The 72,089-nt window shown below is 31.3% G+C and overlaps 1 protein-coding gene and 1 long non-coding RNA gene across 2 annotated transcripts; one reads left to right on the forward strand and one right to left on the reverse strand.

Moving 5' to 3' along the window:
- Positions 1-12,720: 12,720 nt before the first annotated feature.
- LOC139858523 (protein GOS9-like) lies at positions 12,721-13,752 on the forward strand. The gene is made up of 3 exons (XM_071847362.1): positions 12,721-12,832; positions 12,925-13,140; positions 13,252-13,752. Exons 1-3 carry the CDS (start codon positions 12,830-12,832, stop codon positions 13,492-13,494), a joined length of 462 nt encoding a protein of 153 aa, XP_071703463.1. The 5' UTR covers positions 12,721-12,829; the 3' UTR covers positions 13,495-13,752.
- An 18,229-nt stretch (positions 13,753-31,981) lies between these two features.
- On the reverse strand, positions 31,982-33,621 carry LOC139858511 (uncharacterized). Its single transcript, XR_011762983.1, has 3 exons — positions 33,544-33,621; positions 32,487-32,533; positions 31,982-32,006 (listed from the first exon to the last, which is right to left on the reverse strand). It is a non-coding gene; the product is annotated as an uncharacterized lncRNA (long non-coding RNA).
- Positions 33,622-72,089: the final 38,468 nt, after the last annotated feature.

Here is a 72,089-nt window from a genome sequence, read left to right on the forward strand (position 1 = left end):
TACCCGTTAAAGAAATTTCGTCCCGAAATTTAAGCGAGGTCATCATGGCTAACAATAAATATGTTTTCCTGACGAATATGAGCTGATAAATAGAGTTTTATCATTAGATAAAATAATTCGATTATTCAAAGCATACGAATGAAGTTATCACAAAAGAGTGAAATGAAGTGAGTATAGGTTTGTCTTGACTTTTGACGTAGTCATGGTTGAATTTAGAAAATGAGGCGCGCCTTAACTTTTGACATTGCCTTGGTTGAATTCTGGAATTCAAGGGATTTAAAGAAAATCTTGAAGATCTATAAGATCTGATTCTTCAGCGAATAAGGAAATTAAGATCTCTATAATTAAATACGGTGATCTCCCTCGATTACTCTGCCTGATATTTCCATTATAAATTAAACTCTTCCGTTCCATTATTCTCACCATTTCTATACTTTCTTTCTTAGTTCATACATCTAAAAGATTGTGAAAATGCTTAATCCAGTTCTGATCCTTGTCCTTCTGCTTTCTATTGCTACGATCATTCTCCTTTTCCAACTTCCACCAGAGGAATCTGTTTTCTTCTACTTCGCCCTTGGGGTTATAGTGTTTTTAATTCTCCCGTATCTTTATGTTGCGATAAACATTGACATACACGGTTTGTAATTTATTTGTTGTTATAGGGCTTTATATTTTTCTTTAAATTTCAAAGTCCCTGCTTCTGTCTTTAATAATCATTGTCATTCACAGTTAATGTTCTCTCCTATTTGCTGTGATTTATACCCCCCATTTCTATTTCGGAGATTCATTCTTTTGTTTTCTCTTCCCGACTTTAAATCAAGCGAATAATGGTCCAGAATTCGTAGATATAGAGTTTTGAATGATTATAATGTTCTAAGCAGGAAAGAACGTGATAGTACGATTTGATTTTCAAATTTATCAACATCACGGAAGATAGATCCATCAAGAATACATTTTCTTGATATGTTCAGAAGTTTAGTAGAATGAAAGAGTTATGTAACATGACACATGATGACGTTATGATCTGTGAATCATCACATTCCATTTAGAAACTCAGCATGACTTACTCTAATATAATCACGTTGATCAAATGTCATTATATTATACTAACTCATGCATCAGTCCCCAACATTACTTCGATAACATTCATATTTTAATCTCGAAAGTTTACAGAATATAGAAACTAACAGTTTCTATATGATGTAACACTGATAGCACGAAGAGATTAATGATTTCAGATAAGAATAGTTATAAAAATATCTTCAGAAATATGGAGGATATTTATAATGAAAGATACGATAATATCTTTGAATATTTAAGATCAGAGGATGATGGAGATTATTGTCCGCAAGGGTTTAGGGTAAGGAGCAAGATATTTGCTAAATACTTTAGCAGGCATTGAATCATTTGGATTCTTTGAAGTCAAACTTATTCTTTGTGATTTGTCCACGGCTTTCTTCATAGTTTCGCATAATCTGTTTTTCGTTACTAAATTTTCTATTGAATGTTTCCGATATAATGATACACAGGAAGCACGAAAAGGTATATAATTTCGGACGAAAATATTTATGAAATTATCCTCAGAAATATCGAAGATATTGATGATGATATTTTGAAATTTCTAAGTTCGATGGTTGATGAAGAAGGATTCTTCCGCAAGATTTTAACATGAGTACGGAGCAAGATATTCGTTGAAGGTTTCATCGGACCCAGAATTACCTGAATTCTTTGAATATATGATATGGTCCTTGTATTTGGCCTTGGTCTCCTTTATGGTTTGCTCAATCTGTTTTTCAGTACCAAATTTTCTATCGAGCGTTCCTAACACTCCCTTCTTTATCATTAAACTTTTGGCCGTTTAGACCATCTACGATTTTTCTGTTTCCTCTGCATTTAATGCTACCATACCTGAATCATCGGTTATCAATCCGAGGTGATTTCAAAAGAATTGTGTTTTTAGATGTTTTAACACTGATGGTAATATGGTGGAATATCAAAGGATTCCCCGGTAACAATAAAAGAGCACACATATATATCAAAGTGATTATAAGGTTGTTTCGAATGAAAAGTCGAAGTTGACTTGCTGGAGCTGTGATAAAATTTGCTACTTTGAAAGGAATTACCAAGTTATTTTGGATAATAATTACACTAAAGGAGTTAGCACAGATACGTGTTAAACGTTTACTCAGGTTCTGAGTGTTTTCAGGTGCATGGCTATATGCATCAATCTTTCCTTCCGTAGATGAAGTACGGTCGGTTCATCCTCTCGATTGATGTGTTTTCAAGAATTATGAAAGGTTTGAACGCAGATTGTAATCGTCAAGATACAAATGAGGTTTAAGGTGAAATCAAGTGGCAAACTTGAAGAATTATTTAGTTTCATATGTTTTAATCAATATTTTAATTCATTTTAATTGTCCAATGTTGGTAGTTCCCAGTTGATAGTCTACAGTTATCAGTTCAATAATTCATATATAATTTAATATATAATATTCGAATTTATTAATACGTATTGTGACCCGTGTACATGTCTCAGACTCGATCACAACTCAAACTATATATATTATTGTAGAATCAACCTCAACCCTGTATAGCTAACTCCTGCATTACTGCATATAGAGTGTCTATGGTGATTCCAAATAATATATATAGATGTGTCAATATGATATGTCAAAACCTTGTATACATGTCCCGATATTTAAAGTGCGTAAAATAAATATCGGAAATTAAATGACGATAAATAAAGTGCGTAAAGTAAATAACAGAAACTAAATGACAATAAATAAAATTGCGAGAATTTAAATTGCGATAAATAAATTGCGATAATTAAATTACGATAAATAAAATGTAACCAGTTAGCTAGGAACAGTTAGCTAGGAACAGTTAGCGTGGATTCTTAATAATATTTCAATTAGTTAAATCGTTTGTTTCTAACAATTTTTATTTTGTCCCATGTTTTCTTCATTATGCCACTTGTTGGATTCTGATAGGTCAAAATCCAAATATGTAATTGAATGAAATTGGTTATTCTGTGGTGAACGGATTCGTATCTCTGTAGATGTAAGTAGGATAATAAATGAATGTTGAATCAAATTTGTAGAATGTACAGTGTAACTTATTAATGTGAAATCTAAATATTTCTCGGGTATTACCTACCCGTTAAAATATTTTTACCATTAACAGTTTGTACAAAAGAATTTTTAATTACAATCTTTATGAAAACATACTTGTATATATATTTTTTTCAGATGTAATCATGGATTTAATGAGTTAATATGATATTAAACTCATATGATTTTCGGTTTGAGCAAGAATAAGTAATCTCTAAAACTATTATGAACCACATATTCTTCGCAGAATATTAATGAAGTTATGGATCAATACTTCATCGTTCATTGTTGTTGGTACTACTTGGTATCTATGATGCATATGATATTGAGGTTCGAGATAAAGATTGTAATGTTGAGGTGTGGGATGCGGATGTTGATGGTGGTGGTGATGGTACTGTTGGTGTGGCTGATGATGGTACCGTTTATGCTGCTGGTGCGGCTGCTGGTGTTTGTAACCTTCACACCATATTCTCTAAAGCCGTTACCGGAGCGCGAAGTTCGTTGACTTCTTTTATTACACCGGGGTGATTGTCGGTTCAGACGAGCAGATAAATATAATCTAGAATTTGGTATAGTATATAATCGTGGCGAGATACTCTGGAAATGCGAGAGAAAATTGTGTTTCGGATAGGTTCGCTGGTAAGTGCTTCAGGTTCTTCGCCAAGAGGGCAATGTGGTGGATGGAAAGGATCGCCTTCTTCTTGTCTCCAGTGATTGAGGAGGCTACGAACCCATCCCCAATTCATCCAGAATAGAAGATGACTGATTGGTTGATCCATTCCGGTCACACTACTTTCGGAGCTTGAGTGGGATTCCATTTTAGAATCAGAGTGACTTGAATTGGTGACGAATTCCATTTCGTACGATTGAATATAGGATTTTTGATATGAAAAGATTTTCGGCTATCAGATGGTATTCTAATTACATAGAATATCCATATATATCAAATAAAAGTTTCGTAGATTACGGAGGAATTTACGGGATACGTCAGGTAAAGTTTACAGTAACAGATACGTGAAGTTATGAATTTTGTCTATACACTTATTCATGCAGTCAATGCAGCAAGACGTGTCTAGACTAAGAATGATGAGCAGGTAATTTTCCTAAGGATGATAAGCAGATGATTTATGACTAGAAATGATAAGCAAAACTTTTGACATGCAGACACGGTCGAAGTCCAGACTCTCTAACGCATCTAAACAACTACTAGTTAGACACACTAATGCAAGACCTGGTTCGCTAAGACCACCGCTCTGATACCAACTGAAAGGACCCGTCCTAATCCATCCGGACAAAGTCCATATCGATTATAAACGATTCACAACAGTTGATTACATCGCGAGGTACTTGACCTCTATATGATACATTTTACAAACATTGCATTCGTTTTTAAAAGACAAACTTTTATTTACATCGAAAGTTGACGGCATGCATACTATTTCATAATATATCAAACTATAATTGACTAAACAATATTCTTGATGAACTCAACGACCCGAATGCAACGTCTTTTGAAATATGTCATGAATGACTCCAAGTAATAACTCTAAAATGAGCAAATGCACAGCGGAAGATTTCTTTCATACCTGAGAATAAACATGCTTTCAAGTGTCAACCAAAAGGTTGGTGAGTTCATTAGTTTAACATAAATAATCATTTCATAATTTTAATAGACCACAAGATTTCATATTTCCATTTCTCATAAACATACGTCCCATGCATAGAGACAAAAATATCATTCATATGGATTGAACACCTGGTAACCGACATTCACAATATACATATAAGAATATCCCCATCATTCCGGGATCCTCCTTCGGACATGATATAAATTTCGAAGTACTAAAGCATCCGGTACTTTGGATGGGGCTTGTTGGGCCCGATAGATATATCTTTAGGATTCGCGTCAATTAGGGGGTCTGTTCCCTAATTCTTAGGCTACCAAGCTTTTTAGAGAGTGATATCTGGTATAATGATTCAACCATAGAATATAGTTTCAAGTACTTGTGTCTATTTCGTAAAACAGTTATAAAAACATCGCATGTATTCTCAGTCCCAAAAATATATATTGCGAAAGCATTTAAAAAAGGAGTAATGAAACTCACCTAATGTATTTTGTAGTAAAAATACATATGACGATATTGAACAATGCAGGGTTGGCCTTGGATTCACGAACCTATATCATTTGTATATTCATTAATACATCTACTTGTAATCAAATTTATATTTCTTTAGTTTTGTATTAAGATTAATATATATATATATATATATATATATATATATATATATATATATATATATATATATATATATATATATATACAATTTTTATTAATACTTATCATATATTATAATGTTTATTTGATTTGTAATTTAATTAACGTTTATCAATATAGATGGCACTATAATAGTTAAAACGTAATATTATGTAATATTAGTATACTTAGGTAATAAACATATTCTTATAAAATTTTATTTTGTTTGAAAATATTCATGGTAATAGTACTAGAATAAGGATGTTAATAGTTATAGTACTAATAATAATGAAAATGATAATAATAGTAATAACTTTAATAAAGATGACAATTTTGATAATAATAATAGAATAAAATGATAGTTTTCATAAAGATAATATTTTTAACAATAATGGTACTTTTAATAAACATGATGCTTTTTAATAGAAATTTTGCTAATCATAATACTAATATTAATGTTAATTGATAATTCTAATACTAACTATTAATAATAATGGAACTTAGTACTAAAACTAATTTTAATGATAACCAGTGGATAGTTTTTAGTAAAGTGACAATAGTAGTAATAATAATCCTAATCCTAATAATAATACTAATAATCATACTTAAATGATAATTTAACAATAATAAGTGTGTTATTAATACTTATAAAAATAATAATGATTATAATACATAGAATCATGATGATAATAATACTTATCTTTAATAATAATAATAATAATAATTAATAATAATACTAATTATAATAACTACTAATAATACTAATAGTAACAATAAAGATAATAATCTTAATTATATCCATGGTATTAATAATAGTTAACATAATATTAATAATGGTAATAATAACAAGAAATAGTAATAATAAGAATAGTTTATACCTCAAAAGAATAGGTTTTATAACAAAAATTTCGCCACTGCCAGAGATTGAACCCTCGCCCACTTGATCACCTTAACACTCTAAGCCATTCATCCAGTTTTATTTTTCTGATTATAATCCCGTTTTAATTATATTAAAGCCTTTCTTTCTGTATCTCATGTTCTTCACCCTCTTCTTCACTAATCAGACGACCACAGATCAACCTCAACACAAATCAGTTATTCAACCTTTTCAGATTCCTCATTATAAAAAGAAATAATCATTGATATGTGTTTGTGCTAAAATAAAACGAAAAGAAAAGAAAAAAAATAAATAAAAATAAAAAGAAAATAAAACCTGCTGCTGCTTCGTCGACTTGAAGAAAAAAAATAATGATTTCGAGTTTGATAGCGTTTTGGTAAAAGATTACAACACAAACTATATTTCAAATCACTTATATAAACTTCCCAAATTGTCAATTGACCTTGAATTACAACAGATAATGCGAATTCGACGAAGAACAAAAGTTTGACTTTTTAACACCCAAACTTTGACTCCAAAATTCATCTTCGATTTAAAGAATTGAGACCTGGGAATTTGCAGGTAGTTTGGTTATATGATTCTAGACAACACCACATTCAAAGATTTTGCAATATCATTCGAAATTGATTTTTGAGCAAAAAGTTATTAAACAGAGAACCGAGATATTTATTCTTGGGTTTCTTTCTGTTTAATTCATCATATACAGATATTTAGAGTAGGTAAGTTATATGGAATGATTAAGTACTAAATTTAATAGCTGTAATCGACCCTAATTCAATTGTGATGTCGACCCTAGTTCACGAGAACAACAGAAAACAAAAAACAAATATAAAGAACAGAACCCAAAACCATCTGTTATATATATCTGTTTTATATCCGTATTAATTATCTATTATATATAATTAACTAAATTTTATTTTATAACAGTTTAGATTTTTAATTATATAGCTGTATTTTATATAATTGTATTTTATATAATTGTATATATATATATATATATATATATATATATATATATATATATATATATATATATATATATATTATTAAATTTCCGTAATATTAGTTATTAATATATTTCTATTAGAAATTTTAATAAAAATTCTAATAATATTAGAAATATAATGATGATAATATTAATGATAATAGATAATAGTAAAGATAATAATAATTATAAGAAGTGATATTATTGATGAAAATAATAACTTCTAAGATAAATGATTTTTTTTTAGTAATAATATTAATAATTTATAATAAACATAATAACCCAAACCAAAATTCTTACTACTAATTATAATTATGATAATAATGATATAACGAATTAAATACATTAATTTTTACATCAATATATTATATTAAAATAAAAACATACCGATACTAATATTAATAATACTAATATTAGTAATTATATTGAGAGTATTAGTAATAATATTAACATGACAAATATATTTCAAACTTGCAATTAACTATAATACTATTTATCACTTGTGTAATATTATTATACGGCGTCATTTATTGAAGGGTTAATATTCATATATTTTATATATATTTGATGGAAATTTGATGTAGATTCATAATAATATTTATATATGTATACATATTAATTTTACCAACATAAATTTTAATTAATTAAAGTATACTTTATTAAATAAAAATTTTATATATGTTCTTATAATTATACTCATATAATATATATATAAATATTTATTTACAAATCAATGTTCTTGAATCGTCGGGAATAGTCAAGGGTTAAATGTATACATGAAATAGTTCAAACTTTTTGAGACTCAACTTTACAGACTTTGCTTATCGTGTCGAAATCATATAAGATTCAAGTTTAAATTTGGTCGGAATTTCTCGGGTCATCACACATTCCCTCCCTTACCACTGAACCGCTATATATTTCCTGTAATATCTCGCATATATATTTATATAACACCAATGAACCGTATGTCATCATCATTAAAATTCGTCCCACAAAATTCATAGTGTGGATTTCTGTCCAAAGCAGAAAAATGGGACACTGCCTAAGTTACAATATCATAAACCCAACAGAAACAACCTTCGACCCACAATGCATAATAGGTACACGGCCCAATAGATTAAATCAGTTTAAGTTTAAATGGTCCAAATTGCATCATACCAAATAACAGTATCGGTTTTTAGAAACATCCAGGAAGTAGCAACAGTCGAAAAAAAAAAGCAAGTGAGTTTTTGATGAACAAAAGGTGGGTTTGGTTGGTTGAAGATCGAAACAAAAAAAAAATGAAGCAGCTGCATAAGCATCATCATCGTTCTTCACTATTCTCATCATCATCATCTTCGTTATATCGTAACAAACAATAATATAGCAGTAGTAGAAATCAACAGCGATTATCAATATCATACTCGTATCATCTTATTCATCTTCAACATCATCGTGTACCACTGTAACGTCCCTGTTCATCATCTTCTTTCGATTAATTATAACAGAAAATAGCAGCGAGGTAGCTATGTGTTTTGATGGTGGTTGTTGTGGTGGTTTGCGGTGGTGAAACGAAAAAAAAATACAGCAACTACAACAGTTTAAATGAGGACGATTTGAACAGCAATAAATCGTAGCTGCAACAGTGTACAAGGAGGCTTTAATCGGAAAACTTCGAGAGGTATCACGATGGTATAGCAGCAACAGGAAAACAGTGGGATAGCAGCAGCTTTTACGTGGTTTTAGTTGTATGGAGTTTCGAATAACAAAAAACAGAGAACCCTTAACAACATAGCAACCGGTGATCGTAGTAGCAGTGGTGGTTTAAGGGAGATGCTCATGGTGGTGGTAGTTAGGGTGGTCGACTATTGTGAATGGTTGTTGAATAGGAGGTCTCTAAGAGAAAGAAGAATCAAGTGGGTGTGAAAGTGGGTTGATAATGGGGTGGCGGTTCAAGGTGGTTATGGGTTGTAGTCGGTGATTGTGGTGAAGTGGTGCACGATCACTAGACGATGGTGGCCGGTGGCCCATGGTTGTGGGTTTGATGCTGTAGGATGATGATCTAAGATGGTTGATGAAAATGAATATGTGATGTACGTATGTTTATATAGATATATGATAACATATATGTTTGTGTTAGTGCATTCATACTTCATCAATTAGCCACCAGTCAAATATTGAAGTAATATAATAATAATTAATAATAACCATATAATATTATTAATAATCTAATTCAATGTGCTGGAAAGGAAAGAAACAGCAACTTTTTAATAATTATCACAGCACGCAGCCCTTAGTTGTATTCATCTGACGACAGTTTTCGCTGACTACTATTTCGTATCCCGTTGATAATTAGTGGCGGATAAAAGTCTTCAGAAAAATCCCATATTTTTAAATTAACTATATTTATTTATTTTGGTCATTATAGTATAAAATTCGATCCTTAATTTGTTAAATAAAAATTACATCAACTGTCCCTCTCAATTATGGGTAAAATATAAAAAGTGTTAAAACTTAACAAATAGTTCCTAAATACATTCTTAATAAGCCTAAAATTTATAGAACTCATTTTCGTATCATCGTTTATTTTAAAATTACATAAGTTTGAATTTAACTTGCTTAATATCGATCGGATCATTAAACGAGTATTACAATCATTTAATATTTATTTTTAATATACTTTATTTATATATAGAGATATATTATAAATAATAATTATTATAATATTCTATTTTTATTTTATTAATTTTTAATAACAACAACATATAATACTTCAAATTATATTTCGAATTATTATTTATATATACATACACACATATCTATTTACAATTAATTGTTCGTGAATCGTCGAGAATTGTCACAGGTTAAATGATTCCATATAAACAGTTCAAGATTCTGAGACTCAACATTACAGAATTTGCTTATCGTGTCGAAATCATTTAAATATAAAGTTTAAATTTGGTTAAAAATTTCCGGGTTGTCACATGGTGCCAAACATGTTGTCATTCCTATGAGCACATCAACTCCCTTAGTAGTTGATGAAAAGTCACCTGCTATAGTGCTATTGATGTCTCCTTATTTCGAAAAACAATTGGTCTTCAATTTCTAGCGATGACTCACCCAGATATATCATTTGTTACAAATAAACTTGCGCAATATATGCATCATCTAACAGCTACATTGGCAGGCATTTAAACGCTTGTTGCGATACTTGAAAGGAACCATTCACTTTGGGCTATTTCTCAAATCTGGGCAGTCCATAGTTCTCACAGTTTTTAGTGACTCAGTTTGGGCCGGTATGCAGGAAAATGGAAGGTCTACTACCGGTTATCTGGTCTATCTTGGAGGCAATATCATATCGTGGAAATCTTCCCGCCAAAAATCAGTTTCGCGATCATCTACGGAGGCAGAATACAAGGCGGTTGCAAATGAAACTTCTGAGCTAATCTGGATTAGAAACCTGTTGTCTGAACTTGGGATCACATCAACCTGCTTGCCCACCTTATATTGGGACAACATCGGAGCTACATATTTGTTGGCAAATCCAGTGTTTCGCAGCAAGATGAAGCATATTGCCCTGGATTATCACTTCGTTCATGAAAAAAATTCAGGATGGCTCACTTCAAGTTCAACATATAACTACTAAAGACCAGCCTGCAGATAACTTACAAAGGCACTCACTCAGTTTTCCTATCTCAAGTTTCGATCCAAGATTGGGTTACAAATGGTGCCGCCATCTTGCAGGGGCATAATAATGACTCTAGTCCAAATGGAAGTTTATCATAATCTGTAAATTAATTCGTGTGTATAGTGTATGACTTCGTCTACATACTAGCCAACTATCCTAGATAAGTGGGGTTATTCAAACTATTGCATCGTGTATATATATGTCATATGTATCTCTTGTGAATAATAACAATTCATTATTATTTTATTAACTTGTTATATTGATGTAGATGCAAGTATATAATGTCTACTAATTAAGTTAATAGTAGGTTAATCACCATTGCAATGATCAAAACAAAAAGTGTGTGTTTCCACAAAATATTTTATGATTAAATTATCAAATATGCACTAACAATTTTTGGTTTGGAATTATAAAATTGATAAAAAAAAAAAATTTAATTGAAATGATTTTTTATGATTCTTAATTTTATAACATTGTTTAGCAAAAAAAAAATGTAGGAGTTTCTAATTTATTTATAATCGCTTGTGGTGATTCGAGAACATTGGTTATAAACCCGTATATATTACCTCAAATGTCACTATTGAAATTAATTGTATTTTAGTACATAAGTTATCGTCATGAGAATATGAAAAGTCTAAGGTTAGTTGTACACTTGCACATAATTTGAATAAATACATTACCGATAATATATCAAATGGAAAACTGATTGTGTAAGGAAATGCAATATGAAACTTTAAAAATTGACCTTTTAAGTCAATGATGAATAATCATAAAAACACATCTTTATGTGTTGATCGGCATTATGATATGTTCGATCATCCACATTGTAAAAGGATACTAGCCCAACAATTGAGAGGTTGTGGATCGAAAAAGTCTTAATTTTTCAGTGATACGAAGCATTAGGAGGATCGAATTAAACACGTACACTTACAAATGTTATTTTAAAGAGTTAAGGCTACTCAAGGGCCATATACTTTTCATTTTGTCCCGATGTAGTCCATATACCCAAAAAAATACTATTATAGTCCATAAACTTTTAAAAAGTGTATTGATGTAGTCCATAAGTTAACCCGTTACCGGTTAAACAGGTCACCTTTTGTTTACATCGATACACTTTTGAAAGTTTATGGCCTACATCGATACACTTTTTGAAAGTATGTGAACTACATTAGTACTTTTTTTTGGGTATATGGACTACATAGACACAAAAAAAATATATACTTTTTTGAAGATCAACGGTTTAAAATCGATCAACCTGATTTATCAGGTCAATGGACTATATCGATACATTCTTTTAAAGTTTATGGACTATAATAGTATTTTTTTTGGGTATATGGACTACATCAGGACAAAATGAAAAGTATATGAGCCTTGAGTAGCCTTAACCCTATTTTAAACTATACACTTGAACTTATACTAGTCACACATAAAGATATTTAGTGTTAATTACATTAATTTTAATTATATTGCCTCAACATAGATGAATATGTGCAGAGTTTTTGCAGTCCCAATAAAACACAATTTGGTATATGGATTGATATTTTTAGAAGGCAGTGAGTTAATGACATTCTATTTGCGAGTATATGACCCAATTTAGTTGTTAGTGAAAATTACCAGTCCCTTTCCTTGGTCAATTTTAATAATGGTTGGCTCACATGCCATGAATTTTTTTTATGTTATCTAGTATTGTGTGAATGTTTAATTTTGTGAGTTACTAATTAATTTGGTACTCCCCACGTACGTATATATGGTGACGAAATATGCTATATTTTTGTTGAGGTCAGCTTTACGTACACGAGTGTATTTACTATAAAAACCCCTTATCCATGCCTATATATAGGCGTCGATGGGTTGGAGTTAGATGTACCACATCAATATTTCATTTAAATTCTACATAAGAAGCTCAAAAGCAAAATGGTATCTATAAGTTGGAGTAATTAGCTTATTAATCCACCAAAGTTTTAAATTAAATTAATAATGATAACGATGTAATTTTTATGTATATGCAGGCATCTGGTAACGTAGTTAAGGTTGGAACATGGGGAGGTAACGGCGGAACTAATCCATGGAGCTTTGCACCTCCCGGTAGTAGGATCACTAAGATCACTGTCACTAGTACCCGTGACTGCGTATATGCCCTCACTTTCACATATGTGGATTCTGACCAAATCCGACACGTTTCTCAAAAATTTGGAGGTCAAGCTGGTGGTGGTACAGATGAAACGGTGATCAATATATCCCTTATTTGAATATATAGTACTCCGTATGTGCGAATGTGATCATCTCGGTCATCATGTTTTCTTATATGGTTTCTTTGTATTTTTATATGTCCACAGCTTACCTTTGCCGATGGTGAATATATTGTTGGGATTAGCGGAAGCGTTGGAGTCCATTATGGCTATACGGTTATTACGTCATTGACTTTTCATGGCAGCAAAAACAACTACGGCCCATACGGCGCCAAATCTAGAGGAACTCCTTTCTCACTTCCTGTGAGTTTGGGTGACTTTGTCGGATTTTATGGAAAGTATGGGGATTTCCTTGACAGTTTAGGAGTGATCCTTTCTCCTAAAATTTAATAAGGCTCTCGCTCGATGGGATTTTACTTGGAGTACGTACGTAGCATGGAACAATCGTATCTTTCATATATCATATTGTCTTTCTTTCTTAATAACTTTCCTACCTTGTTTTTAAGTGTGTACGTTGTGTTAAATCGGTTATGTGGTCGGTTGTGTCACTGTCTGAATAAGTTCCCTAATTACGTACCTACGTTACTTCATGTATGTACTACCGATCAAATGCTTCTGAATTATATAATATATTCGGTTTTCTTGTTACATCGTGTTTATCCATATTCATCTACTCCCTAATTTTTATTGATTACTTTATTATAACTACTTTTTCCCCTAATACGCTTATGTTTAAAATTGGATTCGTTGCATGAGCTAGGGCCTTTGCATATGAGGGTACACAGGGACAAATATTTTTATATGAATATGAAAGTTACTATAGAATCAATTGTTCCAATGCAAGACTTCCAACACCACGCCATAAACTACAAATTTGATCATAAACTTGAATTCAGTTGAATTAATTTATATTTTTAATTAATTTAATTGTTAGATGATAGGTTAGACCCAAGCTCACATACAGACATACTTGACTTGATCGGCAGCCTCCACCTTAGTGTTGCACGTGTATGCTCAATGTTTTGCAACACCACTTCAATTCCTACTTCGTAGTCTTGTTTAATCATTTACATATGTTTTTCAACTTCTTTAATTCGAAATCCAATATCACGTCATGTTTTATTGTTCTTTTCTATTTTTTTTACTAGCTAATCTTTAATAAATAATCGGCGCGGGGCTGAGCCGCCTAGCGTGACTAGGTTCCAAACCCCGAAAAAAAATATATATATAGTCAAAAATCTTATTTGCAGCGTTGATGAAAATTCTGATCGTCGACAAAGTTCCTTGCCCAAGTCCTGCTCAATCCTTAGACAAAGCAAACGCCACGACGTAAACAAAAAAAAAACGTTACGGAAAAGGAAACGCAGTCAAGCAAGACGCAACGATATCAGCGAAATCAATCAATTCGGTGCAACAAATGAGAAAAAAAAGTTTCTTTTTACGTCTTTATTTATTGTTTATTGTTTTGTTCCAGTCCGAACTTTCGCGATTTCGCCGTTCGGACTGCGGGGGAGTGTTAGAGTATAGATTAGGCCCGACCCATTTGTGGGTTTAGGGTTTCTAGGTTACCTTGTACTCTCTATAAATAGTGTGCCAATAAAGCATAATAACCTACGGGGTTCTATTCATTAACATTAATCACAATTAAAAATGTGAGTAAAATTTGTTACACCTCATTTCTTCACACAAGGGGGAGCGTGAACAAATCTAGTGCGACAAAATTAACTTAACACTCTTAAGTGTGGTTATATTTATAATTATACACACAAATTAGTGTGAACTTTTTCCCAACATTTTTATGTGTGAAACTATAATGATTATCTACATTTATAAATGTAATACATTTATACACATTTATAAGTGTGAAGAATTTAATAAAAAAGTACACACTTTATAAAAGTGTGTAAATTTATGCGTGGTTAATTAGCAAATTTGTTGTAGTGATGTCTATATGAATGAATTCATTTTATTACCTTTTGGTGGCTCATGTACAAATTATATGTTATATATTCATATTCTAAAATGGTTATCAACTAAAGCAATGGATACCCAGTGCGCGCGATTACTGTTTTAATATACCTAAGTAAATTCACTTTATCCCCAATTCTTTCAAACCCCCAATTTTATTTCCAGATGCAGATTAAGGTTTAACAATACCTAAATAAATTCACATGCATCTATTTGTGTCATCATTTATTGTCTAAAGTAAAACCTTTAATTAAAAAGTCACATTCATCGATCATCAAGCGACCGAGCTACTAGCGATTCAGTCAAACCTCTAAACGTAATTGTAAACATGAACTATAATACGATATTAATATTTGAAGCATTCCTGAGAGTAAGGAACCAAATAGATAAGTCAGAAACCTTCAATATGCACTAATTTATTTGATTTTGTTATTTTCTTGAATTTGTAGTAATTGAATTGTAGTAATTCGTGAATTGATTGTTTGAAGGTAGAATATTATATGAGAACTTGAACTCATTATTGTTGCATCTAATGTATGCATCTAATTTCAGACTTGGTCTGCATATGGATGCATCTAGTAGATGCATCTCAAATTGCATATAGATGCATCTAAAACTTCATAAGTTGGTATCTCAAACTGCATAATGTTGCATCTCAATATGCAAAATCGTTATCGTCAACATCTCAAACTGCATCTTAAACTGCACCTAAATAGCCCAGTGGTACCCGATACCTTTGAAGTTGGGACCGTCATGTGGAAGCTTTGACATAAATAGGCATATGTTCAATCCTCACTCGCCGCAAGAATTTACGACTCTTGTGGTAGTGGGATGATGGTTGCTCGTATCACATGTGTGGGGACTCAGTGGAGGTACTTTTCTAGCATTCGACTATTTCGGGGTGGGACTGGTGGGTTTCCAAATGAAACACAGGGTTGAGGTGTCCCTGCCGAACGTACACATAAATCTACCTTTTAGTTTTTATCTCAATCTGCTTCTATATATGCATCAATTTAACATAAAAACTTTGTTTAGTCTGTACTTTCACAATTCAGTTTGCATAAATTTAATGTACAAGCTCAATTTCATTCTACGTATTTTTCTCGGTCTTCATCTCGATATAAGTCTTCATCTAAATATGAGCTTGCATCAAGTATGAGTCTGCATCTAAGTATGAGTCTGCATCTATAATCAGTCTACACCTAAATTCATTCAACATCTAAAATCAGTATGCATCTAAAATTAGTCTAGATCTTCGGCCTGAAAAGTGGGTCAACTATACCCAAATTCTTCATCCTCGACTTGAGTTTGGTTCATTAACAACCTTAATATGATCCATTGTCATCCCTATCATGGACTCTAGAGAACTTGATTTCAAGTAAGGGTCTATTTGTTTTTATTTCTATTATTAAGTGTAGTTATTTGTTCTCACTAACTGAATCTTTTTATTAAAACATTATTATTTAATCAGTCGAAAACAAGCACGAGCCGACTTATTAAGTTGCATAATATCATAAAAAGAACTAGTTCAATATATACATATGATATATATATAAAGAGAAAATGAAACTCGGCAATCTAATGATCACCCTGTGAAGCCAAGCTAATCGTTAAGTAGATCATAGCACAGAAGCAAAATGATCAAAGGCATAATTATTCAATATAATTGCAAGTAATATATAAAGTAACAAACGTGCAATGAACATAAACACTCAAAATGCTTGACTACGAGGGGCGAAGTTGAGACATAATGGACTCGGGAAGGCTGACCTATGGAAGACTCTTATTGAGCAAGCTGGCCATCTATTGCATGCCGGGGTAACTGAAAGGACCCGTTCATATACATTATAAACGATTCACAATAGTTGATTACATCGCGAGGTATTTGACCTCTATATGATACATTTTACAAACATTGTATTTGTTTTTAAAAGACAAACTTTCTTTACATCGAAAATTGACAGACATGCATACTATTTCATAATATCCACTGTCCAACTATAAATTGACTTAATAATAATCTTTGATGAACTCAATGACTCGAATGCAACGTTCTCGAAATATGCTATGAAAGACTCCAAGTAATATCTTGAAAATGAGCAAACGCACAGCGAAAGATTTCTTTCAATCCTGAGAATAAACATGCTTTAAAGTGCCAACCAAAAGGTTGGTGAGTTCATTAGTTTATCATAATCATTCATTTTCATCATTTTAATAGACCACAAGAATTTCATTTCCAGTTCTCATAAATATACGTCCCATGCATAGAGACAAAAATCATTCATATGGTGAACACCTGGTAACCGACATTAACAAGATGCATATAAGAATATCCCCTATCATTCCGTGACATCCATCGGACATGATAAAAACAACATCGAAGTACTAAAGCATCCGCAATCATGGATGGGGTTTGTTAGGCCCAATAGATCTATCTTTATGATTCACGTCAATTAGTAGATCGGTTTACTAATTCTTAGGTTACCAAGCAAAAAGGGGCATATTCGGCTTCGATCATTCACCCATATAATGTAGTTTCAATTACTTGTGTCTATTTCGTAAAACATTTATAAAAATTGCGCATGTATTCTCAGCCCAAAAATATAAAGGGTAAAAAGGCAAATGAAACTCACCATACTGTATTTCGTTGTAAAAATACATATAACATCATTGAACAAGTGCAAGGTTGACCTCGGATTCATGAACCTAAATTAATTATATATATTTATGTGTTGGTCAAAATTTGTCTAACAAATTAGGTCAAGTCATAGTGTACCACAATCCTAATGCTCGAGACTAATATGCAAAAGTCAACAAAAGTCAATTTGACTCAAAATAATTACCAAAAATCTATACATAATTAATATATAGTTTAAATATCGTCGTTTTATATTTTTAAATATTTTTAAAAGATTTACTAGATTAAATAATATAATTCACTTATTAATAAATAAAATTTTATATTAAAATTTATATAATAAAATATACTTTTATATATATTAAGTAATAAAATTTATAGAGTTCATTTAATATTATAAAGATAATATGATAGGTATTATTAAAGAAATTTTATTACACGTAGTAAAATATGTTTGTATCACATATTTATTTGATAAAATAATATCTATAATAATAGTAAGTAAAATTTGTATTATTTTGTAATAATAATAATTATTATTCTATTAATAAAAAAATATCAATATTTATAATTACTAAGATGACATTATGATAAAATGATAATTCTAATTATGATAACTTTAATATTTACGATACTTTTTAATATAATAATTCTATTTAAAATGATAATAATAATGATATTTTATAATAATAATGACATTTCTATTAAAATGATAATTTTTATTAAATTGATAGTTTTAATACTAACGATACTTTTAATAATAATAGTAATGATAAAAATAAAAAGAACGATAATTTTATCTAAATCAATATCTTATAATATTTTAATTTCATCATGATACTCTTACTTATTGTTTCCTAATCGGTTCGTTTAATAGCTTTTAATTGTCTTTTATATTGTGTTCATAATAATGATAATAATAGTAATCAAAATATTTAGGTGTTACTAATATTAGTTTTAATTATAATAATGCTAATAATGATAATTACTATGACATTATTAATGATAATACTAATAATTATTTTAATGATAATATAATAATAATAACAACAACAATAACAATAACTATTTATAAATAATGATATATATATTAATAATGATGATGATGATGATGATAATAATAATAATAATAATAATAATAATAATAATAATAATAATAATAATAATAATAATAATAATAATAATACTAATACTAATAATAATAATAATAATAATAATAATAATAATTAGATAATAATAATAATAATAATAATAATAATAATAATAATAATAATAATAATAATAATAATAATAATAATAATAATAATAATAATTAGATAATAATAATAATAATAATACTAATTATAACTTTAACGATAATAACGGTAGTAATAATAATAAAATAACAATTTTTAATGATAATACTTTCTATGGATAATGATAATAATAATGATCATAATAATAATGATATTAGTAATAATAATAATAATAATAATAATAATAATAATAATAATAATAATAATAATAATAATAATAATAATAATAATAATAATAATAATAATAATAATAAGATAAAAAAACTAGAACGACGATAATAATAATCATTTTTACAAAAAATTCAATTGACTATAACTTCTAATCCGTTCGTCGAAACCATTCGATATCTAAATGAAAAGTTCTTAATTTTTCGCTAGCTTTCCAACGACATGCATATTTTATACCTTATCTCAACTGCATAAGTAACTAATTCTAGATTCAATATAACTTATCTAAGGGCGATATCAAAAGTACAAACATGCATAATCCTATATACTCGAGCACTAGTCAGGGATACATTGTCTATTAGTATGTAAAAGTTAAATTATGAGTACTAACGTATCAATATTGAGATTCAATATTGCAGGAAAGGTACGTAGAAGCAACGGAGATGATAAACACTAAATTAATCTCACGAGCATACCCATGAACCATACCCATCATCTCCATAACTATAACCCATAATTTCCTTAGCCCTATCCCACTCGAAAAACACGTTTGAAAATAATTTGCCCATAACCTCGTCGTAGTATTTTATGTATATTACTAATAATAATACTACTACTAAATATGATTAATAATAATAATATTAATCTTAATAATAATAATAATAATAATAATAATAATATTAATAATAATAATAATAATAATAATAATAATATTAATTATAATATATATTTATGTATATATGTTGCAGAGAGATAGATAGAAGAAGTTATGAATACACAAACTGCATCGCTCGACTTTTAAAGGAACTGAGCCACCTAACCACCACCATGCGATCGCATGGTTTGAAAGGAGAATGGCCATGCGATCGCATGGCCTAGTTTTCCAGCTCATTTGCATGACTAAAAGGCTGCCGACACCCCTTTTCCTTTTATTACACATGATACGTAGATTTATATATTATTTAATATATATTATATTTAATCTTTAGAATTAATTAAATATTATATTATATTTACGTGCGTAGTAAAAATGTAATTTTTGTTCAAATGACTCGTATATTGTCACTCGACTCATGTACCACTTTTGGTTTTTCGAACGCACTTTCGTACATTTAGAAAACTAGCCTTTTACGTTACGCGACGTGTACCCTTATTAATAATTTGACTTATTTATCAATAAATTACCTTATAAAAATGTAACTTATGAAATTGAGCGTTGTGGTCATTTGCTTCTATAAATCAGTGGCTCGTTGTTTATCAAAATATATTATTTTAAATCAGGACGTTTTATGACTAAGTTATATATATTTATATTTTTATTTCGAAATATAAATTTGAACTATTTACTTAATATAGTCTTTCAAAACTAATGTCATTCAAAAATTATATTTTTAGAAATCGTTTAAATATTAAAAATTACTATTTCGTAACATTTATATTTTTAAAGTTTTAAAATTGATAGAGTTCATTTATCTACAAATGTTCATAAAACGTTTTAATAACCAAACTATTTTATATTCAAAAATCATTTTATTACAAAGGTTATAATAGTAGAAGTTGTTTATCTCATAAGACGTTTTTAATAATAAAAGTCTATTATATCGAAAAGGCGTTTTCGTTTAAGAAAGTACAATCATATATGAATCATATCAGGTTTCAGGGTTTTAAATTTCCATTTTTAATCATGACTCGTAGGATTATGTTTAAAGGAAAATCAAACATATGGAATCATCTTAATATAAAATGTCGATCTATTTAACTTGTCAATATCTATATCCTAATTTACCTATATTCCCTAATTTCACTTTCACAATACATAATATGAAGGTTAAATAATTTATCTTATCAAAAGTCACGAGGTAATTATTGTAAGGCATGTATTGGAACTTAACAGGAATTTCCACCAACCTGGCTAGCTTCTCGCTACTTGACACTTTTTTTCTTACTTGTAAATCACTTTACCATTTTTCGAATACCGTTAAAAAGAAAAGTTTCCTAAATCAAAGTGGACCTCCTAATAGAGACTTGTAGCCATAATTCAATGTATCTGATAATTCAATCATTTGATATTATCTTTTAATTCTGTAAATAAACATATTGAAACAAATACGTTCATGTAAAGTATTATACGTCTAATACTTTGTTAACGTTTTCAAGTTATAATATATATATATATATACATATACATATATAATCATATCTGTTCATATAATGGTTCGTGACTCATTAGAATTTGGTCGAGGTTAAATGAGTGTATGAACACAGTTTAAAATTCTTGAGATTCAACTTACAAACTTTGCTTATCGTGTCGGGAATATATAAAGATTAAAGTTTAAATTTGGTCGGAAATTTCTGGGTTGTCACAGTAGCTACCCGTTAAAGAAATTTCGTCCCAAAATTTGATTGGGATGGTTGATGTGTGCAGAGGTGTATACGAAATAGTTATATTTTTATTGCAGAATACTATTAAATACGATACAATTTTACACAAGTTATTTATTTATTTATAGAATGGATATACCTAAACCTTGCTACAACACTTATAGGCAGTGTAACTAATCGTACAGTAGTGTAGTTTTTAGTAAGTCCGGTTCGTTCCATAGGGAGCTAGCCAAGTTTAACGCTATATTTTAAAAGCTATATTTGTATATATATATATATATATATATAAATATATATATATAAGTAATATTATTATTATTATAAAAGGGGGTTTTTACCGTTTAATGACCGATTTGTCGATTTTATGTCTTAAGTCGAAGTTAAAACCTAATGTAAAATATTAAAAATACAAATGACTTAATTTAAAGCGGAAACTAAATGACAATAATTAAAGTGCGATAAATTAAAGTGCGATAAAGTAAATGACAGTAAATAAAATTGCGATAATTAAAAAGTACGATAATTAAAATGACAGGAAATAAAAGTGCGATGAAATATGAAATAAAAGAATTATGCTTATTTAAACTTCCGTAATCATGATGTTCGGTGTGTTGATTTTAGTTTATTACCATGGGTTAATTGTCCTTTGTCCTGGATTATTCGATATGTCCATACGGTTTTGTCCATAATAGTCCATCAGTCATAAATATAAAGTGCGAGAGTCTTCGTCAAATTATCCTTATACCCGAAGTCAAATATTCCAACTAATTGGGGATTCGAACTGTAACAAGGTCTTAATACTTTGTTTAATGAATACACCAGGTTATCGACTGCGTGTAGTCCAAGGTTTTACTACTTTGTTAACAATTACACCAATTACCCTTGAATGTAATCCACCCCTGCTTTAATGAGTCCATTAACTATTAATCCATCCCCGTGTCTGGTAAAATGAACGATAATTCGTATTTATAGATATCCCGCCCACCGTACCCGATTAAGCGTATGTGGTTATATATAGATACGTCAAATTGTAATCTTTATATTAAATTAACGAGGTATCATTTAGTTAATATAAAGCCCATTAATAGCCCATAGTCTAATTTCTACAAGTGTCGTTCTTTTGTCCAAACCCCAACTATGGTACAAAGCCCAATTACACCGTCTTTAATATTTAGCCCAACATCACGATTACTTTGGCTTAAATAAGCATAATAATAACTTAGCTACGAGACATTAATTTAAAAAGGTTGAACATAACTTACAATGATTAATAATAGCGTAGCTTTACACGGACAGAATTTCGACTTACACACTTACAACATTCGCTAACATAACCTTATTATTAATAATCTTAAATTAAAATTAAAATTATAATTATTATTATTAATCTTAAATTAAAATTAAAATTATAAATTATATATATATATATATATATATATATATATATATATATATATATATATATATATATATATATATATATATATATATATATATATATATATATATATATATCGTGAGTGAGAGAGATTGAAAAATTATGTATAAAATTCGCCCGAAAAACGCTGAATTTATAGATGTGGCCTGTGATTCCTTCCCATGCAATCGCATGGTGTTTGGGCATGCTGGCCATGCAATCGCATGGCAGCCAAAAACTATTCCAAGTTGTTCCAAAACGTGGGCTGCTGAATTAATTAATATATATAATATAATATATATAATATAATATATATAAATTTATATAATTATATATATATTATATTATATTCTTGTATTCCGTTGACTTGTAATTTTCGGTCAGTTGCGTCGTGCGTTGATAGTTGGTTCATGTCCCGGTTCCGGATTTTCGAACGTCCTTGCGTACAATTTAATATCTTGTACTTTGCGTTTTGCGTCTTGTACTCTTGTAACTTTTAGACGTTTCTCATCAATAATTTGAACCTACTTTGATTGTACTTTGTACTTTTTGGTGTTTTGGTCATTTGCGTCTTTAATTCGTCGAATCTGTCTTTTGTCTTTACCTTTTATTATTTATACAAATATCACTTGTAAATAGAACAATTGAAACCAAAAGCTTGTCTTTCTTGAAGGATAATGCTATGAAATATATGTTCGTTTTTAGCATGATCAAATATTCCCACACTTGAGCGTTGCTTGTTCTCAAGCAATATAGTCTTGAAATAAAAATACTAGAATCACTTCTTTATTCTTCACACTTTGTACATCAGTGATTTCGATTTGGCGGTATGAACAATGATAGTAACGTTGTGGTTTACAGTCCCACATGACTATGAAAATTTAGATCCTTTAGGAAATTGGATCTTTATGAAAACATTTGATCTTTTGAAAATTCAATCTAGCTTTTACCCTAGATAAGTTTTCCGGAATAACCCTTCACCGGTGTTTGCAAAATGTTTTTGTGGATTTTGTGGGTTTCAGATTTGAAAATTTTAGCTCAAAACTTATGGTTTTGTGTCACCCACTTGCTAACCTTGTATTAGGAAAGCAACACATCCAGTATACTTGCTCCGTATATTACCTTTCGGTAAACTACCGTCCGATTGTAAAGGAAAGCGTTGAACAAGTAACTGTTAAGGCAATGTCCCGTGACATGCTTTTGATTATGGTCTATAACGTGTCAGATGCAATTACTATCCTTTGTAGGAGCAATAGTAAAGATCACCCTATAGTTTTTCAGTCTGGCACAAGGTCTTGTATTTGACCATGCTATGCAACCACCGTTCTTACGGTTGACACCCGATTTGGTTCAGGTGACCTAATGAATTCCAGGTGAATTCCTAGGATTTTACGTTCAATGGTAATGAACGCATTGAAAATGGGTTTTCAGAAAACAAATCGGTTTGTAATTTTTATCAAAATATTTTCTCATTCAAGCTCGAGTTTAGATATCATCGAATTCCATGAGTTTGTAATTCTCAATCTTTAAAGTCAATCTCAAGGATTGAGTAATATCAGGCTTAAAAGCTGATTTTTGATCTTTAAGGAGATTATCCTTTCTGGGAATCCGATTCATTAGTCTTATAAGCTAATTTGCACAGTGCCCCCCATTGTACGAGACAGATCCTCTCATGGTTAGGATAAGTCTGACCACTTGGCGACCCTGTTTGATGCTGAGGTCCGTGGATTTCCAGCTGATTTTCGAGAAAACTTTTCAAGGTTTTTCGTAGACTCTACAACTGGTCTGGACGACAACTTTCTGACCTAAATCAAGAAGCGCATTTCTTTTTCGGAAGACTTTACTTCCTTTTAATGATGGAATTGATTCATCGTGTAGATCCATCTTTTCTTTCAAATATAAGAAATTGGGTAAAACTGATAAAATTGTCCAAAACAAAAGTATCTTCAATTATTTGTACAAAAATATGTGATATATGTTCTAAATAATTTGGTAAATTTTTCCCACACTTGGCTTTTATTTTCCTTTCTTTGCCTTTTTATTTTCCTCTATTCCATTTTAAATGAATTCTAACATTTTAGGTTGTTTCTCAATTTATGTCCTTTCCGAGGTAACAATAATTTCGGTGTTAACACCTAGTTTTATCGCTCATAAATATGTATAAACATGATTTTGAGTTCATTTAGTTGAAAATTTTGAAAAATTTTACTAGAATTGGGTAGTCAGTATATAAGACTAGGGCTGTTCTTTATTATCAGAGAGCACTAGATTCTAATACAACTACTGCGTTACTAGTATTTTTAATGGTAACCAAGTGTATAAGTCAAAAATTTTAAAAATCCTAAAGAATTTAACCCCTTCCCACACTTAAGATCTTGCAATGCCCTCATTTGCAAGAAATCAGTAACAATTTAAATTATTGAGGGTGATTAGCGTAGAAAAATGATTAAATTTTACCAAAGTTTCCAAACATATTGGCATTTGTTTGTTGAATGATAAATGGTGCACATCATTTGTTCATTCCGTCTTGTTGTTACATTACATTTGTTTTTCATTTTGTCGTCAAAATTAGTAGCTTTTGCTGAACTTAATGCCAGTCTTTGAAAGTTCGCTGTTTTACCCTATTGTGTACAATTGACAATATACATACATACAAATAATAATATGCATGGTAATTTGAAATGGGACTTAACATCCCACTTTTAAATCAAATATGAAATATTAGTACAACATAATAAAAAAATTAAAACTTACATTAAAGTATCACAATATTATATGTTTTAAACATAAGTAAATAAAAATAATAAAAGATAAAAATCACCAACGGGAACTGTATCAATCTGGATAGGGGTTCCAGTTCATGTCGTCGGTCGGGTTCCACGTTTGGTTATAGGTGTACTGATAGGCCTAGTTAGGGTCATAGAGAGTAAATGGTGGTCGCATATCGGGCTGGTGTGGCGGATAATAAGCAGGTCGGGTCGGTACGTAGTTATTTGGTACCTGAGGTGATAGTTGGCTCATGATCTGATGCTGATGATAGTGCCATCTATCATGCTGTCATTGCCTGGAATGCTCATACACATTCTCGGCGTGCCACTGCTCGAACTGACTATGTCTAGCCTCGTTTGTCATTTCTACCTCATCTATACGCTGGTAAACGTCTGTAATAGCCTCCCTAATGACATCCCTAATGTCATCCAGTTCCTCCATTTCCTCATCTGAACCTCTCTCTACCTGTGGATGACGACCCTCATATGGTACTGTCTGATTGCGTCTGCTCTTTAATACCTTTGCACCCTGATAGACCCGCAATCCTAAAGTCTCAACCTGTTCCCTACATACCATCAGTGGACCCCTTGATCCCTATCTACACCCAAATACTATCCAATGAGAGTAACAAAAATACCTCCTCCTATTATTCCCCCATCCTGTATTCCTGTCACCATTTTGGACAGATAAAAACCAACACAGTAGGGGATATTAACAAAGCTTCTAGTGTTTCGAATACACTTAAGGTAGAATAAATCGTGTAAGGTCATCTTCTCCTTGTTGTTACCTCTCTGTGTAATCGAATTAGCTAAAAATCTATGTATAATAAGAAGCTCGGCTTTGTTAATATCTAAATAGGAGTGTCTTCCTACCAGCGTAAAAACATTATAATTTGACATACGCCTCCAGACGGCGTCCGCGTCAAAATTCCTATCTACCCTTTCACCATGATAAATTAAATTTGTACAATCAGGTAGTAGTAATTCACCAGGAGTGTAAATCTGTAAAGCCCTGGCCATGTCCAGCATGGACATCCTATACATCCTACGGCCAAGTAAAAATCTAAGAAAATTCCTATCGTCTAACCTAACTACATTCGTATCAAGTGATATAGTACTCATAAGCTCAACACACTACTCTTTATATACAGGCCTACGAATGGTGAATAAACGTTCCCAATCGGGAAAAGAAGAGTTCCCATACCTTTGGATCAGATGCTGCCTAACTGAGTTAGCTAGTTGGACCCTTTCCAAAGGCTCCCAATCGATTACCCTCGGTACTTCTATATTTTTTGTTACCAGTTTAAATTTGTTACTTTGATACGTCGGGTAATCTCTCCAACTTCGATCAAATCTCAAATTGGGATGCAACTGTTCTTCATGAATTGTTGGGTGTTCTATTATCAGATGAATCAGAAATTGTACGTAGGCATTAACATATTCATGTTGCGGATCATAATACGGTATGTGTTGATCATTATGATATTGTTGTTCCTGTTGTTGTTCCTGTTTAGGTTCTGGTTCATATTGCATTTCTGGTTCAGGTTCGTTTTTAGGTTGTCTGGATGATGATCCACCGCCAGATTCGGTATATTTCTGCAAAATACATTAAACACAAAATTTGTGCATCCAAATATGCATTAGTGTTAGCAAAATAACAACTTGAAACGATTACAATAACATGTTTAATCCATATTAAACTCATACTCATTTTCATATTTTTATCAATTCTACACTTTTTCAAATAAGCACATATGAAAATGTTTACAAAGCTCATAAGCATTCTACTCAAATAACATGTCAAAATAATCATTACTAGCAATTAAACAAGTTTCAAATGGTATTTACATCAATTTAATCAAGTTCATGAATTTTAGACCTAAAAAGTCCACTTTAATTCTCAAAAATCATGTTTAGGATCAAAGTTTGGATCATTTAGCTACCTAAACATGTTACACTACTTAATTTAGCAATAATTCATGACAAAAATCGGCCATAACCTGTTTATATCAAAAAGCCCCAAATTGCTCAAGAACACAAACCCTAGATTTCTAAAATTTTTGAAGTTTGTGGCTTCAAATCATGTTAAATAGCATCAATCTAGCTTATACATGCATAATATACTAACAATTTAACTCTAATTACACTAGAAATTAACAAAATTAAATTAGGCATAAATTAGCTCAAGAACACTAAAATTGAAAATTTAAAGAGTTTAGGGGTAAAATTTTTACCTTTTTGCCTCCCCATCTGAAGAAAGACATGATTAAAGCTAATTGTAGAACGAAATTTGGTTGAATTTGATGAAAAATTGATGATTTTAGAGGGTGTTTTTCTGTGTTTTTCGTGTATGTGTGTGTAGTTGTGTGAGTACAGAACGGCTCGACTGACTTTATGATCCTGGCCAGCATTTTGCCTCCATGCGATTACATGGATTTGAAGAGGAAACCTCATGCGATCGCATGGGGTCTGATCTTTATTTTTTATTTTTATAAAAACCTTTAACTAATAAAACATAAATTAATAAATTTTAGAAATTTGTTTCTTTTTAAGAATGAGGGCGTTTCGGATCGTTGTCCTAGTCCGTCTCTCAACAAAGTTTTAAAATTTATTACTTTTTAAGCGTCGTTTTAAAAGCAAGGATTTTTGGGTTTTTAATATTTTTGGCATACTTTAATTCAATAAGATTAAAAATAATGATAATAAAAGTTCTCGTCCCACCCTCGGGTAAAGCAATTTCTGTTCAACGACCTAGTCTTCAACTCACGACGAATTTTAAATATCAAACTTTTAACTTAATGAAATAAAGTAAATTTTTGTTTTTAAATTCACACCAGAAAATAGTAGCTTATTATTAATATATTGATTTTAAAATAGTAGTTTACAAACTTATATTAAAAATAGTAGTTTAAAATATTTACAAACTTAAATATATTGATTTTAAAAATTTATAATATTAATTTTAAAAACATGGTAAAGATAAAATTAAAAATCTTTTTGGTCTTTTATCCCACTTTAATCAATCAAATATTATCAAAAATATACGTCCCTCTTTTCGGTAAAGTAATTTCGGCTATATTACCTAGTTTTACTCCTGACGAATTTTTGAAATATTTTGGGTTGATTAATTAAAGATATTTATACCTTAAGAATAAACGGTAAATTTCGCAGTGATGTAATAAATTTTTGTATGATATCAATAATTTCAGTTTCGCATACCTAATTTTATTGAATACCAATTTAATACTTTATAGCGAACGATTCAGCGTTTATTATCAAAAGGTTAAAAGCAATAAAAATAAAAATAAAAACTGTACATACTTACCTGTGAGATAGAATTCTCAGAGACCTGCTTTAGCCGACTCATAGGAGAGTCGTGTGATTTGGTTTTCCATAGCTACATAAGCGTAACCTCGATTCTTCAATATCTTTTCTTCTAAACATATGAACGGTCCTTCTCTGCATAGAGTAACAAATTCGGTATTTGAATATGTTTGATTGTTTGAACATTTACCTTCGTATGACCATTTTCCACATTTATAACATCTTTCAAGGTGTCGTGCTCTTCTTTTTGTTGCGGATTTTGAATTTCCTTTACCAAAATGTATCTTATGATGATCTTTCCTGAGTTCTTTTCTTACTCCGTCCATTTTGCCTCTTATGAATGATACCAATTCACTCGGAAGGGTGTCATTATTACGTTTAGTAATCATAGCGTGTAGTAGTAGTAGACCATGGTTCAGATCAAAGGATTTCTTCATCTCGTAAAACCTAAAAGAAATAAAAATTCAGAATGGGGGGAGAAGACTATTTCTTTAGGGTCTGCTAGGGAAAGACCATTTGGATTCCATTCTCGGAAACTACACGAAAACAGAATATCTAACTCTAACAGAAACATATATTATCCTTAAAAGACTTGATTCTCCCCACACTTAGTTAGCTGTGGTGTCGAAATTGTGATTAACTTTGTTTTCAATTGGACTATCAACAACTTGTATATCTCTGACTTTTGCTTCAAGCCAATTGTTGATTTCCTCTGTAACTTTCACAAATTCAACTAACATTGCCTTTTCTTTAGGCGACAAATTAGATACTAATCGGTTACATAACTTAAAGTTCCCCTTAATCCTAGCATCTCGAATCCGTTTATAAAGTTTCTTCGTTGAGCTGTTAAAAACGGGTTCATCTAATTTCGTATTAACAACGGGGTTCTTTGTTATCAGGTCATCATTGGTTGTTGCTTCATCTTCCCCACACTTAGGCATTTTTATTGGTTCAACAATTTTGGTTGGTGGAGATCTAAACTTTCGATTCACAAAGGTGACCGATTTGTCACCATCCCTTAGTGTCATTCTGCCTTCTCTTACATCAATGAACGCCTCGGTGGTTGCTAAAAATGGGCGACCTAAAATTAGAGGAATATCAAGGTCTTCCTCCATATTAATAACTATGAAATTTGCAACAAAGGTCAAACTTCCCACTTTAACAAGTAAATTGTTTGCTATTCCAACTGGGTGTTTAATTGTTCGATCAAATAATTGAACACCTATTTTGGTTGGTCTTAATTTACCCACACCTAATCTTTTGTATAAGGAAAGAGGCATAACATTTGCACTTGCTCCTAAATCTGCGAGTCCATTATACGTAGCACCATCGTTAAGCAAGCAAGAAATGATAAATTCACCTGGGTCTCCTACTTTAGTAAGTAGAGTTGTTTTGTTAACCTTTTCCAAGTGATCTTTTCTTGTTTCTTTCACTTCTACTTGAACTTCTTGTTCACATTTTTCTTCGTTTCTTGGAATGGGAGGTTTGTATAGGAATTCTTCTTTATCACTCCAATTTGAAGCTTCCCCATCTTCCAATTTTTGTTTTTCATATGTTGTTGATAACATATTTATGTTTTCATTCTGAGGGTTTTCTTGGGTAGTGAAATTATGATTGACTTCATTGTCAACTTCCATTGGACCATGTATGTAATGTTTAACTCTGTGACCATTAACTTTAAATTCAATCTCATTTGAATTTATTAACTCTATTGTTCCATATGAGAAAACTCTTTTGACTATGAATGGTCCAGACCATCTTGATTTCAGTTTTTCAGGAAATAGCTTGAATCGTGAATTGAAAAGAAGGACTCTGTCTCCTTCTTTAAATTCTTTTGAACTTCTGATTCTTTTATCATGCCATTTCTTCATTATTTCCTTATAGATTAACGAATTTTCGTATGCTTCATGTCTTAATTCTTCTAGTTCGTTTAATTGACTTAACCGTAGACGTCCAGCTTCATGAAAATCAAGATTACATGTCTTCAAAGCCCAAAATGCTTTGTGCTCAATTTCTACTGGAAGGTGACATGCTTTTCCGTAAACGAGTTTAAAAGGTGTGGTTCCAATTGGAGTTTTATAGGCTGTTCTAAAAGCCCAGAGTGCATCCTCCAATTTCATGGACCATTCCTTCGGATTTGATCGTACGTTTTCTCTAGAATACGTTTTAAAGCTCGGTTGGTATTTTCAACTTGTCCACTTGTTTGTGGATGATACGCGGTTGAAATTTTATGAGTTACTCCATATCTTTTGAGAACTTTCTCAAGTTGATTGTTACAAAAATGAGTACTCCGATCACTTATTAAAGCTTTCGGTGTTCCAAACCTTGCAAAAATACGTTTTAAAAAGTTGACTACAACTCGTGCATCGTTAGTTGGGAGAGCTTGTGCTTCCACCCATTTAGATACATAATCAATGGCAACGAGAATGTAGAGATTATTATGAGATTTTGGAAATGGACCCATAAAGTCAATACCCCAAACGTCAAATACTTCACATACTTGAATGACATTTTGTGGCATTTCATCACGTTGACTTATTTTTCCAGCCCTTTGACATGCATCACAGGATTTACAGAGAAGGTGTGCGTCTTTGAAAATTGTAGGTGAAGCGTCCCGTTCATATCGAATATAAACGTCACGTACTCATTGGTGTCATTGCGAGGTATTGACCTCTATATGTGACATTTTTCAAAATCTGCATACGTTTTTATAATACAAACCATAACCTTTATTATAATCGAAGGTTCAAACAGCATAATAATGATTATCGTTTAGTGATAATCTTAGTTTTACAAACTTTACATTTGATAATAACAATACGATTTCCAACATATTTCACATTACAAATCTTCCGATATGCAGTTTTATTTTTGACACAAATATGCATACCCCAAATCTTACTTAAATTCGGCATAATGCAGCGGAAGCTTTTAATTATCACCTGAGAATAAACATGCTTAAAACGTCAACATAAAGGTGGTGACATATAGGTTTAATGCTAGCAGCGTTATAAATATAGACCACAAGATTTAATATACATAAACGTTTTAATAAAAATATTCTAAGTGGTTGAGCACTTGATAACCATACTTAACATTTAATCAACGTCGCATATTCCCTTTATTATGAAATCTCACTACACCGTACCAAGTGTAGTCACCGAAACGAAGTACTGTGCAACCGTTGAATACTGGTCGTCCAGTCTGGTTGGGGTTGTCAGGCCCGATAGATCTATCAACAGGATTCGTTTTTACAATACCTCATGTAAATAGTAGTTACAAAGTTACAAGGAAGTATGCCAGTGGTACAACTCAACATAGAATATATATTTTTAATCACTTGTGTCCATAACATAAATCATAAAATGCATGTATTCTCATCCCAAAATATTTAGAGTTTAAAAGTGGGACTATATACTAACTTTTGTCTTGAAGATATACGACTTGGTCTCCGATAGATATCACGAACCTAACCATATATATAATATATTAACATATTTTCTTTTCAAATAATCGTTACATATATACTTATAATACTTATAATATCTATTAGTCCGTAGTTAGCAGTCCGATGTTAGTGGTCCACAATTAGTTGCTCAATAAAATAAATAAAGAACCCATCGTATTCGTATTGATCAAAATTAATCTCGACCCATGGTACCATGTTGTCAAATGACGTGTTGCGTGCATAAAGTACTGTGTTGTCAAATGACGTGTTGCGTACAATCATGAGGTCTTATAATTAATCTTCTCGTGTTATTTACGGGTGGTCCTGAAATATATCAAATCATAAGTAAATATATATAAAATATCATATTAATTAGCAAAGATATGATTAGTTTATTTTTACTCCAATTAATTTCGTAGCTAAACTAGCTTCGGATACCCAATTTTGTTTTAGCCGTAGTTTCTTCAATATAACTCCGTTTTTGTTGGTTCAACTTGCCACTTCCTTGGATCGAGTCATTATTTATGAATATGAACTGTAAATACCTTAGTTTTCATTCAAAATCATAGGTTATAGGTCAAACTTTGGTGAATCTTATGAAAGTGATCATTTCCGTTGTAAAAACAACATCTAGATGATCATTTTTACAAAAATACTTACACTTTGAGTTACACCATGAGATTTTTATATATTAACATATTCATAAGAAATATCATTTTTCAAGAATATAAACTTCCAATTCAAAGTTTAAGATGGTTTTTAATTATCCAACTCAAAACAGCCTCCGGTTGCACTCCGACGACGTAGATTCAGTTTTAAGGTGTTCTTTGTAAAATCAAGTTGTATCTTGTTAAGTTAGCATATCATTATGATATATTACAGGTCTTGAAGTGTTTTAAAAGTCAAGTTATAAGGATCTATTTAGTTTGCGAACAAGTTTGAAATCATTCAAACTATGTTCTTGTTGTTATATATATTCGTAGTAAGATAGTCATATATGAATTGAACAAGATGATGAACCAAGGTTATACCTCAAGTATGATGAAGAAAGTTACTGAATAAACAAGATATGAACTTGTTCTTGATGACTTGGAAGATTAAGAAGTGAAATCATGAAAAGAAACAAAGGTTGTAAGTAAGTTTATATCTTGATTTAAGATAAATAACTTACATGAATTGAATCAAAGTTTAAACATAGTTTTACCTTGATTATGAAGCTAAAAGATGGTGAAAATGCTTGGAGATGATCAAGTATGATGTTAGGAGTATTTTGAGAGAGAATTTGGAGTGTAAGTATGAGAAAATAGAATGGAAAAATGGGGTGAAATCATAAAAACGAATTTACTTGTTATATAGAAAAAAAAATATCCTTAAGTTTGTTTTTTTAGCTCATTAGTCATACAAGTTGATAAATAATGGTTTCACATGTTTTTGACTCTAAGATGGCTGCTAAGAATGAATGATTAAAGGTGTATATACCAATAGTAAATACATCTAGAAGCTGCGTACAATACGGTTACATATACCCTAGGTATACGTGTAAAAATCTTGAGGAAACGGAATGAGAATTCAAATATAACTATCTTTTGTGAATATACTTATATTGTTTTATGTATTTAAGCCCTTTAAAAGTAATTAAATATGTATTTATACGATACTTGTATAAGCATTATAGGTTATAGGTATATATATCAAAGAACGTTACGTATAGTTACCGTTTTGAAAACTTTAGTTAGTAGTCTCAAAGTATACTTATAACTCATTGTTATTAGTACACAATGATATGTTAAACCATCCTTAGGTCATGTTAAATATGTATAAATACATATATGTACACAATCGTATAATTATCGTATGTTATATAGTTCGTGATATCATCGGTCAAATTGGACGGTCAAACGTTGTGTAAAACTCTTTTCAAAAACACAAGACTCAACAATTTGGATTGCTTATCATGTTGGTAATGTTTACTTTATGTAAATATTAATCTCATATGTATAAAACGATCGGAAAAATCTAGGTCGTTACAGTAGGCCAATAGAATCCAGCGTCATAGACTTTCCTTGCTGTTAGTTGAGGCCCATAATGCCCTCCTGTTGGTCCTGTGTGACAATGGTTTAAGATTTCACTAGCTTCATCTCCGAATACACATCGGCGTATTATTCCATCTGGACAACTTTTATATCACTAAAGAATTTCTTTCGTTTTTGGTACGACAACCCTTTTTCAAGGAATCCACAAACTAAATAGTTTGCATAGTCTGCAAACCATGGAATTTCACTATAATCTATCTTCAATAGATATTCATCAGGAAAGTTATCTTGTATGGCTGATTCATTTAGAACTTCTAATTCGGGATTTTCAAGATGAGAAAGATGATCAGCGGCGAGATTTTCTGCTCCCTTTTTGTCTCGGATTTCAATATCGAACTCTTGTAAGAGTAAGATCCAACGGATTAATCGTGGTTTGACATCTTGTTTCAAAAATAGGTATCTAAGAGCAGAATGGTCGGTATAGACCACTGTTTTAGCTAGAATGAGATATGAACGAAATATGTCAAAAGCAAAGACAATAGCAAGGAGTTCTTTTTCAGTAGTTGTGTAATTCGTTTGTGCTCCTTGTAACATCTTACTAGCGTAATAAATAGGTTAAAATCGTTTTTCAATCCTTTGTCCTAAAACGGCTCCCATTGCAAAATCACTTGCATCGCACATGAGTTCAAATGGTAAATTCCAATTTGGGGTTATCATGATCGGCGCATTAGTGAGTTTTTCTTTAAGAATATTAAAAGATTTGATGCATTCATCTGAAAAGATGAATGGAGCATCCTTTTCTAGGAGTTTATTCATAGGAGTGGCAATTTTAGAAAAATCTTTTATGAAACGTCGGTAAAAACTGGCATGCCCTAGAAAACTCCTAACTCCTCTAACATTGGTGGGATGTGGAAGTTTAGCAATTACATCTACTTTAGCTCTATCCACTTCAATTCCTTCCTTTGAAATTTTATGACCAAGAACGATGCTTTCTCTAACCATGAAATGGCATTTCTCCCAATTAAGAACTAGATTTGATTGTTCGCATCTAATAAGCATTCGTTCAAGATTAACTAGACATGATTCAAATGTATCACCGAAGACTGAAAAGTCATCCATAAAAACTTCCATGCATTCTTTTATCATGTCGCGAAAAATCACCATCATGCACCTTTGAAAGGTTGCAGGGGCGTTGCAAAGTCCAAATGGCATGCGTTTATAAGCAAAAGTACCATAAGGGCACGTGAACGTGGTTTTCTCTTGGTCCTTGGGTGCTATTGGAATTTGAAAGTATCCGAAAAACCGTCAAGAAAACAATAGTAACTATTTCCGGCTAATCTTTCCAACATTTGATCAATGAAAGGTAAGGGAAAGTTATCTTTTCTGGTGACGTCATTTAATTTTCTATAATCAATACAAACTCGCCATCCTGTTACAGTCCTAGTAGGAATAAGCTCATTTTTTCCATTGGTGATGACAGTCATGCCACCCTTCTTAGGTACGCATTGAACTGGGCTTACCCATGCACTATCAGAGATTGGATAAATTAAACCTGCATCAAGCAGTTTAATAATTTCTTTCTTAACAACATCTTGCATATTAGGATTTAGTCTTCGTTGGCGTTGCACATACGTTTTATGACCTTCTTCCATAAGGATTTTATGTGTGCAATACGAAGGACTTATGCCTTTAATGTCATGAATCTTTCATGCAATAGCTGGTTTATGAACTCTAATGTCGGTGGTTCTTCTATCGATTGTATCGATATTTGTCTTCTTCTTTTAGGATTTGAATTTCTTCTGTTGTTGGTTCATATCCATTGGCTATGAGTGTAGCTAACATTTCAGCTTCATCAATTGGTTTAGTTCCTTCTCCTAAAGAACATTCTCCTGTTCCTTGTAATTCTGGAAATTCTTCTAACAAATCTGCATGTGAATCTATAGTTTGAATATAATAACATGTATCATCTGCAGATTGCGGTTGTTGCATGGATCTATCAACAGAAAAGGTAACACTCTCGTCCTCTATACTTAGGGTCAGTTTCTTACCAAACACGTCTATTATTGCTTTATCCGTGTTTAAGAATGGTCTTCCTAATATGAGAGGAACTCGAGAATCTTCTTCCATGTCCAGAATAACAAAATCTACTGGAAATACTAAAGTACCAACTTTAACTAGCATATTCTCCATTATCCCTCTAGGATATTTTACTGATTGATCAGCTAGTTGTATGCTTATTCGTGTTGGTTTCAATTCTCCAAGGTCTAGTTTAGCGTATAGTGAATACGGCATTAAATTTATACTAGCACCTATATCTTCCAATGCTTCTATTGAACTAAGACTACCCAGAAAACATGGAATTGTGAAACTTTCTGGATCAGATAATTTTTCTGGTATCTTATTCAACAGTACTGCAGAGCAATTAGCATTCATTATAACAGCCGAGAGTTCTTCCATTTTCTTTCTATTTTTGATTAGATCTTTCAAGAATTTGGCATATCTTGGCATTCCTGAAATCACATCAATGAAAGTAAGATTGACATTTATTTGTTTAAACATATCCAAGAATTTGGATTGCTCGGCTTTAAGTCTTTCTTTTCTCATTTTACTCGGGTAAGGAAGTGGTGGTTGGTATGGTTTAACATAAGGTTTAGCCTTAACTGTGTTTTCTTCATTAACCTTTTCAACTACCGGTTCTGTTTCCTTATCTTGCTCAGGCTGTGGTGCCTGTGGAGTAGGAATAGCATCATCAGAAATTACAGGTATTTCAGGTGGTTTAAGTGTAATACCACTTCTCGTGGTAATGGCTTTAGCCGTTTTATTTCGGGGGTTGGCATTTGTATAGCTAGGTAGACTTCCCGATTTTCTTTCACCTATCAACCTTGCTAGGTTGCTTACTTCTTGTTCCAAATTTTGGATTGAAGCTTGTTGATTTCTAAATGCTTGAGTATTTTGTTCATTGGTTTGTTTCTGAGATGTGAAAAACTGCATTTGAGATTCAACTAGCTTCGACATCATATCTTCTAAATTTAGCTTTTTATCATCTGTTTGTGGTGGTTTATTTTGAAAAATAGGTCTTTGCTGATTGTAAGTATTGTTGGATACTTTTTGATTGCTAAGACCTTGTTGGTTGTTGTATGGAACATTTCGGTTATAATTCTGATTTTGATTGTAGATTGGTCTTGGTGGTTGATAATTATTCTGATAATTATTTCCAGAACTTTGGTTCATGTATGAAACATTCTCTCTTTGTTCCATTGTTTGTTCAATACTGAGACAATCTTTTGTCAAATGTGGTTCTCCACACTGCTCACAACTAATTCGTATTGAGTGAATATCTTTAGTCATCTTTTCCATTCGTCTCTCGACAGCATCTATCTTTGCGGACATGGAATCAAAGTCATGGCTAGAATCGGCTCTAGCTGCTTTAGATTATCTAACGATATCTTTTTCTTGGTGCCACTCATGTGAGTGGGAAGCAGTGTTATCAATAATTTTGTAAGCTTCAGTTGCGGTTTTTTTCATAATGGAACCACCAGCTGCTATATCGATGTCTTTTCGTGTAGTGATGTCGCATCCTTGGTAGAATATTTGTACTATTTGGTAAGTGTCTAAACCATGTTGCGGACATCCTCTCAATAACTTTTCAAATCTTGTCCATGCCTCATGATAATGCTAAAAACGAACATATATTTCATAGCATTATCCCTCAAGAAACACAAGCTTTTAGTTGCAATTGTCTTATTTACAAGTGATATTCGTTTAAATAATAAAAGGTGAAGACAAAAGGCAGATTCGACGAATTGAAGACGCAAACGACCAAAAAGCTAAAAAGTACAAAGTACAATCAAAGAGGTGCAAATTATTGATGAGAAACGTCTCAAAAGTGCAAGAGTACGAGCCGAAAAACGCAAAGTTCAAATTATTAAATCGTACAAAAGGACGTTCGAAAAACCGAAACCAGGACATGAATCAACTCTCAACGCGCGACGCGACGGACCAAAAATTACAAGTCAACTATGCACAAGAATATAATATAATAAATAATTAATTATATATATTATTATATATTATATATTTACGCAGCCCACGTTTTGGATCATAATGTGAGCTGTATTTAAGACCTCCGCACTCGCAGAGTTTAGAAGAACAAAAGCTCCGCACTCGCGGAGCTGCACAGTAAAATGTGGGCCTATAAAAGCCATCGAATTCTGCACGAAAATTACACATCCATCTATCCTCTCTATCTCTCTGTAAAATATATATATATATATATATATATATATATATATATATATATATATATATTATAATTTAATTTTATAATAATAAGGATATGTTAGCGAATGTTGTAAGTGTGTAAGTCGAAATTCTGTCCGTGTAACGCTACGCTATTATTAATCATTGTAAGTTATGTTCAACCTTTTTAATTTAATGTCTCGTAGCTAAGTTATTATTATGCTTATTTAATGCCGAAGTAATCGTGATGTTGGGCTAAATATTAAGATTGGGTAATTGGGATTTGTACCATAATTGGGGTTTGGATAAAAGAACGACACTTGTGGAAATTAGACTATGGGCTATTAATGGGCTTTATATTAACTAAATGATACCTCGTTAATTTAATATATAGACTTATAATTTGACGTATTTATATATAACCACATACGCTTGAATGGGTACGGTGGGCGGGATATCTATAAATACCAATAATAGTTCATTTTACCGGACACAGAACTGGATTAATAGTTAATGGAATAGTTGAAACAGGGGTGGATTACATTCAAGGGTAATTGGTGTAATTGTTAACAAAGTAATAAAACCTTGGATTACACGCAGTCGATAACCTGGTGTATTCATTAAAAAAAGTATTAAGACCTTGTTACAATTCGAATCCCCAATTAGTTAGAATATTTGACTTTGGGTGTAAGGATAATTTGACGAAGACTCTCGCACTTTATATTTATGACTGACGGACTATTATGGATAAAACCGTATGGACATATCGAATAATCCAGGACAAAGGACAATTAACCCATGGTAATAAATTAAAATCAACACGTCAAACATCATGATTACGGAAGTTTAAATAAGTATAATTCCTTTATTTCATATTTAATTGCACTTTTAATTATCGCACTTTAATTTATTGTCATTTTAATTATTGTACTTTTTAATTATCGCAATTTTATTTATTGTCATTTTATTTATCGCACTTTAATTTATCACACTTTAATTATTGTTATTTACTTTACGCTTTAAATTAAGTCTTTTATATATTTAATATTTTACATTAGGTTTTAACTGCGACTAAAGTTTTTAAATCGACAAACCGGTCATTAAACGGTAAAAACCCCCTTTTATAATAATAATAATACTTCTTATATTTATATATATATTAATATACAAATTTAGTTTTAAAAATATAGAGTTAAACTTGGCTAGTTCCTTGTGGACGAACCGGACTTACTAAAAACTACACTACTGTACGATTAGGTACACTGCCTATAAGTGTTGTAGCAAGGTTTAGGTATATCCACTCTATAACTAAATAAATAACTTGTGTAAAATTGTATCGTATTTAATAGAATTTCCTAGTAAAAATATTATAGTATTTAGTACCCCTTCATTTTAACATCAAGTATTTTTGGCACCGCTGACGGGGAACAACACTTAACGCCAAAGCGAGACGCTATAATATATATATATATATATATATATATATATATATATATATATATATATATATATATATATATATATATATATATATATATATATATATATATATACACACACATTTAGTTATAAAATACTAATAAGTAATTTTTATTCAAAATATAAATTTTAGTTATATTATAAAACATTTTCTATAAAATAAAAACAGAAAATTAAAAACAAAAAAAAAGTAAAAAAAATAATAATAATAATAAAACATTTGAACCTGCAAATTTTCGACCTGCACCTCATTTGAAACTGTAATCTCTGCACTCGTGAAGTTCGGGGGTATCGAAAATCCGCACTCGCGAAGCCCCTCTGACACGCCTGACCTGGTACAGCATTAATTACGATTTAGGGTTTATAATTATATATAATTAATTATAATTAGGTTTTGGTTTAATATTAATTAGTTTTAAGTTTATTTAATTTTATATTTTTAGTTTTAATTAGTTTTATTAATTTATAAACTTATTACCTTTATAAAATAATAATATAAAAATAATATTTTTATAAAAATTGTATTTTTTATAACTTTAAGCCTATTTTTATATTTTGTATATTTTTAATCTTTAAAGCGTAATTTTATATTTTTCGCTCGTAATTAGTTTTAAGACTAGTATTTGTCGTAGTTTATTTTTATTTTTAGATTCTTAGGCTTTGCCGTAAAATCCCTTAAGTGTTTTTTCTTTAGACTAAGATTTAGGTGCTTTAGAATTTTGCGACGCTGTTTATAAATTTTAATTCCTTTTAAGTTTCGACGCGCTACTCTATTTTTATTTTTCGACGCCTTATTTTTCGACCTTTTATTTTTCGACCTTTTATTTTTCGACGCACTTTTTCTTTTTCTTTTCGACGCTCTAGTTTTAGGACTTAGAATTTTCTCTACTTCTTCTCTAATATTTCAAAACGAAAAATTATTTTAAGCGGTTAAATTGATAGACATCCAAAATTTTCTGGTTCGTAGTAATAGTTGGATTTGTTAGTGGCTGAGTTGTGAGCTTCCGATTTAAAGGTTTCTGGCTCCCTGCTACATCTATTGGCTATTCGAAACGTGGGCAAAATCAGAAAAGTCTATTAATTTGATAACTTATATAATTTTTATTTTTATAACTAATAGGATATTCAGTGAATGCACCGACAAAAACGTTCACCACCTTTTATACGTTCACCACCTGTAACTCGATCAAGACATCTAGCCAATATTGTCGCCGTTGATTTTTCTTTAGAATCGTCATCAAGTCGACCAAGTACTCCAATTCAAATTTTCGATAATCCATTTTTTAAACCCGACCTCACAATTGAGAATCCGGAGGATATTCAGGGACAATTCAGAGATCCTGAACCACTAATCTTTCCTCCGGAACCACCAATCATTCAAACAGAGATTGTCGAGGAACAAACCATTAAGTCAGAATCCCTTAGTGATTCAGATTCAACAAATTCAATCATGAAAAATCTGGAACCTCTAAGTATGGAAGACCGAATGAGGGCTAAATGCACTGGCCAAGGTCATGCAATTACTCAACCAGACATTAATGCGCCAGATTATGAAATCAAAGGACAAATCCTACGCATGGTAACTAATAAATGCCAATTTAGTGGTGCACCGAAGGAAGATCCAAACGAACATCTTCGTACCTTTAATTGGATCTGTACTCTATTTAAAATCCGAGCAGTTGAAGATGAACAGATATATCTCATGTTATTTCCTTGGAGTTTAAAGGGAGAAGCCAAAGATTGGTTAGAATCATTACCTGAAGGGGCGATTGATACATGGGACGTTTTGTTGAAAAATTTCTTAAACAATTCTTTCCGGCATCTAAAGCCGTAAGACTTCAAGGAGAAATTGTTACGTTCACACAAAAGCCAAATGAAACTCTATATGAGGCGTGGACAAGATTTGGAAAGTTATTGAGAGGATGTCCGCAACATGGTTTAGACACTTATCAAATAGTACAAATATTCTACCAAGGATGCGACATCACTACAAGAAAAGACATCGATATAGCAGCTGGTGGTTCCATTATGAAGAAAACCGCAACTGACGCTTACAAAATTATTGATAACACTGCTTCCCACTCACATGAGTGGCACCAATAAAAAGATATCGTTAGATAATCTAAAGCAGCTAGAGCCGATTCTAGCCATGACTTTGATTCCATGTCCGCAAAGATAGATGCTATCGAGAGACGAATGGAAAAGATGACTAAAGATATTCACTCAATACGAATTAGTTGTGAGCAATGTGGAGGACCACATTTGACAAAAGATTGTCGCAGTATTGAACAAACAATGGAACAAAGAGAGAATGTTTCATACATGAACCAAAGGCCTGGAAATAATTATCAGAATAATTATCAACCGCCAAGACCAATTTACAATCAAAATCAGAATTATAACTGAAATGTTCCATACAACAACCAACAAGGTCCTAGCAATCAACAAGTATCCAACAATCCTTACAATCAGCAAAGACCTTTTTTCAAAATAAACTACCACAAACCGATGATAAAAAGCCAAATTTTGAAGATATGATGTCGAAGCTAGTTGAATCTCAAACTCAATTTTTCACATCTCAGAAACAAACGAATGAACAAAATGCTCAAGCATTTAGAAATCAACAAGCTTTTATTCAAAATTTGGAATAAGAAGTAAGCAACCTAGCAAGGTTGATAGGTGAAAGAAAACCGGGAAGTCTACCTAGTGATACAAATGCTAACCCCCGGAATGAAACAGCTAAAGTCATTACCACAAGAAGTGGTATTACATTTAAATCACCTGAAATGCCTATAATTTCTGATGACGCTATTCCTACTCTACAAGAACCACAATCTGAACAAGATAAGGAAAAAGAATCGGTAGTTGAAAAGGTTAATGAAGATAACACAGTTAAGGCAAAACCTTATGTTAAACCATACCAACCACCACTTCCTTACCCGAGTAAAATGAGAAAAGAAAGACTTGAAGCCGAGCAATCCAAATTCTTGGATATGTTTAAACAAATAAATGTAAATCTTCCTTTCATTGATGTAATTTCAGGAATGCCAAGATATGCTATATTCTTAAATGATCTAATCACAAATAGAAAGAAAATGGAAGAACTCTCGGCTGTAACTATGAATGCTAATTGTTTTGCAGTACTGTTGAATAAGATACCAGAAAAATTATCAGATCCAGGAAGTTTCACAATTCCATGTTTTCTGGGTAGTCTTAGTTCAATAGAAGCATTGGAAGACTTAGGTGCTAGTATAAATTTAATGCCGTATTCACTATACGCTAAACTAGACCTTGGAGAATTGAAACCAACACGAATAAGCATACAACTAGCTGATCGACAAGTAAAATATCCTAGAGGGATAATGGAAAACATGCTAGTTAAAGTTGGTACTTTAGTATTTCCAGTAGATTTTGTTATTCTAGACATGGAAGAAGATTCTCGAGTTCCTCTCATATTAGGAAGACCATTCTTAAACACGGCTAAAGCAATAATAGACGTGTTCGGTAAGAAACTGACCCTAAGTATAGAGGACGAGAGTGTTACCTTTTCAGTTGATAAAGCAATGCAACAACCGCAATCTGCAGATGATACATGTTATTATATTCAAACTATAGATTTACATGCAGAATTGTTAGAAGAATTTCCAGAATTACAAGGAACGGGAGAATGTTCTTTAGGAGAAGGAACTGAACCAATTGATGAAGCTGAAATGTTAGCTACACTCACAGCTAATGGATATGAACCAACAACAGAAGAAATTCAAATCCTAAAAGAAGAAGACAAATATCGATACAATCGATAGAAGAACCGCCGACATTAGAGTTAAAGCCACTTCCAACCCATTTCGAATACGCTTATTTACATGGTGAATCTGAATTACCTGTAATAATATCGTCTTCTCTTACGAAAAATGAAAAATCTCAACTCATTTATGTGCTAAAAGTTCATAAACCAGCTATTGCATGGAAGATTCATGACATTAAAGGAATAAGTCCTTCGTATTGCACACATAAAATCCTTATGGAAGAAGGTCATAAAACGTATATGCAACGCCAACGAAGACTAAATCCTAATATGCAAGATGTTGTTAAGAAAGAAATTATTAAACTGCTTGATGCAGGATTAATTTATCCAATCTCTGATAGTCCATGGGTAAGCCCAGTTCAATGCGTACCTAAGAAGGGTGGCATGACTGTCATCACAAATGAGAAAAATGAGCTTATTCCTATTAGGACTGTAACAGGATGGCGTCTTTGTATTGATTATAGAAAATTAAATGACGCCACCAGAAAAGATCACTTTCCCTTACCTTTCATTGATCAAATATTGGAAAGATTAGCCGAAAATAGTTACTATTGTTTTCTTGATGGTTTTTCTGGATATTTTCAAATTCCGATAGCACTCGAGGATCAAGAGAAAACCACATTCACGTGCCCTTATGGTACTTTTTCTTACAAACGCATGCCATTTGGACTTTGCAACGCCCCTGGAACCTTTCAAAGGTGCATGATGGCGATTTTTCATGACATGATAGAAGAATGCATGGAAGTTTTCATGGATGACTTTTCAGTCTTCGGTGATACTTTTGAATCATGTCTAGTTAATCTTGAACGAATGATTATTAGATATGAACAATCAAATCTAGTTCTTAATTGGGAGAAATGCCATTTCATGGTTAAAGAAGGCATCGTTCTTGGTCATAAAATTTCAAAGGAAGGAATTGAAGTGGATAGAGCTAAAGTAGATGTAATTGCTAAACTTCTACATCCCACCAATGTTAGAGGAGTTAGGAGTTTTCTAGGGCATGCCGGTTTTTACCGACGTTTCATAAAAGACTTTTCTAAAATTGCCACTCCTATGAATAAACTCCTAGAAAAGGATGTTCCATTCATCTTTTTAGATGAATGTATCAAATCTTTTAATATTATTAAAGAAAAACTTACTAATGCGCCGATCATGATAACTCCAAATTGGAATCTACCGTTTGAACTTATGTGCGATGCAAGTGATTTTGCAATGGGAGCTGTTTTAGGACAAAGGATTGAAAAACGATTTCAACCTATTTACTATGCTAGTAAGACGTTACAAGGAGCACAAACAAATTACACAACTACTGAAAAAGAACTCCTTGCTATTGTCTTTGCTTTTGAAAAATTTCGTTCATATCTCGTTCTAGCTAAAATGGTGGTCTATACCGACCATTCTGCTCTTAGATACTTATTTTTGAAACAAGATGCTAAACCACGATTAATCCGTTAGATCTTACTCTTACAAGAGTTCGATATTGAAGTCCGAGATAAAAAGGAAGCAGAAAATCTCTCCACTGATCATTTTTCACGTCTTGAAAATCCCGAATTAGAAGTTTTAAATGAATCGGCTATACAAGATAACTTTCCCGATGAATATCTATTGAGAATCGATTACAGTGAAATTCCATAGTTTGCAGATTATGCAAACTACTTAGTATGTGGATACCTTGAAAAAAGATTGTCGTACCAAAAACGAAAGAAATTCTTTAGTGATATAAAACACTATTTCTGGGAAGATCCACATTTGTTTAAAAGTTGTCCCGATGGAATAATACGCCGATGCGTATTCGGGGAAGAAGCTAGTCAAATCTTAAACCATTGTCACACATGACCAACAAGAGGGCATTGTGGGCCTCAACTCACAGCAAGAAAAGTTTACGTTGCTGGATTCTTTTGGCCTACAATTTTCAAAGACGCACACCTTCTTTGCAAATCCTGTGATACATGTCAAAGGGCTGGAAAAATAAGTCAACACGATGAAATGCCACAAAATGTCATTCAAGTATGTGAAGTATTTGACGTTTGGGGTATTGACTTTATGGGTCCATTTCCAAAATCTCATAATAATCTTTACATTCTCGTTGCCATTGATTATGTATCTAAATGGGCAGAAGCACAAGCTCTCCCAACTAACGATACACGAGTTGTAGTCAACTTTTTAAAACATCTTTTTGCAAGGTTCGGAACATCGAAAGCTTTAATAAGTGATCGGGGTACTCATTTTTGTAATAATCAACTTGAGAAAGTTCTCAAAAGATATGGAGTAACTCATAAAATCTCAACCGCTTATCATCCACAAACAAGTGGACAAGTTGAAAATACCAACCGAGTATTAAAACGTATTCTAGAGAAAACCGTAGGATCAAATCCGAAGGAATGGTCCATGAAATTGAAGGATGCACTTTGGGCTTTTAGAACAGCCTACAAAACTCCAATTGGAACCACACCTTTTAAACTCGTTTACGAAAAAGCATGTCACCTTCCCGTAGAAATTGAGCACAAAGCATTTTGGGCTTTGAAGACATGTAATCTTGATTTACATGAAGCCGGACGTCTACGATTAAGTCAACTAAACGAATTAGAAGAATTAAGACTTGAGGCATATGAAAATTCCTTAATCTATAAGGAAAGAACGAAGAAATGGCATGTTAACAGAATCAGAAGTTCAAAAGAATTTAAGGAAGGAGATAAAGTTCTTCTTTTCAATTCACGATTCAAGCTATTTCCTGGAAAATTGAAATCAAGATGGTCTGGACCATTTATAGTCAAAAGAGTTTTTCCATACGGAATAATAGAGTTAATAAATTCAAATGGGATTGAATTTAAAGTTAATGGTCACAGAGTTAAACATTACATATATGGTCTGATGGAATTTGACAATGAAGTCAATCATAATTTCACCACCCAAGAAAACCTTCAAAATGAAAACATAAATATGTTATCAACAACATATGAAAAATTAAAATTGAAAAATGGGGAGGATTCAAATTGGAGTGATGAAAAAGAATTTCTATACAAGCCTCCCATTCCAAGAAATGAAGAAAAAGAAGTTCAAATAGAAGTGAAAGAACCAAGAAAAGAACATCCGAAAAAGGTTAACAAACCAACTCAACTTACTAAAGTAGGAGACCCGGGTGAATTTATCATTTCTTGCTTGCTTAATGATGGTGCTATATATAATGGACTCGCAGATTTAGGAGCAAGTGCAAATATTATGCCTCTTTCCTTATACAAAAGATTAGGTATGTGTAAATTAAAACCAACCAAAATAGGTGTTCAATCATTTGACCTAACCATTAAACACCCGGTTGGAATAGCAAATAATTTACTTGTTAAAGTGGGAAGTTTGACCTTTGTTGCAAACTTCATAGTTATTAATATGGAGAAAAACCTTGATATTCCTCTAATTTTAGGTAGCCCATTTTTAGCAACCACTGAGGCATTCATTGATGTAAGAGAAGGTAGAATGACACTTAGGGATGGTGATAAATCGGTCACCTTTGTGAACCGAAAGTTTAGATCTCCACCAACCAAAACTGTTAAACCAATAAAAACACATAAGTGTGGGGAAGATGAAGAAACACTTAATGATGATCCGATAACAAAGAACCCCGTTGATGATACGAAATTAGATGAACCCGTTTTTAATAGTTCAACGAAGAAACTTTATAAATGGATTCACGATGCTAGGATTAAGGGAAACTTTAAGTTATGTAACCGATTAGTATCCAATTTATCACCAAAAGAAAAGGCGATGTTAGTTGAATTTGTGAAAGTTACGGAGGAAATCAACAAATGGATTGAAGCAAAAGTCAGAGATATACAAGTTGTTGATGAACCAATTGACAATGAAGTTAATCACAAATTCGATACCACGGCTAACTAAGTGTGGGGAGAATCAAATCTTTTAAGGGTAATATGTATTTATGTTAGAGTTAGATTTTCTGTTTTCGTGTAGTTCTCGAAAATGGAATCCGTATGATCTTTCCCTAGCAGACCCTAAAGAACTAGTCTTCTCCCCCCATTCTGAATTTTTATTTTTTTAGGTTTTACGAGATGAAGAATTCCTTTGATCTGAACCATGGTCTAATGCTACATGCTATGATTACCAAACGTAATAATGACACACTTCCGAGTGACCTGGTGTCAGTAATAAGAGCCAAAATGGACGAAGTAAGGAAAGAACTCAGGAAAGATCATCATAAGATACATTTTGGTAAAGGAAAATCAAAATTCGCAACATAAAGAAGAGCACGACACCTTGAAAGATGTTATAAATGCGGAAAATGGTCACACGAAGGTAAATGTTCAAATAATCAAACATATTCAAATACCGAATTTGTTACTCTATGCAGAGAAGGACCGTTCATATGTTTAGAAGAAAAGATATTGAAGAATTGAGGTTACGCTTATGTAGCTATGGAGAACCAAATCACATGACTCTCATATGAGTCAGCTAAAGAAGGTCTCTGAGAATTCTTTCTCACAGGTAAGTATGTACAATTTTTTTATTGCTTTTAACCTTTTGATAATAAACGCTGAATCGTTCGCTATAAAGTATTAAATTGGTATTCAATAAAATTAGGTATGCGTAACCGAAATTATTGATATCAACAAAAATTTATTACATCACTGCGAAATTTACCGTTTATTCTTAAGGTATAAATATCTTTAATTAATCAATCCAAAATATTTCAGAAATTCGTCAGGAGTAAAACTAGCTAATATAGTCGAAATTACTTTATCGAAAAGAGGGGCGTATATTTTTGATAATATTTGATTGATTAAAGTGGGATAAAAGACCAAAAAGATTTTTAATTTTTATTTTTACTTTGTTTTTAAAATTAATATTAAATTATTATTGTAACTTTTTAAAATCAATATATTTAAGTTTGTAAATATTTGAAAAATTAATATTTTTAATATAAGTTTGTATGTATAAAAACAAAAATATAATATAAATTTGGTGTGAATTTTTAATTTTAATAATATGAATTTTTAATTTTATGCATTTTAAATTTAAGTTTGGTGTGAATTTAAAAACAAAAATGTACTTTATTTCATTAAGTTAAAAATGTGATTTCTAAAAATTCGTCGTGAGTTGAAGACTAGGTCGTTGAACCGAAATTGCTTTACCCGAGGGCGGGACGAGAAATTTTATTATCAATATTTTTAATCTTATTGATCTAAAGTATGCCAAAAACATTAAAAAAAAAAAAAAACCCAAAAATCATTGTTTTTAAAACAACGCTTTAAAATGACAAAATTTTAAAATTTTGTCGAGGGACGGACTAGGTCAACGTACCGAAACAACCTCGTCCTAAATAAAAAGGAAAACAAAATTTTAAATTACTCAATTAATTATTTTATTAATAAAGGTTTTATATAAAAAAAATATAAATCCGCACTCGCGGAGTTTGGAGTGGGACCACCTCTGCATTCGCGGAGTTTAAAAATTCCAGAAAAGGGATAACTGGTCGAACAGACCAGTCCCCAACCACACCCACACCCAAATTCTGCGAAAAACACACACAAACACTTCGCAAATTCACAATTTTTCACCATAAATCATCAAATTTTTTGCTAAAATCACAATGAGGAGATTATTAACAAGGAGTTACTCAAGGAAAATGGTAATTTATACATCTAAACACTCTTTAATCCGAATTTTTAATGTTCTTGAGCATATTTATACCTAATTTGATTTTGATGATTTTTAGTGTAATTGTGCTAAAATTGATTGTATATTATGCTTGTATCACCTAGATTGATGCTATTTAATATGATTAGAAGCCTTAAACTTCAAATTTTGTGTAATCTAGGGTTTGTGTTCTTGAGCAAAATTGGGGCTTTTTGATATAAACGGGTTATGGCCGAATTTTGTTGTTAGTTTATGCTAAATTGAGTTGTGTAAACATGTTAGGTTGCTAAATGATCAAAACTTTGATCCTAAACATGATTTATGAAGATTAAAGTGGACTTTTTGAGTAAAAAAAATACATGAACTTGATCTAATTGATATGAATGCCATGTGGAACCTGTTTAATTGCTATAATGATTATTTTTGATATGTTTTAGAAGTTAAATGCTTAGGAATGTTGTATACATTTTCATATAAGTTTATTTGTAAAAATATAGAATTGTTAGTATTATGAAAATGTATATAAAGTTTAATATGGTTTAAACATGTCATTGTAATTGTTTTGATTTATGATTTTGCTAACACTAATGCATATTTGGATGCACAAAAATTGTGTTTGATGTGTTTTGCAGACTGAAAGAGGTGAATCTTCATCCCAGGCTCGCAATGCTCCTCCCGAAGATGCAGAACAACAGGATATTAATAACCTTTATCGACAAAATGTACCGCATCCAATCGTTTCATTTTTAAATATCGATGTACCAAATTTACACCCAAACTTGAGGTTTGACAGACTTTGGATAGACTATCCAAAATATCAGAGGAACTTGCACATCCTTCAGTCTAATGTTGTTGAGGTGCCTAGGATAATAGAAGGGGACCCGTTAGAAGCAGTTGGATTAGCCGAACCAATCAGAGAATTACTTACACAAAGGTATGGTAATTCTACTTTTAATGATTGGGTACATTTATTCAACATATATAGGCCTGTATATAGAGAATGGTGTGTGGAGTTGTTATGTAGTATTGAAATAAATGATCGGGTATCTACTTTAACCGATCGAAGTTTTCTTAGATTTTTATTAGGAGGTGAGATGTGCCATATGTCCCTACTAGATATGACTCAGGCTTTACGTATATATACGCCCGAGGAACTAGCATCTTATTATTGTCAAAGGTTGATAGTTAATGGTAGGAGGGTTGATGAAAATTTTCCTATGAACGAAATAAGGAGTAGAATGACTAGCCATAACCGATTCAAAGGGGGATCTTACTCTTATCTTGATATTGATAGATTCGAGTTAAGAGTGATCCACAGGTTTTTAGCCAACTCGATTGCACAGCGAGGTAGAAACAAAGAGAAGGTAAATGAACAAGATTTATTCTACCACATGTGTATTCGAGACCCACAGAGCGCTGTAAGTATACCTTATTGTTTGGGTTATTATATATCGACTATGATTAGGGGTGTAGTGACCCGAACTTTTCCATGTTTATATATATTAATTGAGATTGATATTTACATGATTAAATGTTTCCAACATGTTAAGCAATCAAACTTGTTAAGACTTGATTAATTGAAATATGTTTCATATAGACAATTGACCACCCAAGTTGACCGGCGATTCACGAACGTTAAAACTTGTAAAAACGACATGACGATATATATATGGATATACATATGGTTAACATGAGATTATGATAAGTAAGTATCTCCATAAGTATATTAACAATGAGTTATATACATATAAACAAGACTACTAACTTAAGGATTTCGAAACGAGACATATATGTAACGATTATCGTTGTAACGACATTTAAATGTATATATATCATATTAAGATATATTAATATATCATAATATCATGATAATATAATAATTTAACATCTCATTAGATATAATAAACAATGGGTTAACAACATTAATTGAGATCGTTAACTTAAAGGTTTCAAAACAACACTTACATGTAACGACTAACGATGACTTAACGACTCAGTTAAAATGTATATACATGTAGTGTATTTAGATGTATTAAAATACTTTTGGAAGACTTCAAGACATATATCAAAACACTCATACTTAACGAAAATGGTTACAGTTACTTTCCCATTCTTTTCTTTCATCAAGAATTCTAGTCGTATTCTTACCCGTATTATACACAGCTTCAAAACGTACTTACTATGGGTATATACCAATAGGAACTAGCATGGGATTCCATTCTTGATTATGTCATGTATGACTAATCAATTTTAACTTCTACCATGAGCTAGTCAACTAACTAGAACTCCTTTTAACCCCACTCACCACTCACCAATTACCACTCATCATTCACTCCATTTCACTTCCAATTCTCTTTCTAATTCCCTCTCAACACACACACACTATTATGAACGTATTTTTCCAGTAGTTAATCATCATCTTCATCAAAAATCACTTCAAGAATCAAGCTATAATCATCATAGGAAGAACACTTCAAGAACACTTCAAAAATCCCTTCAAGTTTACTAATTTACTTCCAAGCTTTCTAATCCATTCCAAGTAATCATCTAAGATCAAGAAACCTTTGTTATATACAGTAGGTTATCTTTCTTATTCAAGGTAATATTCATATTCAAACTTTGATTCGATTTCTATAACTATAAACTATCTTAATTCGAGTAAAAATCTTACTTGAACTTGTTTTTGTGTCATGATCCTACTTCAAGAACTTTCAAGCCATCCAAGATCCTTTGAAGCTAGATCATTTCTTGTCACTTCCAGTAGGTTTACCTACTAAACTTGAGGTAGTAATGATTTTCATAACATCATTCGATTCATATATATAAAACTATCTTATTCGAAGGTTTAAACTCGTAATCACTAGAACATAGTTTAGTTAATTCTAAACTTGTTCGCAAACAAAAGTTAATCCTTCTAACTTGACTTTTAAAATTAACTAAACACATGTTCTATATCTATATGATATGCTAACTTAATGATTTAAAACCTGGAAACACGAAAAACACCGTAAAACCGGATTTACGCCGTCGTAGTAACACCGCGGGCTGTTTTGGGTTAGTTAATTAAAAACTATGATAAACTTTGATTTAAAAGTTGTTATTCTGAGAAAATGATTTTTATTATGAACATGAAACTATATCCAAAAATTATGGTTAAACTCAAAGTGGAAGTATGTTTTCTAAAATGGTCATCTAGACGTCGTCCTTTCGACTGAAATGACTACCTTTACAAAAATGACTTGTAACTTATTTTTCCGACTATAAACCTATACTTTTTATGTTTAGATTCATAAAATAGAGTTCAATATGAAACCATAGCAATTTGATTCACTCAAAACGGATTTAAAATGAAGAAGTTATGGGTAAAACAAGATTGGATAATTTTTCTCATTTTAGCTACGTGAAAATTAGTAACAAATCTATTCCAACCATAACTTAATCAACTTGTATTGTATATTATGTAATCTTGAGATACCATAGACACGTATACAATGTTTTGACCTATCATGTCGACACATATATATATATTTCGGAACAACCATAGACACTCTATATGTGAATGTTGGAGTTAGCAATACAGGGTTGAGGTTGATTCCAAAATATGTATAGTTTGAGTTGTGATCAATACTGAGATACGTATACACTGGGTCGTGGATTGATTCAAGATAATATTTATCAATTTATTTCTGTATATCTAACTGTGGACAACTAGTTGTAGGTTACTAACGAGGACAGCTGACTTAATAAACTTAAAACATCAAAATATATTAAAAGTGTTGTAAATATATTTTGAACATACTTTGATATATATGTATATATTGTTATAGGTTCGTGAATCAACCAGTGGCCAAGTCTTACTTCTCGACGAAGTAAAAATCTGTGAAAGTGAGTTATAGTCCCACTTTTAAAATCTAATATTTTTGGGATGAGAATACATGCAGGTTTTATAAATGATTTACAAAATAGACACAAGTACGTGAAACTACATTCTATGGTTGAATTATCGAAATCGAATATGCCCCTTTTTATTAAGTCTGGTAATCTAAGAATTAGGGAACAGACACCCTAATTGACGCGAATCCTAAAGATAGATCTATTGGGCCTAACAAACCCCATCCAAAGTACCGGATGCTTTAGTACTTCAAAATTTATATCATATCTTAAGGGTGTCCCGGAATGATGGGGATATTCTTATATATGCATCTTGTTAATGTCGGTTACCAGGTGTTCACCATATGAATGATTTTTATCTCTATGTATGGGATGTGTATTGAAATATGAAATCTTGTGGTCTATTGTTACGATTTGATATATATAGGTTAAACCTATAACTCACCAACATTTTTGTTGATGTTTAAAGCATGTTTATTCTCAGGTGATTATTAAGAGCTTCCGCTATCTCATACTTAAATAAGGACGAGATTTGAAGTCCATGCTTGTATGATATTGTGTAAAAACTGCATTCAAGAAACTTATTTTGTTGTAACATATTTGTATTGTAAACCATTATGTAATGGTCGTGTGTAAACAGGATATTTTAGATTATCATTATTTGATAATCTACGTAAAGCTTTTTAAACCTTTATTGATGAAATAAAGGTTATGGTTTGTTTTAAAATGATTGCAGTCTTTGAAAAACGTCTCATATAGAGGTCAAAACCTCGCAACGAAATCAATTAATATGGAACGTTTTTAATCAATAAGAACGGGACATTTCAAGGGGTATGCGGCCTAATAGCATAATAGGAGGTGGTATCATTGTTACATTAATTGCTGAACATCTCGGTGTGGATAGAAGTCGGGGGGGGGGGGGGGGGGTTAAGGTTTTACGCGTGTATCATGGTGTTAAGGTTTTAAAGAAACGAAACAACGCTGCAACACCATATGATGGCAGGCATCCACAGGTCGAGAGAGATCAACAGCAAGGTAATGCGGGAGGGGGTAATCAGATGACAGAAATGCAACTTTTTATGGCTCATCATGAGTATGAAATGGCTAGACAATGAGCATTTCAAGATTGGCAGTATCATCAAAACCAAATCATAAGTCATCGTGCACACATAAATGCAAACTACATTGCTACTCCAATGCCCGTATTTCCTCCCTGGACTATACAGATCCGACCACCGTACCCTACATATGACCCAGCTCAAGCATTCTACAGCACATACGGCTATGAATGGGATCCCTACTGGCACCATCCTCATCAAACCTGATTTTCTTTTATGCTTATTTTTATTTATTTGGTAACTTGTAATTTTATACTTTTAATATTTCTTTTGATACTATAATAGTTTTTATAATTTTTTAACTTTTATTATTAGATCTTAATAATTTTTGAATGTGGGGTGATATACCCAACTTCAAAAATATGTATGTACAACAGAGGGTAAAACAGCGCATTTTCAAAGACTGGCATTAAGTTCAGCAAAAGCAACTAATTTTGACGACAAGATGCAAAATATATATGAAATAACAGCTGCAGGAATGAACAAATGATGTGCACCATTTATCATTCAACACAAACGCCAATATGTTTGCAAACTTTGGTAAAATTTAATCATTTTTCTACGCTAATCACCCTCAATAATTTAAATTGATTTCTTGCAAATGAGGGCATTGCATGATCTTAAGTGTGGGAAGGGGTTAAATTCTTTCAGATTTTTAAAATTTTTTAACTTATATACTTGGTTACCATTAAAAATACTAGTAACGCAGTAGTTGTATTAGAATCTAGTGCTCTCTAATAATAAAGAACAACCCTGGTCTTATATACTGACTACCCAATTCTAGTAAAATTTTTCAAAATTTTCAACTAAATGAACTCAAAATTATGTTTATACATATTTATGAACGATAAAACTAGGTGTTAACACCGAAATTATTGTTACCTCGAAAAGGACATAAATTGAGAAACAACCCAAAATGTTAGAATTCATTTAAAATGGAATAGAGGACAATAAAAAGGCAAAGAAAGGAAAATAAAAGCCAAGTGTGGGAAAAATTTACCAAGTTATTTAAAACATATATCACATATTTTTGTAAAAATAATTGAAGATACTTTTGTTTTAGACAAAATTAACCATTTTATCCGGTAAATTGTAATATATTTGAAAGAAATTTGGATCTACACGATGAATCAATTCCATCATTAAAAGGAAGTAAAGTCTTCCGAAAAAAGACAAGCGCTTCTTGATTTAGGTCAGGAAGTTGTCGTCCAGACCTGTTGTAGAGTCTACGAAAAACTTTGAAAAGTTTTTTCGAAAATCAGCTGGAAATCCACGGACCTCAGCATCAAATAGGGTCTCCAAGTGGTCAGACTTATCCTAACCATGAGAGGATCTGTCTCGTAAAATGGGGAGGGCGCCGTGCAAATTAGCTTGATAAGACTAATGAATCAGATCCCCAGAAAGGATAATCTCCTTAAAAGATCAAAAATCAGCTTTTAAGACTGATATTACTCAATCCTTGAGATTGACTTTTAAAGATTGTGAATTCAAACTCATGGAATTCGATGATATCTAAACTCGAGCTTGAACGAGAAAATATTTTGATCAAAATTACAAACCGATTTGTTTTCTGAAAACCCATTTTCAATGCGTTCATTACCATTGAACGTAAAATCCTAGGAATTCACCTAGAATTCATTAGGTCACCTGAACCAAATCGGGTGTCAACCGTAAGAACGGTGGTTGCATAGCATGGTCGAAGACAGGACCTTGTGCCATACCGAAAAATTATAGGGTGATCTTTGCTATTTCTCCTACAAAGGATAGTAATTGCATCCGACACGTTGTGGACCATAATCAAAAGCATGTCACGGGACATTGCCTTAACAGTTGCTTGTTCAACACTTTCTTTTACAACCGGACGGTAGTTTATGTGACGACCCGGAAAATTTCGACCAAATTTAAACTTAGTCTTTATATGATTTCGACACGATAAGTAAAGTCTGTTATCCTGAATCTCAAAAATTTTGAACTGTTTTCATACATTCATTTAACTTCAACTGTTCTCGATGATTCACGAACCACTAATTGTAAATAGATACATATATATTTAAATATATGAATATATAATAACAATTTGAAATATAATTTGAAATATTACATGATTTAATTATTAGAATTTATTATGTAAAATAAAATAAAATATGATATTATTATTATTTGAAAAAATATATATATTTCCTTTCTACATGTATCCCTTTCTGTTTCCCATCATATCATCACTTGTTCTATTTATCAAATGACAAAATCCTACTTGATTCTTTATTCTCTGCACAACTACAACGAACCATTTGCATTCATGAATGTATTTGATTATTAGATATACAGTGTTTACCCTTATATATTATAATAAGTGACATTCTTAAATTTAATATCCAACTAGTTGTACGGATTGTAATAATGTCATGACTTTCATATCAATTAGTTTTTCATATAATTCTATTTTTACAACATGATCGACACTCACTTTAGTTATCTGGATTCTTTTTACTAACTCCCTTGACAACTAGCACATTTATACTATTTAAATTTAATCAAGATATTTTTTTTTCTCTAAACTCCAAAACTAGTTCACGAGATGAGTTTAATTCACATATAAAATTTTATGTGAAGCTTTAAAATTGTGTATATATTCAAGGAACATATACAATACATAATATTAAACCCATCACCACCTCATTGTGTTCTTCCTCTTCTTCTTCCTGCTATCAAACACCAACCCACCATCCGGCTCCTAACATCACCATACAACCGCTATCATCTCCGGGATCAACCACCTTGACTACCCTCGACCACCACTAGAACAACCAACCACCATACACCACCTTAAAAACTGAAAATTGTTGGGCTACTGCTGTAAATTACTCCTGACGTACAGCTGTTGTTGTACCTTCTATTTCTGTCCAAAATAAACACCATCATCACCATAATAAACTTCACTTTCGATCACAGCCTTCAGTCACCTGCACGACACACAATAAACCACTGTAGGCTGCCGTTATTATGTCTTGTTTTCCTGTCAACCGAAGCTAAACCAACTGCCACTTACAGCTATGTTTCATGTTACTCACTGCACTACTTCTGTCTCCTGTACAGCTGCAAAAACCACCACCCATACAACCATCATTATTATATACCTCCTGCTTCTATTTCGATATAAAACCAAACCAAACATTCTTTTGTTAAACCAATACTTTTGTTTTTATTTATATTATCTGTCTAACAAGATCAAGGTTCAAAAACTCACTTGTTTCCTATTATTTGAAGTTGAAAACGACACCATATGAATCATCACCTCCACTACACAAACCACACCTGCAACTTCCTTCTTGAACTACTGCTATTACTTTTCCTTCTCTAGTTCTACATTCAAACAGACCTGCACTCACTTGATTTATACTACTGTTAGAAATTCAATAACAAAAATCATAGCATTAAGTTACTGATATATATATTCGTTTCTATTTCTGTTTTGTGTCGAGACTAAAAGCCAATCCAAAAACCATCGAATATTTCTGTTGTATATCAATCAAAACCACAATCAAATCATCAAACCATGGTATAAAAACCTGCTGTTTATTCTCTGTTCAAACGAACACCCCAAACCCGGAAACTAGAAACCCTCGTTAATGCCATTCGAGAACCTGCAACTAAACTATTGTTGTGAGACGACGATGATGATGAACTTATGATTTATTGATAATAATGATGACACGAGACTGATACGATGAAGATTGATGGTGATTACCTGTTATTCGTGATGATTGTGGCTCGAAAAATGATGATGATGAACCAAGGATTGATTGCTTGACTAATTAATCGATTGATTGAATCACAAATTCAATGAACCATCGCGATAATTTTTCCCTTCCTGCGTTTTACTCTGATTAATCTCGATCTGTTGAGGAGCCGACAAACAAAACACGTATTTGCTTTTATTAGGTATTATTAATTATTATCATTATTAATTATTATTATTATTATTATTATTATTATTAATTATTACTACATAATTAATATATAATTATTATTGTAAATTGGGTATGTGAACCAGGATCATTATGTTGGGCTATGGGATTGGGCCGTGAAATATAAAAGTCGAGTATATATGTGTATAGCAATTGATAATTTTTGAATATATATCTATTATAATTATTATTACTATTAATATTATTAACATTAATATCATTATTAACAGTATCTTAATTATTATCATTTATTATCGTTAATAGTATTATTAAGACTTTACTACTAAAATTATTATTATTATTATTATTATTATTATTATTATTATTATTATTATTATTATTATTATTAATTCTATCATTTTTCTTGTAAGTATTGTTATCATTATAATTATTAATATAATTATTATTATTATTACCAATATAGGTATTATTATTAATATCATTAGTATTATCATTATAAGTATTATTTATTTTATATATTAATATTATTATTTTAAACATTATTATTATTATTATCATCTTTACTACCAGTATAATTATTATTATTACAACTATATTATTATTATTATTATTTATTCATATAAAAATATACTTAATAAAACTACATTAATATTTATATAAATTATTTATTTAAAGTATACAAAATAAATAAATATATATATATTTATATATATATATATATATATATATATATATATATATATATATATATATATATATATATATATATATACTTTAGTAAGATTTAGAATAAAAATTTATATATAATTACAACACTAATATATAAATATCGGTAATAGATATAATTATTTGATTCTAATAGTTAATATATATATAAATATAGGTTCGTGAATCTGAGGCCAACCCTACACTTGTTCAATGACGTCATATGTATTTTTACTACAAAATACAGTATGGTGAGTTTCATTACTCCCTTTTTAAATGCTTTTGCTATATATATATATATTTTTAGGACTGAGAATACATGCGCTGCTTTTATAAATGTTTTACGAAATAGACACAAGTACTTAAAAGTACATTCTATCGTTGGATTATTAAACCGAATATCGCCCTTCAAGTCTGGTAACCTAAGAATTTAGCGAAATGGCCCCTGATTGACGCGAATCCTAAAGATAGATCTATGGACCTTGACAAGTCCCATTCGGGGTACGAATGCTTTAGTACTTCGAGATTATTATTATACAGACGAGAGGTTCTGTTTTGGGGATATTCTATGCATTAAGTTAACGTCGGTTACCAGGTGTTCAATCCATATGAATGATTATTTTGTCTCTATGCATGGGAAGTATATTTATGAGAAATGAAAATCTTGTGGTCGATTAAAATGATGGAAATGATTATTTATGATAAACTAATGAACTCACCAACCTTTTGGTTGACACTTGAAAGCATGTTTATTCTCAGGTACGAAAGAAATCTTTCGCTGTGCATTTGCTCATTTTAGGGATATTACTTGGAGTCATTCATGACATATTTCAAAAGACGTTGCATTCGAGTCGTTGAGTTCATCAAGATTATTACTAAGTCAATTATAGCTAGATAAATTATGAAATGGTATGCATGCCTGTCAACATTCGATGTAATGAAAGTTTGACTTTTAAAAACGAATGCAATGTTTGTAAAATGTATCATATAGAGGTCAAGTACCTCGCGATGTAATCAACTATTGTAAATCGTTGTAATCGATATGGTAATCGTCCAGATGGATTAGGACGGGTCTCTACAGTTTACCAAAAGGTAATATACGGAGCAAGTATACTGGACGTGTTGCTTTTCCAATACAAGGTTAGCAAGTGGGTGACACAAAACCGCAAGTTTTGAGCTAAAATTTTCAAATCTGAAACCCACAAAACCCACAAAAAGATTTTGCAAACACCGGTGAAGGGTTATTCCGGAAAACTTATCTAGGGTAAAAGCTAGATTTTATTTTTGAAAGATCAAATGTTTTCATAAAGATCCAATTTCCTAACGGATCTAAATTTTCATAGTCATGTGGGACTGTAAACCACATCGTTAAATGTGAAGAATAAAGAAGTGATTCAAGTATGTTTTTATTTAAAGTACTATATTGCTTGAGGACAAGCAACGCTCAAGTGTGGGAATATTTGATAATGCTAAAAACGAACATATATTTCATTGCATAATCCCTCAAGAAAGACAAGCTTTTAGTTGCAATTGTCCTATTTACAAGTGATATTCGTTTAAATAATAAAAGGTGAAGACAAAAGGCAGATTCGACGAAATGAAGACGCAAACGACCAAAAAGCTAAAAAGTACAAAGTACAATCAAAGAGGTGCAAATTATTGATGAGAAACGTCTCAAAAGTGCAAGAGTACGAGCCGCAAAAAGCAAAGTTCAAATTATTAAATCGTACAAAAGGACGTTCGAAAAATCGGAACCAGGACATGAATCAACTCTCAACGCGCGACGCAACGGACCAAAAATTACAAGTCAACTATGCACAAGAATATAATATAATATATAATTAATTATATATAGTATTATATATTATATATTTACGCAGCCCACATTTTGGATCATAATGTGAGCTGTATTTAAGACCTCCGCACTCGTGGAGTTTATAAGAATAAAAGCTCCGCACTCGCGAAGCTGCACAGTAAAATGTGGGCCTATAAAAGCCATCGAATTCTGCACGAAAATTACACATCCGTCTATCCTCTCTATCTCTCTGTAAAATATATATATATATATATATATATATATATATATATATATATATATATATATATATATATATATATATATATATATATATATATATATATATATATATATATATATATATATATATATATATTATAATTTTAATTTTAATTTTAATTTTAATTCTAATTTTAATTTTATAATAATAAGGATATGTTAGCGAATGTTGTAAGTGTGTAAGTCAAAATTCTGTCCGTGTAACGCTACACTATTATTAATCATTGTAAGTCATGTTCAACCTTTTTAATTTAATGTCTCGTAGCTAAGTTATTATTATGCTTATTTAATGTCGAAGTAATCGTGATGTTGGGCTAAATATTAAGATTGGGTAATTGGGCTTTGTACCATAATTGGGGTTTGGATAAAAGAACGACACTTGTGGAAATTAGACTATGGGCTATTAATGGGCTTTATATTAACTAAATGATACCTCGTTAATTTAATATATAGACTTATAATTTGACGTATTTATATATAACCACATATGCTTGACTGGGTACGGTGGGCGGGATATCTATAAATACCAATAACTGTTCATTTTACCGGACACGGAACTGGATTAATAGTTAATGGACTAGTTGAAACAGGGGTGGATTACATTCAAGGGTAATTGGTGTAATTGTTAACAAAGTAATAAAACCTTGGATTACACACAGTCGATAACCTGGTGTATTCATTAAACAAAGTATTAAGACCTTGTTACAATTTGAATCCCCAATTAGTTGGAATATTTGACTTCGGGTGTAAGGATAATTTGACGAAGACTCTGGCACTTTATATTTATGACTGATGGACTATTATAGATAAAACCGTATGGACATATCGAATAATCCAGGACAAAGGACAATTAACCCATGGTAATAAATTAAAATCAACGCGTCAAACATCATGATTACGGAAGTTTAAGTAAGCATAATTCCTTTATTTCATATTTAATTGCACTTTTAATTATCGCAGTTTAATTTATTATCATTTTAATTATCGTACTTTTTAATTATGGCAATTTTATTTATTGTCATTTTATTTATCGCACTTTAATTTATCACACTTTAATTATTGTTATTTACTTTACGATTTAAATTAAGTCTTTTATATATTTAATATTTTACATTAGGTTTTAACTACGACTAAAGTTTTTAAATTGACAAACCGGTCATTAAACGGTAAAAACCCCCTTTTATAATAATAATAATACTTCTTATATTTATATATATATTTATATACAAATTTAGTTTTAAAAATATAGCGTTAAACTTGGCTAGTTCCCTGTGGACGAACCGAACTTACTAAAAACTACACTACTGTACGATTAGGTACACTGCCTATAAGTGTTGTAGCAAAATTTATGTATATCCACTTTATAAATAAATAAATAACTTGTGTAAAATTGTATCGTATTTAATAGAATTTCCTAGTAAAAATATTATAGTATTTAGTACCCCTTCGCTTTAACATCACCTCATATAAAGTTTCGTTTGGCTTCTGTGTGAACGTAACAATTTCTCCTTGAAGTCTAACGGCTTTAGATGCCGGAAAGAATTGTTTAAGAAATTTTTCAACTAAGACATCCTATGTATCAATCGCCCCTTCAGGTAACGATTCTAACCAATCTTTGACTTCTCCCTTTAAAGTCCAGGGAAATAACATGAGATAAATCTGTTCATCCTCAACTTCTCGGATTTTAAATAGAGTATAGATTCTATTAAAGGTACGAAAATGTTCATTTGGATCTTCCTTCGGCGCACCACTAAATTGGCATTGATTAGTTACCATGTGTAGGATTTGTCCTTTGATTTCATAATCTGGCGCATTAATGTCTGATTGAGTAATTGCGTGACCTTGGCCAGTGCATTTAGCTCTCATTTGGTCTTCCATACTTAGAGGTTCCAGATTCTCCATGATTGAATTTGTTGAATCTGAATCACTAGAGGATTCTGATTTAATGGTTTCTTCCTCGACAATCTCTGGATGAATGATTTGTGGTTCAGGAGGAATGATTAGTGGTTCAGGTTCTCTGAATGTCCCTGAATATCCTCCGGATTCTCAATTGTGAGGTCTGGTTCAAAAAATGGATTATCAGAAATTTGAATTGGAGTACTTGGTCGACTGGATGACGATTCTAAAGAAAAATCAACGGCGACAATATTGGCTAGATGTCTTGATCGAGTTATAGGTGGTGAACATATAAAAGGTGGTGAACATTTTGCTCGGTGCATTCAATGAATATCCTATTAGTTATAAAAGATAAAAAATTTATAAGTTATCAAATTAATAGACTTTTCTGATTTTGCTCACGTTTCGAATAGCCAATAGATGCAGCAGGTAGCTAGGACCCTTTAAATCGGAAGCTCACAACTCACCACTAACAAATCCAACTATTACTACGAACCAGAAAATTTTGGATGTCTATCAATTTAGCCGCTTAAAATAATTTTTCGTCGAAGTTTAAAGAAATTTTAGAGAAGAAATAGAAAATTCTATGTCCTAAAAACTAGAGCGTCGAGAAATAAGAAAGAAAAAGAGCGCGTTGAAAAATGTCGAAAAATAAAAGGTCGAAAAAATAATAAAATGCAGCGTCGAAACTTAAAAGTCTAAAAACTAAAAATTAAAACTTACGTCTAAAGGTATTAAAGCTTAAAAGGAATTCTAAATCCAAAACGGCAATAACTTAAAAAGTACTAAAATCTTAAAATGGCGTTGCAAAATTCTAAAGCACCTAAATCTTAGTGTAAAGAAAAAGTACTTAAGGGATTTTACGGCAAAGCCTAAAAATCTAGAAATATAAAATACTACAGCAAAATACTAAGTTACGAACTAATTACGAACGAAAAATTACAAATTACGAATTAAACGATTAAAAAGATACAAATATAAAAATAAAACTTAAAGTTATAAAAGTAAAAAAAAAATTCTTTTATAAAAATATTATTTTTATATTATTATTTTATAAAAGTATTAATTTTATAATTAATTAAAACTATAATAAACTTAATATTACAATTTAAATAATAAAATTAAAACTAATATTAAACATTAACTAATTAAACCCTAATTAGGGTTAGTTAATTATAATAATTAATAATACTTCGTAACTAATGCAGTACCAGGTCAAACCTAGCGTGTCAGAAGGGATCATGCGGTCGCATGGGTTTCAAGGCTTGGGCTCATGCAATCGCATGAGATAGGATACCAGGCCAGAAAGTTGGGCTGCTACAGTGATCGGCCCGATTACTTTTTACTATTTTTTTTCCTGTTTTATATTTTTGTAAAATATTTATATAAAACTTATAAATAAATAAAAAATTTACTTATTAGTTTTTTATAACTTTTCACAATAAATAGAAATATAAACTTTTTAAATTTAACTAAACTTAAAAATATAGATATATATTTTTCTTTTTCTTTTATATTTTTAATTGTATTATATAAAACGTATTTTTATAAAAATGAATTAAAGCTTAATAAAAATCTTTTTTTTATTAGAGCGTTTCGCTTTCGGGTCCCCGGCAGCGGCGCCAAAAATACTTGATGTGTGCAGAGGTGTATACGAAATAGTTATATTTTTGTTGCAGAATACTATTAAATACGATACAATTTTACATAAGTTATTTATTTATTTATTTATTTATAGAATGGATATACCTAAACCTTGCTACAACACTTATAGGCAGTGTACCTAATCATACAGTAGTGTAGTTTTTAGTAAGTCCGTTTCGTTTCACAGGGAGCTAGCCAAGTTTAACGCTATATTTTAAAAACTATATTTGTATAAATATATATATATATATATATATATATATATATATATATATAAGTAATATTATTATTATTATAAAAGGGGGTTTTTACCGTTTAATGACCGGTTTGTCGATTTTATGTCTTAAGTCACAGTTAAAACCTAATGTAAAATATTAAAAAATACAAATGACTTAATTTAAAGCGGAAAGTAAATGACAATAATTAAAGTGCGATAAATTAAAGTGTGATAAAGTAAATGACAGTAAATAAAATTGCGATAATTAAAAAGTACGATAATTAAAATGACAGGAAATAAAAGTGCGATGAAATATGAAATAAAAGAATTATGCTTATTTAAACTTCCGTAATCATGATGTTCGGCATGTTGATTTTAGTTTATTACCATGTGTTAATTGTCCTTTGTCCTGGATTATTCGATATGTCCATACGGTTTTGTCCATAATAGTCCATCAGTCATAAATATAAAGTGCTAGAGTCTTCGTCAAATTATCCTTATACTCGAAGTCAAATATTCCAACTAATTGGGGATTCGAACTGTAACAAGGTCTTAATACTTTGTTTAATGAATACACCAGGTTATCGACTACGTGTAGTCCAAGGTTTTACTACTTTGTTAACAATTACACCAATTACCCTTGAATGTAATCCACCCCTGTTTTAATGAATCCATTAACTATTAATCCATCCCCGTGTCCGGTAAAATAAATGATAATTCGTATTTATAGATATCCCACCCACCATACCCGATTAAGCGTATGTGGTGATATATAGATACGTCAAATTGTAATCTTTATATTAAATTAACGAGGTATCGTTTAGTTAATATAAAGCCCATTAATAGCCCATAGTCTAATTTCCACAAGTGTCGTTCTTTTTTCCAAACCCCAATTATGGTACAAAGCCCAATTACCCCGTCTTTAATATTTAGCCCAACATCACGATTACTTTGGCTTAAATAAGCATAATAATAACTTAACTACGAGACATTAATTTAAAAAGGTTGAACATAACTTACAATGATTAATAATAGCGTAGCTTTACACGGACAGAATTTCGACTTACACACTTACAACATTCGGTAACATAACCTTATTATTATTAATCTTAAATTAAAATTAAAATTATATTTATATATATATATATATATATATATATATATATATATATATATATATATATATATATATCGTGAGAGAGAGAGATTGAAAAATTATGTATAAAATTCGCCCGAAAAACGCTGAATTTATTGATGTGGCCTGTGATTCCTTCCCATGAGATCGCATGGTGTTTGGGCATGCTGGGCATGCTGGCCATGCGACCGCATGGCAGCCAAAAACTGTTCCAAGTTGTTCCAAAACGTGGGCTGCTGAATTAATTAATATATATAATATAATATATATAAATTTATATAATTATATATATATATATATATATATATATATATATATATTATATTCTTGTATTCCGTTGACTTGTAATTTTTGGTCCGTTGCGTCGTGCGTTGATAGTTGGTTCATGTCCCGGTTCCGGATTTTCGAACGTCCTTGCGTACAATTTAATATCTTGTACTTTGCGTTTTACGTCTTGTACTCTTGTAACTTTTAGACGTTTCTCATCAATAATTTGAACCTACTTTGATTATACTTTGTACTTTTTGGCGTTTTAGTCATTTGCATCTTCAATTCATCGAATCTGTCTTTTGTCTTTACCTTTTATTATTTAAACAAATATCACTTGTAAATAGAACAATTGCAACCAAAAGCTTGTCTTTCTTGAAGGATAATGCTATGAAATATATGTTCATTTTTAGCATTATCAATGGTCATGGCTGACAATAAGTATGTTTTCATGACGCATATAAGCTGAAGATTAGGGTTTTATCATCATTGAGTAATATGGATAAAACCATTTGATTTTGGGAAGAGTACGAGTGAAGCTATTATCAAAAGAGTGAAATGAGTAGGTATAGATTCGTCATATCTTTTGACGTAGATAGAATTGATTTTCAAGTTCAAGAGATTTGGAGAAAATCTTCGTAATAAGATTTGATTAAGGAAATTAGGATCCGCTTTAAATGCGATCATCCATTTTGATTGCTTTGTCGGATATTTTACTATAAATCCACTCCCTTTTTTCCTTACAACTCACACCTTCTCTTCTTTCTCCCTCAGCTCATACTTTAAAGTATTTGTCAATATGCTCCATCCAGTTCTGATTCTTGATATACCCCTTACCTTCATATCTGTCATTCTTCTTTTTCATCTGCCGTCGAAAGAATCTATTTACTTTTACTATACCTTTGGGTTTATAGTGTTTTTAGTTCTCCCATGTCTTTATATTGCTATTTGCATCGATATATACGGTTTATAATTTCTGGGTAGTTGTTGGATTTTATATCTTCTCTTATATTTCGATGTCTCTACTTCTGTCTCCCATAATCATTGTCATCTCCAGTTAATGCTTTCTTTTATTTGTTGCGATTTATACCCTAATTTCTATTTCGGAATTTTGTCCTATCGTTTCTTCTTCTTGCAATTAAGCACCGCTTGTAATGGTCCAGAATTCGCAGATATGAATTTTGGAATGAACATTGTTAATGTTCTAGGAAGGAAATTGTAATGGCACGATCTTGACATGTCAAATTACCAGAATACCTCGAAAAAAACCGAATCATTAAGAAATATTTTCTTGATATTTTAGAGGTTAAATAGAATACAAGAGTCGTATAACATGGCACATGATGATGTTATGATCTGTGAATCATCACATTCCATTTAGAAACTCAGCATGACTTACTGTAATATAATCACGTTGATCAAGTGTCATTATATTATACTAACTAATGCTTCAGCTCCCAACACTATTTCAAAAAAATATTCCTATTTTAAACTCGAATGTTTCAGAATTTAGAAACTAAAATAGTTTCTTTTATGATGTAATACAGATAGCGCGAAGCGGTAAATGATTTCAGATAAGAATAATTATGGAAATATCTTCAGAAATATGGAGGATATTTATAATGAAAGATACGATGATATCTTAGAATTTCTAATATCAGAGGATGATGAAGGGTATTGTTTGCAGGGGTTTAGAGTCAGGAGCAAGGTATTCGTTAATGACTTCAGCAAATACTGAATCATTTGGATTCTTTGAAGTCAGATTCATTCTTTATGATTTGTCCACAGCCTCCTTCATACTTTGCTCAATCCGGTTTCCAGTTCCAAGACTTCTCTTTTTCTGCGCTTTGCCAGCACACTTATTCATTATCATCAAACTTTTACTGTTAAAGTCGTTTATAGTTTTTACTGCTTCATCAGCATTTTTCCATTTTCGGAGAACGAATTCGTAGTTCGGAGTATTTTTCTGAAACTTCACATTCAAATTAAGTCCAGAAGATAGACGTTATATATATAACTGTTGGCGTAGACATGCTGCGAGATTTCAAAATACAGATTGCCAATTCCCGATAATTCGTATGGCAATTCTTGTTACAAGATGCGAATGAGTAAATGATGGGGTTTCGGTAATTATAATGATTCTTCGGACGGTCAAAGATCAGTGAAGTTGTGAATAAATTTATTGCTAATGTGGTGAAACATGAAAGGTTCTCCGGTAACAAAAGGGTAATCATATATATTAAGATTATGATAAGGCTACTCCGAATGAAAAATCGAAGTTGTCTTGCTGGAGCTGTGATAGAATTTGCTACTTTGAAAAGGAATTGCAAAGTTATTTTTGCTAATAAATACCAAAGGATCTGACACAGATATGTGTGGAATTAAGACTTTAGTTTCAAGAGCTTTTTAAGTACATAACTGTGGGTAATATGTGATTGGATCATCATCTCGATTGCTCATTATATGAAGTGTCTTCAGAAATTTTCGAAGGGTTTGAACACAGATTGTAATCATTAATATACATTTGATGTTCTAACACAGTTTTGAAATCAAAGTATAGCTTTGAAAGATGTATGAATCTAAAAGTGATGGTACCAGTTATATCTCGAATTGAATTGTGAGGTTTCAAAATCAGAATATGTAATTGAGTTTGAATGAGTATGGTTGTTTTGATTTCTATGAAAGAATGTATATTATTGTGAAAGTAGGAAGTACAGTTGATAATTTACTTAATCAGATTCGAAGAATGTAACATATTAATTGTGAATATATATATATATCTCTCGGGTATTACCTACCCGTTAAAAAAATTTCACAATTAATATTTTGTACAAAAGAATTTTATTACAGTGTTTATGAAAATATATATGTATATATTCTCTTCAGATGTAACATATATTTTAATGAGTTAATACTAAATTCAACTCATTCGATTTACAGTTGGAACTTGAATTGAATAATCCCTTGAAGGCTTTAGAGATTACATAAGTATTTCTTCAATAATATTGAAATGAATCAATACTTTGTTATTTGTTGAGGCGTGATGTTGGTTTTCATTAATTTCTGGTGAACTTCGCAAAGTACGAATGATGTTATCTGAAAAGTTTCGGGTACATCGATGATGAAAGTGTAAAATCAAATATATACTTGATTTATTATGAATTGGAATTTGTTGAATTGAGACAGAGATTGTAGTTAACGATGGTTAAGTTGCGGGTGAAGGACGTACATTATTGTATATGAATTAACCGAGTAGTTAAGATTCACACACAATAGCTTAGCACGGAAAGATTTATTTTTATTTCAAAATATATAATATATATACATATATATATATATATATATATATATATATATATATATATATATATATATATATATATATATATATATATATAATTTCTTCAGAAGGAATGAGTTAATTCTCCATAACTCGTTGATACAATATACGTGTTATTGATTCGTAATGATGTCCACAGTGATTCTTGAACTGACGGAGTTTGTGATGTTATAGGTGTTGTTGATTCTGATGTTGACTGTACTGACGATGCTGATGACGTTGTCGGTACTGTTGATGCTGTTGGTAAAACAAGTTTAGCTTGTTAATCACACACCATTTTTGTCAGGGTTTCTACTCTTCCTTCTATCATTGTGGTTCGCTTAACTGATTTATGGTTAGGGCTAGATTAGATAGAGACTTTAGAGATTACATAATCGCTGCGGAATGTTTCTCCAATGAAGTTATGAATTAATACTACGTCAGTTATTGTTGTTGGTACTCCTTGGTATCTATGGTGCTTATGACGTTGATGCTCGTGGGACAGATTGTGAAGTTAAGGTTTATGACGCGGTTGTAGTTGGAGGTGGTAATGGTACTGTTGGCGTTGATGATGGTGGTACTGGTTATGCTGCTGGTGCTGCTGCTGGTGTTTGTAATCTCTGCACCATATTCTCCAAAGCCACTACCCGAGCGCGAAGCTCGTTGACTTCTTCTATTACACCGGGGTGATTGTCGGTTCGGACGAGCGGATAAATAAAATCTAAAATTTGATGTAATATATAATCGTGACGAGATACTCTGGAAATGAGAGAGAAAATGGTGTTTCGGACAGGTTCGCCGGTAAGTGCTTCAGGTTCTTCGTCAAGAGGGCAATGTGGTGGATGGAAAGGATTGCTTTCTTCTTGTCTCCAATGATTGAGGAGGCTACGAACCCATCCCCAATTCATCCAGAATAGGTGATGACTGATTGGTTGATCCATTCCGGTCACACTGCTTTCAGAACTTGAGTGAGATTCCATTTCAGAATCCGAGTGACTTGAACTAATGACGAATTCCATTTTGTACGATTGAATAAAGGATTTTTCGATATAAAATGATTTTTCCGGCTATTGGGTGGTATTCTATTTACATAGGATATCTATATATATAGATCAAAAGATTTCATAGATTACAGAGGAATTTGCGGGATATGTCAGGCAAAGTTTAAAGTAACAGATACGATAAGATATGATTTAGCAGATACGCTAAGATATGAATTTTTGTCTATACACTACTCATGCAATTAATGTAGCAAGACGTGTCTAGACTAATAATGATAAGCAGGTAATTTCCTAAGGATGATAAGCAGATGATTTCCAACTAGCAATGATAAGAAAAACTTTTGACATGCAGACACGGTCGAAGTTGTAGTGACCCGAACTTTTCCATGTTTATGTATATTAAATGATATTGATATTTACATGATTAAGTGTTTCCAACATGTTAAGCAATCAAACTTGTTAAGACTTGATTAATTGAAATAGGTTTTATATAGACAATTGACCACCCAAGTTGACCGGCGATTTACGAACGTTAAAACTTGTAAAAACTATATGATGACATACATATGGATATATATATATATATATATATATATATATATATATATATATATATATATATATATATATATATATATATATATATATATATTTATCATGATATTATGATAAGTATGTACCTCATTAGGTATTTTAACAATGAGTTATAAAAATGAGACTATTGAATTAAGAAACTTGAAAACGGTATATATAACGATTATCGTTATTACAACGTCTTACTAATTACATATGAATCATTTTAAGATATTGATACATTATATATAAACATGTTAAATGATAAGTAAACATATCATTAAGTATAATAACAATGAACTACATATGTAAAAACAAGACTACTAACTTAAGGATTTCGAAACGAGACATATATGTAACGATTATCGTTGTAACGACATTTAACTGTATATATATCATATTAAGATATATTAATACATAATTATATCATGATAATGTAATAATTTAACATCTCATTAGATATAATAAACAATGTGTTAATAACATTTAACAAGATCGTTAACTTAAAGGTTTCAAAACAACATTTACATGTAACGACAAACGATGACTTAACGACTCAGTTAAAATGTATATACATGTAGTGTTTTAATATGTATTCATACA

This window comes from Rutidosis leptorrhynchoides, chromosome 7 (assembly GCF_046630445.1).
Source record: "Rutidosis leptorrhynchoides isolate AG116_Rl617_1_P2 chromosome 7, CSIRO_AGI_Rlap_v1, whole genome shotgun sequence".
Taxonomy (NCBI): domain Eukaryota; kingdom Viridiplantae; phylum Streptophyta; class Magnoliopsida; order Asterales; family Asteraceae; genus Rutidosis; species Rutidosis leptorrhynchoides.

What these genes read in the sequence shown, in the direction of transcription:
- LOC139858523 (XM_071847362.1), top strand. An exon ending in GTGGTGGTACAGATGAAACG is followed by an intron (nt 13,141 to 13,251) that starts GTGATCAATATA and finishes ATATGTCCACAG; the next exon opens with CTTACCTTTGCCGATGGTGA.